At 49.0% G+C, this 71,205-nt stretch overlaps 1 protein-coding gene and 1 long non-coding RNA gene across 2 annotated transcripts; both read right to left on the minus strand.

The window, feature by feature from the left end:
• Positions 1 to 381: 381 nt before the first annotated feature.
• Positions 382 to 17,494, minus strand: LOC140917578 (tumor necrosis factor ligand superfamily member 10). Its single transcript, XM_073360707.2, has 5 exons — positions 17,049 to 17,494; positions 8,149 to 8,295; positions 7,229 to 7,265; positions 4,507 to 4,614; positions 382 to 3,522 (listed from the first exon to the last, which is right to left on the minus strand). Exons 1-5 carry the CDS (start codon positions 17,277 to 17,279, stop codon positions 3,080 to 3,082), a joined length of 966 nt encoding a protein of 321 aa, XP_073216808.1. The 5' UTR covers positions 17,280 to 17,494; the 3' UTR covers positions 382 to 3,079.
• A 27,880-nt stretch (positions 17,495 to 45,374) lies between these two features.
• LOC140917579 (uncharacterized) lies at positions 45,375 to 58,868 on the minus strand. The gene is made up of 2 exons (XR_012160905.2): positions 58,641 to 58,868; positions 45,375 to 47,892 (listed from the first exon to the last, which is right to left on the minus strand). It is a non-coding gene; the product is annotated as an uncharacterized LOC140917579 (long non-coding RNA).
• Positions 58,869 to 71,205: the final 12,337 nt, after the last annotated feature.

Below are 71,205 nucleotides of genomic sequence, written 5' to 3' on the forward strand. Positions count from 1 at the left end.
TTCAGTGATCACTCGGGCCCAGGTCCTCACAGGTATTTAGGCACCCAACTCCCATTGATTTTGTGGCAATTGGACATCAAAGTAACTTTGAGTATCTGAGCCTCCGTGGGGCCATGTAAGGTGTTTGCAAGAGCTCTGCTTTATCCTGAGTCCGGTGGGATGCCTGCTACCAACAGGCTGGGCATAACACGAGTGCCACAGTGCCCCATCCAGACTCTGCGCTCGACCAGTCTGGGAAGCTCAGCCCTAAAAGGCACAATGCCCACTCTAAATGCCTGATGAGCCTGAACTGGCTTTGGTGGGTTGGACGTCACACAGCAGCGACTCATAGATGATCGGTGGAGCGACCTTGCTCCGTATAAACAGCTGCAAACTCCGTGATTGAATACAAGTTTTATTGAACAAGCACAGAAGTCTCATATCAAAAATCCACCCAGCTGGGCAGCGCATACTCACACCCTTCACTGGAGATGATCCTGCATTTCATCCTGTCTGTACCTACCAACAGTCTTGGTGCTATTATGATACACAGAATATACAAGTTTCAGAGTAGCAGCCGTGTTAGTCTGTATTCGCAAAAAGAAAAGAAGGACTTGTGGCACCTTAGAGACTAACCAATTTATTTGAGCATAAGCTTTCGTGAGCTACAGCTCAATTCATCGGATGCATTCAGTATACAAATAATTACACAGATGGAAGTTGGGTCTCTAGCCTGCCTGCCCAGAATCTACAAGTATCTTACACCTAGCATGGGATGAGCCAGTGAGCCTTGATTCAGTGCTAGAGGTTCAAAATCTGCATTCAGTTACACCTGTGCAACCCCACAGCCTTCAAGGTGTAATTGGGGGGAGAAATGGGCTATGCAATTGAGATCTAAGCCTTGGCTATGGTGGGATTTTAGCCACCAGAGCATGTGTACCAGTGTAGACCCCTAGTGTAAGGCATGATGTGCAGCTGAAGCAGCGTTTGTACTGGGGCAACAAACCCCAAGACAAACCCCACTGGTGTAAATTGTGTCTACACCAGAGGTTTTGCATAACTGCAGCTCTACTGCTGGCTGAAATCCCAGCGCAGACAAGGCCTTTGTTAACAACACTGGTCTTAGTGATGCATAAACCAGGAAGGAATCCAGTTCGCGCACACTCAGATTCGGTGACTCAGCATGGTTGATAGGAATGAAGCATATTTTGTTTCTGAAGGTCTGACTGAGCCAGATGGCAGGTGGATCTGCAAGTCAGAAGATGCTGTTTCCACTGAGTCACTTTCAGCCAGGGAAAGTCAGCTGTTAAGTGTTTCTGGGGAGAAACAGTCATTGAAAACTGTCTCCTGCAAACGCTTTTGTTCGGCACAGGCTCTGTATCCTCTCCATCCCCTTCCACGAAACCTACAGCTTGGCCCTAACAACTTTTTCTTTCCCTTTAAAAACCAACCCTACCTCGAATGGCATCTAAAACCAGCATTTCTTCTTTCCTGTCCATTAGCAACCAGCTATGCCAGCTCCGAGCTGGATCACCAGAGCAGCAAACACGGAGGAGGGGATGTTAACCCAGAATCCTGGTAGCATCAAGCCCTTTCTGACAGGTGTGGTGTAAACCGTGCGTCAGTGAAGAGGAGAGGTGTGTGCAGAATTAGATGGGTGTGAGAGGCCCTCGCAGGGTTGCTTTGGGCTTGTCTATATGGCTCGTGCACCCATTTAACTAAGCTGATTTAGAAGCTAATTTAGTTCCATCGGTGCCACACACACACACACACACCCCGCCATAGACACTCAAGTCTGTTTCAGAGGGTCTCAAACCAGTTTCATTTAAGTAGACTACAAACCGACTTCAGCTAACAGAGTTAAGACCCTCTTACACAGATTTCCTGGTGGTGCCCGCAGAGTTGTATTGGATTAAAATCCCACCTTCTGTGAAAGCAGAATGTGTCTGTGCGTGGCTCAGGCCCAGCTCTAAATACTGCAGGCTGTCTCAGACCTACCTGTGGAGTGGGGCAGGAAGACCAAAGAAAGGCGAACCTGATCCACTGACCTACATTCCCCTCCTGCGGTGAGCACCCTCTGCTGCCAGCACGCTCTCTGGTCTCTTTTCCTCCCTCTGGCTCTGTGTTGAGACAACATGCAGCTTGCTGTACTGCACAGAGGCGGATGCCCTGGACCCAGGTGACCTAGTGGGAGAAGGACCTGGATTCAGACCCACACTGGACTGTCACATCCTGGCTACGGGGACACCAAGGTGGTGTGGCACAGCCCCGTGTGCAGATTTGATGCACTGTGGCACATTCCCCTCACACCGCTATGATGTGGCTATGCGTGTGTCACATCATCTCAAGGCGTCGTCGTCGTCATGTGTTTTGTGATGGCCTGCTCCAAAGCTGGTGCTGCCTGGATCAGACACAATCTGCTCAGTCCTAACAGGGCAGACCCATGTTCCCTGTCCCAGCTCCTTCCCCCGGGTAGGAGGCTGAATGCAGCATGCTGACTGCTGAGTCCTTTCCACGTGTGGGGTGGCTGTGCAGGGGGAGAGAAATGACTCCTCTGACTGCTCCCCCCAGGCTTTACCCCCTCCAGGATCTGACGGGTGAGTTTCACAGCATGTAAGGGCCTCTCCCTACCCCCACCCCTGAGGAAGGCACCAGCACGCTGAGGATGGGGTGGGGAGCCCCGTTCTGCTCTCTCTGGAGACCTCCGCACAGTTTGCTGCCTCCTCCTATGGCTCTGACTCCATGATGGGGTGGGGGGGTGCATTGGAGGTGCCCCCCGGGCTCTTCCACCCCACAGGGGACGATGACTGTTGTGCAGCTACAGGGGCAGCCCTCCAAAGGCAAAACCCAATGGGAACGGAATCAGGGCATCACCCCGTAAGTCAAGGAGAGCAGTTGTCCTGGCCACCATCCACAGGCCTGGCAGCCGTCACGGCACCCATAACCTGCTGAGACTGGTGGGTTTGCAAGGCAGGAACAGCGATGGGATCAAAGCCTCGACCGGGTTTGTTGTAGCTGGGCCGTGCAGGGCAGTGACATCAAGACAGTCTGCAATGGGATCATCCAATGGGAGGAGGGTTTAAACACAGGCCTCTCCCCCTCACAGTTCAAGCCGGAAGGCCCCAAAGTAACTGGCCGCTGTATCATCGTAATCAATGGCCAGGGACGAGACGGAGACGAAAAGCTCGTCACCGGCCTTGAGCTCGAAGAGGCCGCCCTGGTAGAGGGCATGCAGGCCATAGTCTGCCTCGGGTGCCCAGCACTTAGTGCCGACGCCCTTCAGCAGCAGGATGGGCTGCCCATAGGAGGTCTCGCGGTTGATGCACTGCACCAGCTGGTGCCCCGAGACGTGGGCTGCGACGCCCTCGCTGGGGTAGCGGAAGTAGATCTGTGAGTAGATGTAGTACTTGCCCGCCTGGCTCACCCGCAGCTTGCCATCCCGGTAGGTGATGTTCTGGAGGTGCGAGTGCATGGTCTTGTCCTCCCACCTGGTGATGGGGTGTCGGCAGGACTGGGAGAGCTCCCCAAAGTGTGCTGAGCTTCCTAGGGGAGAACGCAGGCAGAGGTCACTGCGGGGCCAATGGGAGCAAATAGCATCCTATGCTTGGGCATCAACCTAGCTGATGGGCATCAGGTATAGATAATAAACAGAGATTGAACGTAACATAAGAACATAAAAATGGCTCTACTGGGTCAGACCAAAGGTCCATCTAGCCCAGTATCCTGTCTTCCGCCAGTGGCCAATGCCAGGTGCCCCAGAGGGAATGAACAGAACAGGTAATCATCAAGTGATCCATCCCTGTCGCCCATTTCCAGCTTCTGGCAAACAGAGGCTAGGGACACCATCCCTGCCCATCCTGGCTAATAGCCATTGATGGACCTGTCCTCCATGAATGTATCTTGTTCGTTTTTGAACCTTGTTATGGTCTTGGCCTTCACAGCATCCTCTGGCAAAGAGTTCCACAGGTTGACTGTGCGTTGTGTGAAGAAATACTTCCTTTTATTTGTTTTAAACCTGCTGCCTGTTAATTTCATTTGGTGACCCCTAGCTCTTGTGTTATGAGAAGCAGTAAACAACACTTCCTTCTCTACTTTCTCTACACCAGTCATGATTTTATAGACCTCAATCATATCTCCCCTTAGCCATCTCTTTTCCAAGCTGAAAAGTCCCAGTCTTATTAATCTCTCCTCATACGGAAGCCATTCCAGACCCCTAATCATTTTTGTTGCCCTTTTGTGAACCTTTTCCAATTCCAATGGCCTGAGACAGAAACAAAGTCAGGATCCAACCCAGATCAGGGGGTGGGGTGATGAGGGAGGGAACTGCCCAAAACCTGAAGCTCCACAGCGGATGTGGCGTTGCCAACAAAATTTTCTACATCCCTTCCCTCACTGCCAAAATCCACAAGCCTGTCTTCTAATATCAGCCACCAGGCTAAGGCTTCCCCATTCCTGTGCCCTCCCTCTTGCCCCCAGGCTCCCATGGCTCTGGGCATCACTGGCATCCCATTGGGAACCCAGACTCACCGTCCTGGGAAGGGGTCTGCTGCCGGAGGGTGAGGTGGGCAGAGGGCTTGCCAGGTGCTCTTGTAGCCAGCTGCCCACTGGAGCTGTTGAAATAGCTCCTCGTGGCTTCTGTGGTGAAAGGAAAGGAACAAGGATCTGCAAAGGCTGTAAAGTGTGTGTGTGTCTCTCTCACAGACACTCATACACATCATGGCAATGCTCAGCACCTCAGTGCTGTGAAGCCAGCATGGTGAGACTTGCTCTTACTAGTAGGCATTTACGGGGAGGTGAAAGGCATTCGTGAGCCCTGAGTTCAGGATTCCATGTTCCTCCTGCCACAGATCCCTCAGCCCTAAAGGAGAGGAAGGAATGCAGCCCTGGCCGTGTGTGTGTTGGGGGGCACACTGTCGGGGCCATTTAAACCCAAGAATGAAGGCTTGTGTTTGGAATGGAGCCTCAGGGAGTTGGCCACCCACCCTCCTTTGCAATTTCCTGGCATTTAAACACCAAACTCTGTCTGCACCTTTGACAAGCCCACCCTGGTTTTTGCAAAAAGAATGTTTCTATAAGAACAGCCATACTGGGTCAGACCAATGGTCCATCTAGCCCAGTGTCCTGTCTTCCCACAGTGGCCAATGCCAGGTGCTTCAGAGGGAATGAACAGAACAGGCAATCACCAAGTGATCCATCCCCTGTCGCCCATTCCCAGCTTCTGGCAAACAGAGGCTAGGGACACGGAGCATGGGATCACATTCCTGGTCATCTTGGCTAATAGTGATTGATGGACCTATTCTCCATGAACTTATCTATTCTTTTTTTGTTCACTTTTTTGACTGCAGCTGCACATTGAGCTAATGTTTTCAGAGAACGACCCACAATGACTCCAAAATCTCTTTCTTGAATGGTAACAGCTAATTTAGACCCCATCATTGTATCTGTATAGTTTTGGCCTTCCCAATGTCCCCTGGGAACGAGTTCCACACTGTGCGTTGTGTGAAGTACTTCTTCTTTTTGTTTGTTTTTAAACCCACTGCCTATTCATTTCATTGGGTGACCCCTGGTTCTTGTGTTATGGGAAGGAGTAAATAACACTCCCTTATTCACTATCTCCACACTGCTCATGATTTTATAGACCTCGATCACGTCTCCTTTCCAAGCTGAAAAGTCCCAGGCTTTTTAATCTCTCCTCATACAGCAGCTGTTCCATCCCCCTCATCATTTTTGTTGCCCCTCTCTGTACCTTTTCTAATTCTAATATATCCTTTTTGAGATGGGGCAATCAGAACTGCACGCAGTATTCAAGGTGTGGGCGTACCATGGATTTATATTATACATTATGATATTTTCTGTCTTATCGATCCCTTTCGTAATGGTTCCTGGCATTCTGTTCACTTTTTTGACTGCTGCTGCACATTGAGTAGATGTTTTCAGAGAACGACCCGCAATGACTCCAGGATCTCTTTCTTGAGTGGTAACAGCTAATTTAGACCCCATCATTTTGTATGTATAATTGTTTTCCATGTGCATTACTTTATCAACACTGAATTTCATCTGCCATTTTGTACCCAGTCACCCAGTTTTGTGAGATCTCTTGGTAATTCTTCACAGCCTGCTTTGTATACAACTATCTTGAGTAATTTTGCATCATCTGCAAATTTTGTCACCTCACTGTTTACCCCTTTTTCCAGATCATGTATGAATATGTTGAACCGCACTGGTCCAGTACAGACCCCTGGGGGACCATCCCTATTTACCTCTCTCCATTCTGAAAAGTGACCATTTATTCCTACCCTTGCTACTCTGAAACCTGTCTTTTAACTGGTTACTGATCCAGGAGAGGACCTTCCCTCTTATCCCATTACCTCCTACTTTCCTTAAGAGCTTTTGGAGAGGGACTTTCAAACACTTCTGAAAGTCCAAGTATACCATGCGCACTGGATCACCCTTGTTCACATGTTTGTTGACCCGACCCCCACAAAGAATTCTAATAGATTGCTGAGGCATGATTTCCTTTTACAAAAGCCATGTTGACTCTTCCCCAACAAACTGTGTTCATCTACATGTCTGATAATTCTATTCTTTACTACAGTTTCAACCAATTTGCCTGGTTCTGAAGTTGGGCTTGCCGGCCTGTAATTGCCAGGATTGCCTCTGGTGCCTTTTTTAAAAAATTGGTGTCACGTTAGCTATTCTCCAGTCACCAGGTACAGAAGCTGATTTAAGTGATAGGTTACATACCACAGTTAGTAGTTCTGCAATTTCATATTTGAGTTCCTTCAGAACTCTTGGGTGAATAGGGTCTCGTCCTGGTGACTTAACACAACAGCCCCAATTCTCCTCTCCCTAACACTGCTTTCATCCTGCTGTGATAGCAGTGGAGATGCTGCTGCTGGTTTGCTTTGTGGTGAGCCAGCACAGCTCTGTGCCAATGCACCCCCACCAGGAAGTGAAACTGACCAACCCCCCGACCAGTCTAGTTTCACTATCCTCTGGCTGTGTGTATAAATCCAAATGTTACACGCACAGGCAGGTGGAAGTGTAAAAGGCCGTCTGCTCTGTCACAAGCTGCTTTGGAAAATCGAGCCCTTTCCATCAAATTTAACAGGGACCCAAGCTGGCCCGATGAGTGAGATCTTCCCACATTTAAAAGTAAATGTATCCATTTAAGTGAATGTAGCCATTTCTACCCCCTGTACAGAAGGGCATTTGCTCTGCTCCCTCCTGCCAGGGGCCGGAAACTCACCCTTCAGTGCGCTCCTGCGGATAACGTTCTCTGTCACCTGGAAGGCAAGAGGTCAGGTCAGTGAGTAAACAAGAGACTTTCCCCTGCTCCCTTAAGTCCTGTTGCCTCTTCCAGGCCACCCACATCTGTCATTTCTTCTAGTTATGTCATCAAGCTCAATCAGACTGTACGTCCCTCCTGGCAGGGTAAAGCACCAGGCACACCCTGCTGCCGCCCCTCTGCTTTGCTCTTCCACTGTCCACCTGGAGAGCTCAAAGACTGATAAGCGGAGCCTAAGAATCCCCCTCCCCTTGAGGTGGGTATTACAGATGGGGAAACTGAGGCACATTTGCAGCATCTGCACTAGGAAATTGACCCATTGCTGGCACTGGAATTGGCATTGGACATGGTTTGATGGCAAGTGCAGACAGGGACAGACCATGTCCAGCACCATCTCAGAAACCATGGCAGAGCCCTGTTCAGAGCAAGGTTTCTATCTGTGCCCATCCCCTTTAACCACATTCAGTTCTGGTTCGGCCACACCCTTCGCTGACTCTCATTGGCAGTACCAGATAACCCTGCCAGGGCAGGCAAGGGTGGGAATGAAAGAGGGAGCTGAATTAATTCCCTGGCCTCTCTACCGAGAGGGCCAACAAAGGCGTTCCCATTGATAGAGTGGCTTCTGTGATGTCGTCCATGAGATCCTAGATGGAGACCCACCAACTCATTTCACATGGGCCACCAACAGCCACCAGATGGTACCAACTCTGAGTCCCTCCTGACCAGGGAACTGATTGGAGTTAGCAACCAACAGGGACTGGCCCAAGACCTTCTGCTGGAATGTCACCCTTTGTGGTGTTCTAGGGTCTTCCTTGGCAAGTGCCTACCTCCCATTTCCCTTCCCTCCCCCCCACCCAGTGTGTGGTTTGTCATGGACTCACCATGGTCACATAGGATTTGATGCTGCTGGCCAGCTTGAGACAGGACTGGTTGCCAATCAGCTCCTCCAAGTCTGAGACTTCCTGCAATCTGTTGATCAGCTGCAAACACTTCAGCTCCTCTGAGCTCCCCTGCATCTGGGCTTTTAACTGGAAAATAATAAGATGAGTTGAATTGATTAAATGAAGTGGCCTCTTGAGCGTACAAAAGACTGCATGCGTGGCTGAGCTGTAGGGTGCAGAGGGAGGCCTCGGCTGATGTGATCCAGGCCTATGTAAACATGGACTGTTGCTCTTCTTTTTGATACTCATCCAGAGTAAGCCCTGTGCTGGGATTGGATGCAGGAACTGAGAGTAAGCCTGCGCTTCTCTGATCACAGTGCTGGAGGGGCTGAGACCTTGTGATGTGAATATGATTCCCAGGTATTAACCAGCCAGTGGACAAGTCATGAGACCTGGATTCAATCCCTGAGCTCTGCCACTGACTTGCTGTGCAACCTCAGACAAGTCATATCCCCTGTCTGGGCCTCAGGACCCCTTGCTAGCTTCAGCAAAGCACTGGGAGACCTACGCATGATGAATGCTATTGAAGTACAGTTCCTGGAATAGACTCCTGCACTGCTTGGTACATTAGCGATTGATAGCTGAGCAGTGTTGCTATCTCATGCAGTTTTATTGTTAGTCTTGTGATATTTGATGTCTTGATTGAACCTCCAGCTCCTGGAGTCATGTGAAAACGTGAATCTGACAATCTGGGGAATCTATGTACAATTTATGAATTCTAGCTTGATTTTATGAATTGTCTCTAGCCTTTTGACTGTCATCTTCTGTGCGCTGCCTCATGCTCCTTGTGCTAAGGGGAGGTGAGTGGCACCACAAATCTGTCTTTGAAAGATGTTGTTGTAGCCATGTTGGTCTCTGGATCTTAGAGACACAAGGTGGGTGAGGTAACGTCTTTTATGGGACCAACTTCTGTTGGTGAGAGAGACAGGCTTTTGCGCTTACACAGAACTCTTCAGGTCTTCTTCAGCTCTGTGCAAGCTCGAAAGCTTGTCTCTCTCACCAACAGAAGTTGGTCCGATAAATCATATTACCTCCCGCACCTTGTCTTTGAAAGACACAGTCATTCAAAGCTACCAACTAGTAAATAGATATAGCCCAGATAGAACAATGAGGCACCTGGGGGAAGCCGATTTTCTCCAACTTCTCTGCAGTGGGCTGGGGTTTGGAGTAGTGGAATTTATCCAGCAGCAGCACCAGGTGTTGGAAGTAGGACATCTAAACTCAGGGGACACAGAAACACCCAAGAAGCTGAGGCAGGAGAAAGGACATGCTTTTGTAGCAGGAGGATCTGTTTAACTCACTGCAGGACCAGCCAAAGTTAAGAGAAACTGATTTGGAGGAGAGAGAGACTCCATGATCCAGAGGAGAGGCTGTGAGCTGCAGAAGGATCCTGGACATCCCAAAGAGCTCTGCCCTGAGCCCAGAAAATGCTCAAGCATGGTGTAGAAATGGAGGCAGGGAAATGTGCATGGGTGTTTTTTATTTTGCCTGGATCTGTGTATTTTTTTTGTGCTAGTTAAAGTAAAGAGTGACTGCGTTTAGAAACCCTTTCAAAACCTGTCTGTCTGCTGTCACTGCTTGTGCCCCTGAAGAGGTAGCTGTAAAGCCAGGGTCCCATAAAGGTGATGCTCAGGGAGAGAGCGTGCTTACACCCCTGGGTATCGGTGTTGGTCCGGAGGGCCTACAGCAGATGGGTTGCATGGTTTCATTTCTGTAGAGGTAACACACCTAGACCCTGTGCCTAGGAAATGTGCCAAAGAAGCCCAGGAGAGACAGTGCTGGAGGACGGCCCAAGGGAAGGGACATGTGTCTAGTGTGGTGGGACCCAAACACAGCAACCTGGTATGTGTCCAGCTGGGGCAGCTCTACTAGGGCTGTGTGTGACCGTGAGAATCTGAGCTTTCATTTGGGGAGGGGAGACACCTGCTAAGTTTCTAGCTCTCCTCATTGCGGGGAAAACATTCAAAACGTGACTCCCATGTAACCTAAAGGCTCTGGAGATAAAGATCCCCATAGCTATTGTTTTTTAAATCTGATTTTTATCCCCTCTTGTTATTGCGAGGGGATTTGATTCAGGGTTTTTGACCCCCTAGGGCTGCTGGCTTAGATACATGAGAGGGTGGGGAGAAAGAGTGGGTGTTTCTGTTAAGCTAATGGCAGAGCTGAGATTGTCAGAGGCAGTTTCATGCCGTGTTGTAGCAGTGTTGGTCCCAGGATGTCAGAGAGACAAGGTGGATGAAGTCATATCTTTCATTGGACCAACTTCTATTGGTGAGAGGGACAAGCTTTTGAGCTTACACGGAGCTCTTCTTCAGGGGGTTTCAGTCAGGTCTTTTGCTCAGATTGCAAGCCAAGTCCCAGCGATCAAACCTAGGACACCTGGCTTCTGGCTTGTCCATCAGCAAAACCCAGCCTTCAGCCTGTGATGCCTCATCCTGGGTTGGTAACCATGTACCTCTGTTACAAATGTGCGTATCAACAGTCACACAATGCTGCTAGACAAAGCTGCCTGCAGGCCATGTTACCGTGGCTGTGTGAATCTAACGGTGGTGAAAGATGCTGGTTTAACAGCCCGGGAGACCAGAGCCTTCCATCCACAGAACAGGTAGAGGACAGGTAATGACAAGGCGAGCTTCCTGCCTCATCTCTGCCCTGGAGGGATCCCTTGTGAACAGGCCTGATCAGCTGCTGGAATTAACTGTTCTCCCACAGCATTTCCCACTGTCTTGGAATCATTTTATTTCCATGCTCAGTAGGAACAGTGGCAAATGCTTTTATGCTCGGAAGACAAGCTGGGACTTGGCTCCCTGCTGGAGAAACTCCTGGGGCTAAGCTCCCCATCACTTATGGCCTGAACTTGCTAAGCGCTGAGCACCTTCAACATCCATTGTCATCACTGGGAGTCAAGCATGCTCAGCACCTGGCAGGATCTGGCTCTTTGAGCTCTCTTTCTCATCTGCACAGGGCTCTTTCTCCTACTCCAGATCCTCCTGCTTGGCAGCCCGAGCCCAGTGTAGTAGGAGCTGGGTGCTCCTTCTGGGCCCACTCTCTTCACAAACCCCAGCCCCTGCCTCAATCCGCCCCTGGTAAATATCTGCATCAACCCACGGGAGATGAACTGAACCATTTCCAGCTGAACACTGCTGCTAGCTCTGCCCTCCTGAGACCAGACATGGTGGTGGGTGGCGATTTGCTGACATGGACGATGGCTGTGACGAATGAGACCTCACTCCATTGTCGCAGTGAGGTGCTTGTGCTTGGAGTGTACGTGGAACTAGTGCTGAGGACTGATCACCCTGCAGGTGAAGGTCCCCACAGTGAACGCGGCCCATGTTCCATCAGCAAGAGGTAACGCAGCAAGCAAGCAGTGCTGTGGGCAAGACAGCTTTAGTTAGCAAGCTGAGAGGCCTGTGCTACATGCTGAGATTCTAGAGCTCGATGTAGCAGCCTGGCCCTGCGCTGCATGCCTGAGTCCCATCGTCCCTCCAGAAAGTCTCCAGGGTCAGCTCAGTCCTTGCTCAAGGCTGAGGCTGCCAGTTTAGTGCCACTTTGTGGTGCAGGACCTGGCCTGAGGCCCCTGAGTTATTTCTTATGGGCCTCAGAGGGTCGATGTTTGTGGTTACTCCACGGCTGTGCTGAATTTGAATCAGTGACCTAGAGGCAAGAGGCCCCACAGCCTAATTCTAAACCCCAGCAGCATCCCAGCCTGCACCTTCTTGTTAGCCAAAGTGTGCAATGGATGTTCCCGCCGGTGCAGAATCGCAGCCCCTGCAGCACTGTGTCCTTGGGGAACAGGTGCCCCCAGCGCTGCAGAGAGGGCTGCCTGTGCTTGGGGAGGGCACAGATTTAGTGTGTCTTGCGAAGGAAATAAAGGAGAAAAGCTGGATTGTAGCACGGTTTGGAGCCTAGAGCTGTGCTGAGGCTGAAATGCCTGTACATCCTGGCTCGTTGCATGGGATGGGCCGCTCTCCCATTGCCTTATTCCCACCAGAGAATTAGGTCAGACATTGTGAAATTGGCTCAATCTGTAATAAACACCCAGGCCTAGCCTCCCCTCCATCTGGTTAGATCTGCGGTGTCATGTTATTGTCTCCGCACTCAGCATGACTCACCAGCCCAGACAAACAATCATGCTGGGGAGAGGTGCTTGGCTCACAGCCGTGGAGAATGGAGTCCTCTAGCTGCAGGGCAGGGGTGGCCACCCAGCAGGCCAAGTGTCCCTTTTACTGCCAGTCTGCCTCAACCCCGACCTGCAGGGATCCCCCACTACTGGAGAGAGGGGAGCTGGGTCACAGGAACAATCAGCCCTTGGCCTCCCTGCTCAGACTGCCAACCAGGGAGCCTGCTGAGGGGTGGTTTGAAACTGGGCTGGGGCCTGCCCTGCTCCCCAGTTCATTACACATGGGAAACCAAACAGCTGGAGAATTAAAATACTGTACCCAGGAAGCACAGTCCTTCGGGCAGCCCATAGGGATAGTTACCCACCTAGGCAGCAGTTCAGTGCCCAGTCCTTGCTGGCTTTCCCCCAGGCTGAATCGTTTGTCTCACTCTAATCCTGTAGGAAGTGGGAGGGTTTCACTGTTTCTGTGCCCTTTGTCTAGCTGCTGGGTCTCGCTTCTCACTGTGAACTCACAGGGGCAGGGGACTGCAGTGACATCTCCTTCAGATCGGAGAGACTCTAGTAGCTGGCTCAGACTAAGGTCTGGCCTCCAGTGAAAAGTTAATATGGGCACACCCCTGACCAATTTAGTTATGCCACCACGACCCCCAGAGTAGATGCAGCTGTGATGAAAGAAGGTTTCCATCAACACTGGTAACTTCATCTGGGGAGGCGGTGTTCCTACGCTGCCAGAAAAACTCCCATTGGTGTAGGCTGCATCTATGCTATGGGGCTATGCCAGCATCGCTCTGTGGAAGTCTCCGAAGTGTAGATGCACCCTAAGGACTCCTGAATAAGCAGTAACTTAGGATGTAATTATCCAGCTCTTGTACACTGCTAAAATATTGAGTAATTCCCCAAAACCTACTGAAGAAGGTTGAATAGACTCAGCACTTTTCTGTAAACACATCTTTATCCCATGGCATGTGTCCCACTACCTGTCTAGTACATTTCATACAACCCTAGGAAATGGAAACTTCATGTATCCCGGGGCAGGAAAAGGACACCAGCTTCTGGGAAAATGAAACAAAGCAAGTTCAAAACCCTTCCCACGCCATTTCAAAACCGCTCTGTGCAGCTGCCACAGGGCATATTGGCCAGAACTGTCTCATTTTTTCCTTGGGCAACCCCCAGCTGTCGGTTCTTGTATCCACCTGTTGTCTCTCATCTTAGATTATAAACTCTTTGGGGCAGGGACATTCTTTGGGTGCTGTGTTTGTGTATAGCACCTAGCACGATGGGGCCTGTAATAATAGTAAATAATAATTCTCCCCTTCTCTGCCAACATACTCTAAAAAAAAAACAACAAACCCAACCCTGGTTTAAGATGGATGGATTCTGATCTCACTAATGCTGCTTTTACATCACTGAACTCCAGCCCTTAGTTTGTAATGAGAGCGGCACCGGGGCTCCAGCCATTTACTTTCATAACTCATGTAGCAAGTCCAGAGGTGCTGGGGCCATGAACTGCCAGGCGCAGAGGTGCCGGGGCTCTGAACTGCCAGGCCCAGAGGTGCCAGGCTCATGAACTGCCAGGCCCAGAGGTGCCAGGCTCATGAACTGCCAGGCCCAGACGTGCCAGGGCTCTGAACTGCCAAGGCCAGAGGTGCCGGGGCTCTGAACTGCCAAGGCCCAGAGGTGCCGGGGCTCTGAACTGCCAAGGCCCAGAGGTGCCGGGGCTCTGAACTGCCAAGGCCGGAGGTGCCGGGGCTCTGAACTGCCAAGGCCCAGAGGTGCTGGGGCTCTGAACTGCCAAGCTTAGAGGTGCTGGGGCTCAGCCCTGTCAAGCCCCGGCACAAATAAAGCTCTCTTGAACTCCATTGCCTTCCAATGCCTAGAAGAAATCTGCCAGCTAATGATAGCATGAGAGAAAGCTGGAGATAGCGAACACTGATTTTCTATGTTTTTGATAATAATCCACACGTGCGAATGTATATCTCCCTATAACATTGTACATATTTGTCTGTGTCCCTCTCTCCTCACCCTTTCTATGTAACTTGGACACCGTGTCCCTGAGGCTGTAAGCTGTCCCGCACAGACAGGTTTCTGGGCCAGCATGAAGTGCCAGTAAAGTAGACAGTGCTCAGCATGGGCAGAGGGGTCTTCCTGTATTGGGCAGCTTGCGGGATTAGGGTCTTGGATTGTAAACTGCTTGGACCAGCTCCTAGCACTGTGGCGTTCAGCTTTTGATTGGGTGTACTGGATGCTACTCAAATAAACCTGTGGAACAGTACTGACACTCCTGATGGCAGAGGAGCTCAACGTTTGCGCAGCCCAAAGTGTACATGCCAGATTTGGGGGTAATGTTTTACACAAGGTAATTGGTACAATTTCCAATGGAGCTGAAGGCCCCATTGACTTTCAGTGAGACTTAGGCTCCTGAGTGCCTAGAATTCAGGTGCCTAGTGGAAGCCACAAAAAAGCCTAAGCAGTGTAACCAATGGGAGTTAGGCACCTCCCCTGCTTAGGCACCTACATTTGTCAATCTGGTCCTAAATCACTTTTGAAAATGGGACTTAGACTCCTTAGTCATTTGGATGCTTTTGAAAATTGTACCCAACCAGCCTAAATGTTTGCTCACGACTCCAACCCGATTTTCCACCACCTGTTAATGGTTACTGGCAACTGGGTTTAGACATGGGGCGGGAACAAGTGCAATGGGTTCTCCAGCTCTCCTGCTACCAGGAGCTTTTTAATGGGGTGTGAAGAGCAGCAGCAGCTCAGCATTTTAAATCATGCAGCAGGATCTCTACAGGCGAGCATCTGATGGGCAGCTGAATCCGAGAAAAGCTGGGTTTTGACGGGTTTTTAAAGTGTTGACTGCACTGAGACAGATGTACTGCTTGAAGCCGCGTTGTTTATGCCCTCCAACTCCCAGTGAAGGCACTGAGAGTCTTGGGTGCGCAGGCAGTTCAGGGTCTGGCTCTTAAGGCCTCACCCAGTTCTCGTTAAAAAGCACATGTTTTGCAATGCCAGATCAGATCACTGGCTCATATGGTGCCGTAGCCTGACTCCTGACATTGCAGATCACAGCACGGACCCACATAGGGTCTGATCTAAAGCCTAACTGGGTCAACAGGAATCTTTCTATTGACTTTAATGGATTAGGCCCTGAGTCTAGCAGCCTGAGTCTTGACATACCAGCTCAGGGTCCTGACTCCAGCAGTGGCCAATACCTGATGCACCGAAGAAGGCAACCCCCCTCCCTCCCCAATACCACCATATATAGGCAATTGCGCAATGATGTTTGTGGGAAGGGGGAAATTCTTCCCTGGCCCCTGCTGGGATAAACTGGAGCCTGGCACCCAGAAGCATGAGATTGAATTACTCCTTATCTTGGTCACTTAGCCATAAACCTTTGTTTTCTTCCTGGTAAAACTCTGCTCTCTCGCTAGGCTTTTGTGGGGTCTTCATCACCAAGCACCAAACGCCCAACGAAAGAGCTCCATTCCCCATCTTTTCCTGATTTAGTCTATTGTTGTTTAACAGGAGGTAATTTTCCTCCCTCTCCCGCTCTGCCCAGGGGGAATAAGACTGGGTCATTCCTCAGTCATTGTTATCAGCAAAGCCATGCATTCTACAAAATAGGTAGATTCCTCCAGATCTGTGTTGGTCCAGACACACATACAAACCCCCTTCACTCGGTGGGGTTTGCCTATTCCTCAATTTGGTAAGACAGTAATGGATGCAAAAAAACCCAAATCTCATATTTAAAAGGGAAAAATATTTTGTGCCTGCGTGTACAAAATGTCCTGGTTCCAGCGGGGCTGGCGTGTGCCACAAGGCAAAGCAGCAAAGGGGGCACCTCGCTTCCCGTTTAGTACCCATCTGAACGGGGTTGGATCAGGCACACTGCAGCTCAGAGCCAGGCAGAGACCTGCGCCGCAGGGACCGGGCGCGAGAACAATAGTTTCGGGTTTGATCGTTATTCAAACACCTGGCGTTTTCCTCTAAAGGTGGAAACGCTTTCAGTTTCTTGTAAAGCTGCAGTCGCTTTATTGGCATCGCTCAAATCACAGCTGGGGTAATTAGGGAGCCCGCCCAGCCACCGGGGGAAAGGGTTGCCACATGCACAAACAAAACCAGAGCTTTGACTACACAGAACTGCGCAGAACTTCAGCCGGAGAGGGAGACCATTCCAATCAAGGCAGCCCTGAGCTTTCAGGGGGCTTGTTTCTCTCAGAATTACACCCAAGCCTTTAAGTGGAGCTGCACTGCTCACCTGAAATGATAGTTTTGCACTGACCAAGGAAGCGATTAGTCACAGTTTCAAAGCTTCCTACAGAAGCTCAATGATCCAGTCCAACGGGGGAGGGGAAGGGGAAGGGGGGGAGAGAGAAAGGCAATGTGTAGCAAGGGGTTGGAGGCTAGTTCCCATGATCTGCACCACTGCAACGAATGCATGAGCAGAAGGAGACCTCTGGAAATAAAATCCTCCTGGACTGTGCCTGTAGTTTTCTTAAGCAAAATCGTATTTTTGAATTTAAAATCACCCTGAAAAGAAACCAAAGGTGGCACCCGAAGGAGTTTGCAGTTCGCAGCTCTTGTTGCTAGTTCATCGGAATCTCCCCGAAAGTGGGTTTAAAAGCTGAAATGCACAAAGATCTCGCCTCCCCCCGCTCACCCCTCTGCAAACCAGCGTGAGAGAGTTTCGGTGCTACTACTTCTGCCCTGGCCTCACCTTGGAAATCGACATGGTGAAATATACGAAGAGCCCCGTGGTAGAGGCGATCTGCAGAGCCAGGATGGACATCACAGCCATGGCGATCCACACGGGGCTGCAATGCTTCTTCCTCCTCTTCCCAGAGCCTGGCTCGTCCTTGTGCCCTGCTCCGGACCCCATCATGCATGCTGAGGAGTCGCTGCTATCCGATCGGAAATACTGCTGGTTATTCTGCTGCTGGTGGTCCATTGCATTATATAAATATCCCAGAGGCCAGAGCCCTGGTTTTACTTCCCCTCTGAGCCCCTTCTGTGTTTCTCGGATCCTCCTCCCACCTTCCCTTCCTCACATACGCACACAAGGAAGCAAGTTTAGAGAAAAGTTCTTGCCTCGAGAGAAGACTTTGTGTGTGTGTGGGAGGGAGGGACAGACAGAGCTAAACAGCTCCAGTCTCTTTCCAGGCGGTATTTGATTCCCTGCCATATCCTGATGCTAATCGAGTGTAAAGTTCAGTTCACCCTATAAACAAAGGCATCGCCGAGACACAACACGTGGAGACCGCCCCCTCTCTCTGCCTGCCAGTCATTGTTTAAAATTCCGTTGTTCCTGTGAGACATAAAACCAAGGACTTTGCAACCTGTGATCTTCAGGGATGCACTTTCCCTAACAGGATGGCTTCTTAGCTGCAGCGTTGGCCTTCCCAGTTTCCTCTCTGTTTCACTGGGATGTGGGACTCTTCTGTCCTTTGCCCTTATGTGAACAGTTAAACAGCTGCTGTGTGTTGCACCCCAGAGGTGGCTGCATTTCAGTAGTAGAAAAAATTATCTCCATCCTGACGTGCATAGCGGGAATGGGCAATTTACTCAACTTGAGAAAGAGCTCTGTGAAGCTCAAAAGCGTGTCTCTTCCACCAACGGAAATTGTTCCAATACAAGATATTACCTCCTCCACCTTGTCTCTCTGATTTCCTCAAATTAAGTAGTCCTAATGGATCTACTTTTGGGAATAAAAATTGCTGGGGAGGTATCTGCAGCATCAAGCCCTTAATTTGTTTTGGGGCCCGATGCGCAGTATTGCCGTAAACAGAATTCCTACAGAAAGAAGTGCACGTTTTGTTTGGATTAGGGACTACAACATCAGGCCTTAGATTTCTAAAGTGTTTTAGGATTCCTGGTGATGAGGAGAGCCATATACATATAAATAAAAAGTAATTATAATGAGAGTAAATGCTTCCTTAAGTACAAAAATAAGCTTTAAAAAGAACCAAGGTATCAAAGTAATACAAAATGCATAAAGTTTGAAAAAGTAAATACAAATTACTAAATAAAAGGTGAAGTAACTGTTTAATCTGAGTGCCTGGGCCATCGGAAGGAAAGGAGTCCTGATGCATGCCTGTACCTGGGCATGTGAAGGATGGAAGTGAAAGAGGAATGAGAGGCAGTGGCAGTAGATAGGGCACTGGGCTAGGAGTCAGGAGACCTTGTTCTGCCATTGACCTGTTGGGCAAGTCACTTCAGCCCAGGTGGTCAAGGATCTTTAGGTGCATAATTGCCATGGGGGTGAGGCACCTACATACTTCTGCAGATGTGGGGCCTTCTCCTCTGCGTGTCTCTGTTCTCCTCCTGCGAAGACTCTCTCGACGTAGGCACAGTGCCCTCCAGAGCTTGAGCTTGGGTGAAGCTTGTAAGTGGTATTGTAAAAATAATCTGTAAGAGTGGTCAGCATCCCTTACAGGACTAGCCCTTCAAACCGAAACTACAGAGGTGAATTGTCTTTTAAATAGTGAGAAATGTACAAACTGGAAACCTTCTGAAACAGGTTTGCCCTTTTCATTGTTCACTAGGGGAGATAACTCACCAGGCAAACACATACACAGAACAATCAAATGAGGAGCAGAAGGCGTTTTTTTCCCCATACCCTTCACAGTTTCACTCTGTCTGTTACAGTGGCTGGTGATGTCTCCTGCACCAAGACCTGCCAAGTTCCTGGTATTTTGTCAGAACAAGCTTCCTATGTTGGGAAGAAGCTCAAGAGTTAGGACATAGGAGATGCCATGGCCCATTGGAATGCCTAGGCAAAGAAGTCATTCAAAGGTGTGGTAAGAGATGTTCTACTCTTTGAAAAAAGAATCTAACCTCCCTTTTCTCATTCATTTGCATCATGAACTGCATTGGACTCATTAACCTAGGCTTTCAAGCCAGCAGCTTCCTATTTGAGTGCTAATTATTTATTATAAGCTCTTTAGGCCAGGGACAGTCATTTACTGTATGTTTCTATAACACCTAGCCCAAAGGGCTCTGGGTCTGGTTGGTCAGTAGCATTGCAACAATTTAAGTGTTTCTTCTTCTTCATCATCATCATCATCATGTATTTCACAATTATTTTGCCATTATTTTCTCTCCTTTGTAAATCTATGTAGTGATCAGACTCTCTTGTATATTATGCTGGCATTTTCCTTTACCCTAGTTTATATTTGGAAATAATTATAATTCTGCTATGTCTCTGCTGCAAGAGCTGTGATTTGCAGCTCCTGAATACATATCTGTTCTGGCTTTAGTTTGGCTAGCTTGATAAAATCACAGAACAAGGTGGCATTGGAGGCAGTGGGAGCTAGCAGTGACTAGAGGGGTCAGGCAGCCTCTTACAGCCTACACCGCTGCATCCTTCTTTTTGTTTTTAATGAGCTAGCTAGGTAGCTGTAGCTCACGAAAGCTTATGCTCAAATAAATTGGTTAGTCTCTAAGGTGCCACAAGTCCTCCTTTTCTTTTAGCTAGATTAAAGCCAGCGCAGATACATCCAAATGGGCTGCAAATTACACGTCCGGTTAAAGTGTAGACATAACCTTATTCAGCTCCCAGAAGTATCCGGGGACTTCACTGATGTCTCTGATGACAGCTGCTAGTGAAGGCAAAGCGTGACTGTACCTGATCAATGTCTAGCATGCAGCAGAACAAGAGATGAGGGAGGAAGGATGGTCTTGTGGATAAGGAACAGGACTAGGAATTGGGAGGTTGACTGTTATTTATCATTTGTTTGTGGTAGCTCTCGTAATGTGCTAAGCATCTTGCGGACACCCAAGAAGGAAAGATCCCTGCCCTGAGAAGCTTATGGTATAACCATGGGTTGAATTGAGGATGTACTCCTTCAATTTTAGCTTATAAAGAATTATATTAGAAATTACTGTATCGATTGCATTTGACTCCAGTTACGATCCATCATATTTTTGCTACTAGCGAGATGCTCTGTTGGAGGGATTGTCGGGAAAGGGGAACATACATGCTCATGTGATGGTTGTGTCCAGAAATTAGTCAGTTTCAGTAGGAAATTATTAAAGAGATTCACCTTATAACAAAATGCCAGCTTCCCAGAGATCCCCTAGGGTGACCAGACAGCAAGTGTGAAAATCGGGACAGGGGACGGGGGGGAATAGGCGCCTATATAAGACAATGCCCCAAATATCGGGACTGTCCATATAAAATCGGGACATCTGGTCACCTACCCGACCCTAATCCTCCAGTAAAGGAGCTACATTTTAAACAGAACTACAAATTAATTTATTTTTTTATTGTTAGCCACGAGAGTTTGTATTGCCAAAATGTGACTTCTCCTCCTATTGAACTGTGGTATAGTAAAATATGGACTGTGCTTGTAATGGCAAAGCTTTCACACCAAGTACGCACACAAGTGCCAAAAAGGTACATCTCTCCCACCAGCAGAAGTTGGTCCAAAAAGAGATATTACCTCACCCGCCTTGTCTTTCTCAAAAAGAGGACTGGTATTTAGAAATTTGGTCACCCTTTTTAGCATACTCAGAGGAGGAGGGCTTCCCAGCCAGCAAGCCAGAATCTTTAGCCAGGTTATTTGAATATTAACCTGAACCTGAATAAGTAATGTACAATGTAGTATGGAAACATTATATTGTAACTCTACATTGATAAAAAGTTTCCAACCCCCCCCTCCCCAACTATGGGCTGTGTTATGTCCAAGTCCCTGCCCCGGTTTGGGCCTCAGTTTTCCCATCTGTACAATGGGAATGATCCACTCATCCACCTCCCCAGGGGAGGTATGTGGCTGAATTCATTGATGTTTGGGCAGTGCTCTGTGACCTTCAGACAGGAAGTGCTAGAGAAGGGCAGACAGTGATAAAGGTGACTCCAAAGAGTGACTCTGCACTGTGTCTGAACTTGATTTTCATGGTTCAGTCTTGCAGCCCTGCCGTGCAAGACAATTAGACCTGAATTCATGCCAAGCATCATCTAGTTGCATCAGTAATTGGAATTATTTACTCATTTACTCTCAAATCCATTCCTGCCTTGAGCTGTCTAGGCATAAGTTACAGAGGTTTTAGAGGATAACTGTTAGTGAACTATCCCCATTTGTGAGCTGGGCTCCGCAAGTTCTAAGAGCTGCCACCCTTGGAAGTGCTTATGACTTATGTCTCTAATTCCTCACTGAAGTGGCTGTAGCCTCCTGCCTGCAGACTGTAGGTAACACGTCATTAGGCAATAGGCACGATTTTGCTGATCCGTCTGACCAGCACTTTGCAGGAGCTGCTGGCAGAAAGCCAAGCATACGAGGCGGCTCTTTCCCAAGGTAAGGAGGGCTTCTGTATGGAGCATATAGAAGATTTGTGTGTTGGTGGGAAGAGGGGGGAAGTTCCTTGTCTGCTGAACAAAATGGCCAGGAGGATCTGGAGGAGGAGCATTGAAAGGACTGGAAGCTCCATCGCAAGGACATGCCAGGTTGGGAAAGACAGGTGCTCCCTTTGCTCTGCTCTTCTGTTTCCTACAGCTGCTTTAGAGGAATATGCAACCCCTTACTCCCAAGGCACCTCGCTGTACGCCCCTAGTGAGCACACTGAACAGGTGCCTAACACCACGCTTGTCACTCTCAAGCTGTGTCTGCACTAGCCGTCAGTCCCCACCATTGCGATAAGGTGCTGGTAGCCACCTTGAGCCAGAGTCATCCTGTACTCCTGGCTCAGGCACTGGCATAGGGACAGAGGGGAGGCAGTGTATGCCTCTGGGCTGCAGGGGCCAGTGTGGCCTTTGGGGCAGGTGTGGGCAGCCCTCCCCCCACTCTGGCCTGCTCCAGAATGCTCCCTGCACCCAGCAGTCCTGCAGAGGTCCCCCGGCACTGGGCATATTCCTTAGGAGGCCTGTGTGCCGGCCCTATTGCCCCTCTGCACCAGCCTACATGCAAAGGGCCATAGGCTAATGATAAATTGTCACCGACAGCTGCTCTGAGCCAGGCCAGACAACCCAATGGAGCCCTTGTCCACACTAGCTCTTCCACCAGCAAAGCTGCCACATTTTAGGAGAAAAGACTCGTGAAGGCAAGACCCTAGAAAACTCCAATTAGTATGAAGTCTGTTGTACCAGTTGGGGAGGTGAGAGCCAATGACATGCTCAAGGTCTGCGTGAGTCAGCGGCAGAGCCAGGAACAGAACCCAGGAGTCCTAACTCCCAGCTACCTGCTCTTCCCACTCTACATGCTGTGTTCTCACAGGGAGGAGAGTGAGGGAGAGTTGTTATTACTTCGAGAACGTCTGAGCTACCTGTGAAAACACTGCTTTTATAACCCCAGCACACTCCTTTATGAGGCTTGGTCAATATTTGTTTTCTCCTGGCAGTTTGGTCTTCTTGGGCTGTTTGCACACACAGATCTGAGCCCTGTTCACCTGCTCTCTGGGCCCATCTCTTGCACAGCCTTGTTGTCAGCCTGCCATGTTTGCAGGGCAATGAAATATAGTTTGGTCAGTCCCAGAGAATCTTTCTAACCCAAATCTCACCCATTTGGTTTCTTTTGGGGCTGGGGGAGAGGGCTGTTCCCTTTGAAGGCGATCCCTGTTTCTCCCTGTAGTCTTGTGCCTCCTATATCCAAAGCAAAGGCCAATTTAACCCCTTGAGCAGCAGGTACGGTGGGCATTCAGGAGCCATGAAGTTTGGAATGGCACCCTCTACACTGCATGCAATGTCCATGGGATGTGCCAGCCTCCTCAGGCTAATACTTGGTGCCCACCCACTTTGGGTGATCATCCAGGATGTCTACATGCTTCAGGTATTCAGTTTTCCTGGGTAGATAGAAGTATCTGGCCTTTGACATTATGCCTGGCAATGCTCCTCTGGCATGTGAGAGCCTGGGTGACTACCATCTTATCTGATTTTATTGCCTTTATAAACTAGATTATACAAGGTTTCACCCTGTTTCATGCAAACTCCCAATAAACCGTGGCTCAGCCAATCAGTTATTTACAGGGAAACATTCCCAGGTGACCTGCTTGGGGTGTGTGTGTGCTGGGAAATGGGTGTGTGTGCCCCTTTTTTGCTTCTTTATGATCGATGTTAAAAAAAAGTTGTTGTTTTTTGCATTAAAAATCCAACTCTTGTTTCTCGTGTTTTACTTGGCAGTCTCTATGGATGACTGGAGAATCGGTAGATTTATGACACTCCAGGTACTGAGCAAGGGAAAACCCTTGAGAGGGAAAGTGATTGTTTAATTCAGACCCTTTAAAACTCTTTGGGTTGTTTTTTGTTTGTTTGATTTTTGCCACTCAAACACCCAACAAGCCATTGGTAGGGGGAAAAAATGACTGCTGAAGATTCAACACTGCAGCTCCCCTAGTTAAAGGCTAAAGAAACTCCTGATCCACATTTCAGGGTTCTCCATGGAAACCTCCAGCAAAATGAAGAAGACCAGATTTTAAGGCAACATCAAACACAAAAAACCATAATAAAAGCAAATCGAACCTTTTTCAGGCATCCTTTACATAGATCTAGTTCATTTTTCTCACTGTCAGTCAGCTTTAACAGGGTGTTGCTCTCTGCCTCTTCATCAGTGGCCTTGTGTGCACTATTTGTTGTGTTTGGTGGGAACTGGTTACAAGAGAATAGTTCCCATGGTGTGGTTAAAACAGTCGGCTCTTGTGGTGAAGATGGGACCGAATGAACCATTTGTTAACCACCTTCCCAGGTGATGTCTGAGCCATGTAAAGATCCAGTGTTTGATTTGGGAGATGCTTGAAACAGGACTCTGCCTTGCACTGTAACCAAGACCAAAGCGTGTTTTATCTGTGTCGGGGGACTGCCACACTGTAGCCTGGTCCTGTAACAAATACATTACGGTGTAGCTGACATCGTGTCTTTCTATAGCCCAGTCTACACTATAGTTCAAATTGAATTAGGCAGATCCATGATAAAACATGCTGGAAATGTGTCACATCCCAGTGTAGACATGGCTTTTGCAAACCATTTTATAACCTTCAGGCCAAGATTTTTTTCTGAAGTGACTAGTGATTTGAGCACCCCAAAATGGAGACACCTCAAAAAGGCCTGACTTTCAGTGATGGGTGCTCAGCACTGTCTGAAAATCAGACCCTTCTATGCCCCCTCGAAACTGAGACATGCACAATCACTGGTCACTTTTGGAAAGTCTATATAATGGCTAAGATGTATCTATACTGGGATTCAGTCTCTTCCCAGGCTAAGCTGTGTCTGAGCATGGCTCTGGTGAGGATGCTACTCCAGGTATGGGTTGTGGCTCTCTCCCCACTGTAGCGAATTGCTGTATCTTAATGGCTTTGACTGAACACGGGTCGCTGGCTGTATCCACTCTGATTCTGAACCCCCATACAATACCCTCGCTGTCCCCTAGAGAGGTCAGCAGAAAGGCAGCATTGATCCTGACCGGGGGGGAGGGGAGCAGTTGGGGCGATGAGTCCCATTGCTCCGTCTCTCCCATTGATGCATACACTGATTCATTCACAGCAAAGGCCATGCAGTCTGAGAGCTCAGCTGAGGGGGGTGGGAGGGGGAGAGTGCTCCTCAGCAGCCTGATTTGTGATTAGCAGTGCCAGTTGAAGCCCTGTCGCCCTGTACCCCTAACCCACACATTCTCTCTGGCGTCAGCCCTATCTGCCTCTGTTGGGAGGAAGGGGCGGGGGGCGGTGACATGGCTCCTGAAATCGTAGTGAGTTCCGTAGAGTCAGGAGGGAGTTGACATCTGGGTCCCTGATTCTTCTCTCACACTGCTGTAAATCACAAGTCACTTCATTTGTGTAGGTTCAAGCCTAGGGAGGTTCCCCAGAGCAGTGCCAGTGGTCACTGTCCCCTGTCACACCCTGCTTGTGCATTGCACTCTCTGCCGGCTAAGTTTTATTCTTTCTTCTGTTACAGTAGGGCCCTGAGCCCCAGCTGAGATCAGGGCCCCATACTGCCAGGACTGTGTTCAGACACAGTGTGAAGCATTCCCCGCCTTGGAGAGCTTACAGTCTAAATAGGCAAAACCAAGCAAGTGGGAGGAAGAAAGAGAGTTGCTCCGCCACTGACCTGCTGGGTGACTTTGGGCCAGGAATAATTGTACCCAGGTCTCCTGATTCCTAGTCGAGGACCCTATCTCCTGAGTCAGCTCCATTCACTTCTCCTCCCACTCTGGCCTCTGCCTTCTCTTTCCATGCTGCTCCCTAGCATGGCAGGGCCCCCTCTCTCCTCCAGCATCTCAGCCGTTCTCTACTGCACTCTTTCTCTTCCCTTGGCAAGCTGCGATCTAGCCCCTGTGTTTCTAATGCAGTCAAAAGCTGTGAAAGTGCAACCTCTGCAGAGATGGTGGGAGGGGCGGAGTGAACCCTTCAGGCCATGGGGGTCAGAGACCAAACCCAGGGGATGTTCTGATTGGATCTGAGCTTTGGGCATTCAAATGCAGGGTTCATGCCTGTATCTCTCTAACAGTTATCACGATATCATGACACTGCAGCATCCTCTGCTAACTCAAATGCCGTGATTTTGTAATTCTTTATTATTTCCATAGCACCCAGAGGGACCAATCAGGATCAGGGCACCATTGTGCTAGGCACTGCCAAAGGCATGGTCCCGCTCGCATGAGCGTATTGCTGAATTGGCACATTGTGATATGGGGAAGAGGGGTGGGTTGTACGGTCGTTTTAGTTCATTCATAATTAAGGCTATGATTTTGTCAGAGAACTTGCCCTAGATGCCAATTCAGTCCCACTCAAAGCCTATTTGGAGGGCTTAAGTGATGCACAGATCTTGTGTGAGCCCTGCGCACAGGGGGTAAATTTGCCCTACAGGAATATATACTTGCTATTCACAGAGCGACACATCTTGGGGTGTGAGAAGGGATGTTTGTAGTGACCTGCAAGTCCCCAGAGCCAGGTGCTGACACAGCCTGTTGAGATCAGGATTATCCAGTGAAAATCATGGGGAGGGGAGCTGACAACAACATCCTGAAGGCAGTTCAGATGAGCATGGCTTTTCTTTTGATCGCTTCCTGCTTTGCAGGCTGGCAGCTTGGAGAGGTCAGCTTGGCTCTGGGAGTCCTGCTTGTGCATTAACCATTAAAGGAAATGAAACATGGATTTTTCAGGGGTCTCACAAAAAGCATGAGGAGAGCACGTGGCAGTGGGGATACTAGAAATAGATCAGTTAGACTGAGAGATAAGGGCCAGTTTTTCAGGTATCCAGTTAAGAGCCAGTTGTCCAGGTTTCAGTTGCTGTTGTGGTAAATGTACATGCAAATAGAGGTGCAATTCACACACATGAAGCATGCACAATCATGCCCCAATCTTTCTGAATATTTTTATTTATGACCCCTACATGCAAAAAATAAATCAAGACTCTCTATCTATATATTTAGGCTTGGGAGGACCTTCCTCGTTGTATTACACCAGTTTTAATATGAATCAAATTTTAGGTGATGCTATCCCTTTAAGACAGACTGCTGCCTGTCTCAAACACTGAGCTGTGGGGTGATTTCTACCATATGTTGGCTATGTGACCCCTACACAGGAAACACACACCTCCCGGGGACCTGAAATCATTCCATGTAATTCAGTTCAGCTCAGGCAATCCAAGCCTCACCCCGCTGGTATGTTTCATTAAATAACTTTTGCTATGCATTTTTTCAATATTCCTTTTCATGTTCAGTTTTATTTTGAAAGTAAACTCTTCACCGTCCTCTCCTATGGGATATTTCTTAATGTACAGGCCTCACCAGGTGACCATTCTGGGCATTGTGGCTAAATATGTGCAAAACACCATGGGAAAATGACCAGAGTTAAAAAGCTCAGCTAGAACCCTAGTATCTCATGGCACAGCCACTGATCCCAGAGAGACTGGTCAGCTGACCTGGATGAATTCATTCCATTTGTTGGCCCAGGTGTCAGCTGCTGGAGCAGCCAAAGGATAATCCGCATGAAACAGTTGCTCCAGTCGGGTTTAGATGTTTCCTTGGTGCAGCATTTGTGATTTAATTGTGGAAGGCAAGATGATCTAGCCCAGGGATATTCAGACTGAGGCTCGTGAGCCACAAGTGGCTTTTTAATGTTTCTCCTTCAGCTCTTTGCAGCACATGATAGTAAAACACTGTGTGCTTTAATTATTAACCAGTCTAAGTTATTAACCAATCAGGATGCTTGTAGTTGATAAAATAATAATACTTGGTCAGTCATTTTGCTGTGGGAATTACATATATGTATAGTAAACGAAACAATGAATTCACATACTGTTGCTCATTTGGGTAATGTTAATTGCTAATTTGGCTCCTGAACCACTGAGGTCTGAGTATCACTGATCTAGCAGTTAGAGTACAGGGCTAGGAGGCAGGAGATCTGTGTTCAATTCCAGACCTTCCTGTGAGAGCCTGGGCTGCTCAAGTCTAGCTAGGTTCTCCTTTCTATATGTTAGTTTGCTCACCTGTTTAACAACAGGGGGTCTGTGAGACTTAATTAATTGGTGCTTTTGAGGCACTCTGATATTGCAGTGATAGGCAGCATACAACTGGCTAGAAATACAAAATATCTCCTGCGGAGGGTTAATTAATTCATTCCTGTCAAGCTAATTGAGGTCTGCAACTGGAAAGAGCTAGCAAAGGGCACAGCTTTATTACTAAAAGCAGCAGGAGCTGTAGCAGGGGAGTGGGAATCAAGAGACTGCCATCGATGTGCTTTGGGCCCGTCATGTGCCCTCTCTGAACCTCAATTTCCCCATGTGTGGAATGGAGATTACAATATTCACCTGCCTCCCAACAGGGCTGTGAAAGTCACAGAATCATAGAAATATAGGGTTGGGAGGAACCTTCAGAGGCCATCTAGTCCAGCCCCTTGCACTGAGACAGGGCCAAGTTTATGTAGACCATCCCTGACAGGTGTTTGTAGAACCTGTGCTTAGAAACTTCCAATGACAGGGATTCACAACCAGCCCTGGAAGCCTATTCCACTGCTTTACTATCCTTATAGTTAGGGTTTATTCATATCTAACTGAAATCTCCCTTGCTGCAGATTAAGCCCATTACTTTGTGTCCTGTCTTCAGTGGACATGGAGAATAACTGATCACCATCCTCTTTAGAACAGCGTACTTGAAGGTTGTTATCAGGTCCCCCATAGTCTTCTTTTTCAAGACTAAACATGCCCCGTTTTTTTAACGTTTCCCCACAGATCGAGTTTTTAAATACCTTTACCATTTTTGTTCACCTCTAGAGCCTCTTCAGTTTGTCCACATCTTTTCGAAAGTGTGGCACCCAGACCAGGACACAGTACTCCAGCTGGGGTCTTACCAGCGTTGAGCAGAGCAGGACACTCCTGTTAATACACCCCAGAATGATATTAGCCTTTTTTAAATTGCATCACATTGCTGACTCATATTCAATTTGTGATCCACTATAATGCCCAGAGCCTTATCTTTAGTTTTACTGCCTAGCCAATTATTCTCCATTTTGTAGCTATTTGATTTTTTTCTTCCTACATGTAGTACTTTGCACTTATCTTTATTGAATTTCATCTAGTTGATTTCAGACCAATTCTGTGCTTTGTCAAGGTCGTTTTGAATTTTAATCTGGTCCACTAAAATGCTAGCAATTCCTTCCAGCTTGGCGTCATGCACAAATGTTCTAAGCATACTTGCCAACATTTTCATTAATGATTTGGATAATGGAGTGAATAGTACTGGACCCCACTAGATATGTCCTTGAGTTTGACAGCAAACCATTGATAACTACTCTTTGGGTATGTCTACACTACAAAATTAGGTCGATATTATAGAAGTCAATTTTTAGAAATTGATTTTATACAGTCGATTACGTATGCCCACACTAAGCGCATTAAGTTGGTGGAGTGTGTCCTCACTACTGTGGCTAGCACCGACTTACAGAGCGGTGCACTGTGAGTCGCTATCCCACAGTTCCCGCAGTCTCCACCGCCCATTGGAATTCTGGGTTAAGCTCCCAATGCCTGATGGGGCAAAAACATTGTCGTGGGTGGTTTTGGGTACATGTCGTCAGTCGCCCCTCCCTCCGTGAAAGCAACTGCACACAATTGTTTTGCACCTTTTTTCTGTGCAGATGCCATACTGCTTTCAGCAGATGGTGCAGTAGGACTGCTAACTGTTGTCATCCACCGCTTCTGCTGCAACTCTGCTCTGCTGCTATTGTCTCAATAGTGAATTTCTCCATGTTGGCTGTCATGGGCTCCAGGGTACGAGTGTTCTTCCTCAGGAAATGTGCACGGTGCTAACCGTCATCCTCCACTGCTTCCGCTGCAACTCTGCTCTCCTGCTCTTATGAATCCACCTCACAGGTCCTCTCATTGTTCTCTATAAGTATCTATTCTCTTAGCATCCGTTGTCAGCCACTGCTTCCACTACAACTCTGCTCTCCTGCAGATGCCATACCACGGCAAGCATGTAGCCCGCTCAGATCACCGCGGCAGTTATGAGCATTGTAAACATCTCACACATTATCCTGCACTATGTGCAGAACCAGAACCTGCAAAAGCAGGCGAGGAGGTGATGGCAGTGCAGTGACGAGAGTGATGAGGACATGGACACAGACTTCTCTCAAAGTATGGGCCCCAGCAAGTTGGACATCCTGGTGGCAATGGGGCAGGCTTATGCCATGGAACACCGATTCTGGGCCCGGGAAACAAGCACAGACTGGTGGGACTGCATAGTGTTGCAGGTCTGGGATGACTCCCAGTGGCTTCAAAACTTTCGCATGCGTAAGGACACTTTCATGGAACTTTGAGACTTGCTTTCCCCTGCCCTGAAGCGCAAGAATACCAAGATGAGAACAGCCCTCACAGTTCACAAGCAAGTGGCGATAGCCCTCTGGAACCTTGCAATGGCAGACAGCAACCAGTCAGTCGATAATCAGTTTGGAGTGGGCAAATCTACAGTGGGGGCTGCTGTGATCCAAGTAGACAACACAATCACTGAGCTGCTGCTATCAAGGGTAGTGACTCTGGGAAATGTGCAGGTCATAGTGGATGGCTTTGCTGCAATGGGATTCCCTAACTATTGTGGGGTGACAGACGGAATGCATATCCCTATCTTGGGACTGGACCACCTTGGCAGCCAGTACGTAAACCACAAGGGGTATTTTTCAATGGTGCTGCAAGCACTAGTGGATCACTAGGGACGTTTCTCCAACATCAACATGGGATGGCCGGGAAAGGTACAGGACGCTCACATCTTCAGGAAATCTGGTCTGTTTGAACAGCTGCAGGAAGGGACTTACTTCCCAGACCAGAAAAAACTGTTGGGGATGTTGAAATGCCTACAGTTATCCTTGGGGACCCAACCTACCCCTTAATGCCCTGGCTCATGAAGCCATACACAGGCACCCTGAACAGTAGTAAGGAGCTGTTCCACTATAGGCTGAGCAAGTGCAGAATGGTGGTAGAATGTGCATTTGGACGTTTAAAAGCACGCTGGCGCAGTTTACTTACTTGGTTAGACCTCAGGGAAACCAATATTCCCATTGTTATTGCTGCTTGCTGTGTGCTCCAAAGTATCTGTGAGAGTAAGGGGGAGAAGTTTATGGCGGGGTGGGAGGTTGAGGCAAATCGCCTGGCCGCTGATTACATGCAGCCAGACACCAGAGCGATTAGAAGAGCACAGCAGGGCGTGCTGAGCATCAGAGAAGCTTTGAAAACCAGTTTCATGACTGGCCAGGCTACGGTGTGACAGTTCTATTTGTTTCTCCTTGATGAAAACCTGCCCCCTTGGTTCACTCTACTTCCCTGTAAGCCAACCTCCTTCCCCCCTTTGATCACCGCTTGCAGAGGCAATAAAGTCATTGTTGTTTCAAAATCATGCATTCTTTATTAATTCATCACACAAATAGGGGGATAACTGCCAAGGTAGCCCAGGAGGGGTGGTGGAGGAGGGAAGCACCTGGTGGGGTGGTGAATGAGGGGAAGAGGGAACGCCACACTGCTTATTGAATGCCAGCCTTCTGTTGCTTGGGAAGTCCTTTAGGGTGGAGTGGTTGGGTGCCCGGAGCCCCCCCGCATTCTTGGGCATCTGGGTGAGGAGGCTATGGAACTTGGGGAGGAGGGTGGGCAGTTACACAGGGGCTGCAGCGGCGGTCTGTGTTCCTCCTGCCTTTCCTGCAGCTCCACCAGATGCCAGAGCGTATCAGTTTGATCCCCCAGTAGCTTCAGCATTGCATCCTGCCTCCTGTCATCATGCTGCCACCATCTCTCCTCTTGCTCCCACAACCTCTCATCTTGCTTGTCCCTCCTGTCCTCACATTCATTTTTTGCTTTTTTGAACTCTGCCATTGTTTGCCTCCATGCATTCTGCTGAGCTCTTTCAGTGCGGGAGGACTGCATGAGTTCAGAGAACATTTCATCGCGAGTGTGGTTTTTTTGCCTTCTTATCTGTGCTAGCCTCTGGCATGGAGATGATAGGGTGAGTGTTGAAACATTTGCAGCTGCGGGAGGAAAAACGGGAGAGTAGCATTTAAAGAGACACATTTTAGAGAACAATGGGTAGACTCTTTCACAGTGAACCAAGCTGTTAACATTACATAGCACATGTGCTTTCGGTACAAGGTCGCATTTTGCCTCTTATATTGAGGGCCTACCAGTTTGGTGTGAGAGATCACACAAGCAGGGCCGGGCAACAGAATTCAGCTTGCAGGCAGCCATGGTAAGCCACAGTCTTTTGGCTTCTTCTACCTTCATAACATGTGGGAATGGTTTCAAACAGCAGCGCCCTCCTTTCCCAAACCAAGCACCTGTTGGGTTGACCATTTAAAAGGAGGGGCTGCGGTTTTCAGGTTAATGTGCAGCACAAACCCAACTAACCCCCCCGACCCCGCAATTCTCTGGGATGATCCCTTCACCCCTCCTCCCACCACGTGACTAGCATCACGGAAGATCCCGGCCAGCCAAACGTGAACAGCTCAGAGTGAACGCCCCCCCACACCGCGTGGCTAAAAGCAGGGATGATTTCTTTTCAGCCACAGGCAAACAGCCCAGAAGGAACGGCCACCTCTGAATGTCCCCTTAATAATGTCCCTGGAGGATTTCTGTTCCATCCCCAGACACATTAACAGACTTTTCCAGTAGCTGTACTGGCTGCGAATGCATCCCGAGTCTTCAGGGCAAATTAATCATTAAACACGCTTGCTTTTAAACCATGTATTATATTTACAAAGGTACACTCACCAGACGTGCCTTCTCTGGCTTCATGGTCCGGGAGCCCACCTTAGGAGAGTTGGGAGGGTATTGGCTCCAGGGCGATAAACAGTTCCTGGCTGTCACGGAGAACGGTTTCTCCACTTTCCTGTTGTGCACTATCCTCCTCCTCATCCCCAAAATCCTCATCCCTGTTGTGTTAGACTCCCCCCCCCCTTGCAGGTGTCCATGAACAGGGATGGGGTAGTGATAGGGGCACCCCCTAGAATTGCATGCAGCTCATTATAGAAGGGCATGTCTGGGGCTCTGACCCGGAGTGGCCGTTTGCATCTTTGGTTTTTTGGTAGGATTGCCTGAGCTCCTTAATTTTCACGCGGCACTGCTGCGGGTCCCTGTTGTAGCCTCTGTCTATCATACCCTTGGAGATTTTTTCAAATATATTGGCATTTTGTCTTTTGGAATGGAGTTCTGATAGCACGGATTCCTCTCCCCATACAACGATCAGATTCAGTACCTCCCATTTGGTCCATGCTGGAGCTCTTTTGCGATTCTGGGACTGCATGGTCTCCTGTGATGATGAGCTCTGCATGGTCACCTCTGCTGATGAGCTAGCTATGCTGGCCAAACAGGAAATGAAATTCAAAAGTTCCTAGCAATTTTCCTGTGTACCTTGCTAGTGCATCTGAGTTGAAAGTGCTGTCCAGAGCGGTCACAGGGTTAAATCGATCTAATGCTGCTAAATTCGACCTAAACTTGTAGTGTAGACCAGGGCTTTGAGTATGTTTTTTTCAACCAGTTGTCACCCACCTTATGGTAAATTTCAACTAGACCACATTTCCCTAGCTTGCTTATGAGAATGTCATGTGGGACTGTGTCAGGAGCCTTACTAAAAACAAGCTATATCATGTCTGCCACTTCGTCTCTATTCACTAGGCCAGTAACCCTATCAAAGACGGAAATTAGGTTGGTCTGGTATGATTTGTACTTGACAAATGGTACTGGCTATTTCTTATAACTCCAGGTGCTTACAAATTGATTGTTTAATACTTTGTTCAGTGTCTTCCCAGGTATCAAAGTTAGGCTGACTGATCAGTCTATAATTCCCCAGTCCTCTTTGTTCCCTTTTTAAAAGATAGGTATGTTTGCACATCTCCTCTCCTTTGGGGCCTGACCCATCCTCCATGAGTTCTTGAAGATAATCGCTAACAGTTCTGAGATTGCTTCAGCTAGTTCCTTAAGTATCCTATGATGCATTTCATTAGGCCTTGTTGTCTTGAAAACATCTAACTTATCTAAATATGCTTTAACCGGTTCTTTCCCTATTTTGTCTTGCATTCCTTCTAGGGCTGTCAAGTGATTAAAAAAATTAATTGAAATTAATTGTGCAATTAATCGCACTGTTAAACAATAAGAGAATACCATTTAAAAATTTTCAAATATATTGATTTCAATTACAACACAGAATACAAAGTGTACAGTGCTCATTTTATATTTATTTTTGATTACAAGTATTTGCATTGTAAAAAAACAAAAGAAATTGTATTTTTCAATTCACTTAATACAAGTACTGTACTGCAATCTCTTTATCATGAAAGATGAACTTACAAATGTAGAATTATATACAAAAAACCTGCATTCAAAAATAAAACAATTTAAAATTTTAGAGCCTGCAAGTCCACTCAGTCCTAGTTCTTGTTCAGCCAATAACTCAGACAAATAAATTTGTTTACATTTGCAGAAGATAATGCTGCCTGCTTCTTGTTTACAATGTCACCTGAAAGTGAGAACAGGCATTCGCATGGCACTGTTGTAGCTGGTGTTGCAAGATATTTATGTGCCAGATGTGCTAAAGATTCATATGTCCCTTCACGCTTCAACCACCATTCCAGAGGACATGCATCCATGCTGATGACTCAAAGTTCTGCTAGATAACAATCAAAAGCAGTGCAGACTGATGCATGTTCATTTTCATTATCTGAGTCAGATGCCACCGGCAGAAGGTTGATTTTTTCTTTTGGGTGGTTTGGGTTCTGTAGTTTCCACATTGGAGTGTTGTTCTTTTAAGATTTCTGAAAGCATGCTACACACCTTGTCCCTCTCAGATTTTGGAAGGCACTTTAGATTTTTAAACCTTGGGTCAAATGCTGTAGCTATCTTTAGAAATGTCACATTGGTACTGTGATACAGCATGGCCAGAGGGCAGCAGGAGAGTGTTTTTTTGAAACAGAAAAGAATTTTATTTGTGTAACACTTACAAGGAATCACCAAAAAGGATAAAGCAAAATTATGCAACAAAACAAAGCAAACACAAGGTATAACACAGCAGCCTTCAGGAGTGAGAAGTGTTCAGGCTAGCCTGGGCCCAGAGTGGGGGGGCTTCCTCAACACTCATGGTCTTCCACCCCCTCGAGTTACCTAGTGCCACACCCAGTGTCACCGATTATTCCTCTCCTGAGAGTGCCCGACAACATGGGCATGGCTGCGGGGTGGGCGGTTTGGGGGTGGGGGGAGACGTACACCATGTGTTATAGGACCCCTCCTAGGTGACAGTGATGATGGTATCCATAGCAGCAACGGCTGGGGCTGGGGTCTCTCGCTCTTCTCCTCAATCAAAGGGTCAGACGGAGGGAAGCAGACGGGGTTACCGAGCAGAGAACCTCGGACAGCGCCCATTGCTCCTTGAAGGTGTCAAGGGAGTCGGTGGACGCCGCCCAGAGGAACTCTGCCCGGATACGTGAATGTACTGAGGATCGGAAAATGGCCCTACAATTGCAGGACACTTCATTAGCCAACCTCCCCTCTCTGGTGTTATAAGTGGCTGTTTTAGCTAGGGCTAGGAGGAGGTTAACCAGGAGATCTCGCGATTTTGTGGGGCCACGGATGGGGAGTGTGTAAATAAAAAGGTGAGGGGAAAAGTGTAGCCAAAAGCGTAATAAAATATTCGTGAGGAGCCGGAAAAGGGGCTGCAGCCTGGCACACTCTAAATATACGTGCGCCAGGGTTTCCCTCACGTTGCAAAAAGGGCAAGTATCCGGGATGGGGGTGAACCGTGTCAAAAACACACCCGTGCTTACAGCTCCGTGAAGGAGCTGCCGACTAATGTCCCCGACAGGCCTCAGGACCAAGGTGGAATACAGGCTGGCCCACCGGGGTTGCTCACCCTCCAAAGGTGGCAGGAGGTCCCGCCACTTTGTATCAGGGCGGGACACCAGGGTGCGGGTGTGAAGCGTGAGTGTGTATAGATATTTCTGTGGCGCAATTTGGAAGCTGACTGGCTGCAGTTCATGCAGCCGCTCGCAGTGAAAGGGTGAAGGGTTTGTTGGGATCTACGAGGTAAGGGGCCCAATTGAAAGGTACGGCGGGCCTGGGGTAGAGGGTGGGTGGGGCGCGCCCTCGCGCAGGGCTCGGTTGAGATAAGCCCGAGCAGTGGGCGTCAAGGCGGCCTTCACCTCCTGAAGTACGCGCCGGGGGGTACAAGGTCTGAAGAGCCCCATGCGCCGAGCGAGTGTCAGGGGATCCAGCCAGTCTCCACGGTCATAGTCCAGGAGGTCTCCAACTCTCGTGACTTCCGCCAGGACCAAACTCTGGCGCACCGAGCGGGACTCCGCCGCCTGCACACGGAGCTGGGGGTTGTGTAGCAGGGGCTCCGCGAGGAGATCTGCTCCCACGGTGGCCGCCACGGACCTGGTCGTTGAAAACAGTTTCCAGGTCCGGAGGAGTCCTGGTAGAAGACCAGCAGCCCAGAGAGGTCTCGCGGAAAACTTCTTGGACAAAGATAAGAGCTGCCCGTTGTATTGGAGCCCTTGAAAGCGGCGCAGGAAGGCGTGCACCAGTATGCTCCACGTCAAACTACCTGCGCTATAAAGGAGCCTCTGCAGGGCCTGGAGGCGGAAGACACGGACCTGAGTGTGCAGACACTTCAGGCCCTGCCCTCCTTCCTTCAGGGGTAGATGAAGAACCCCAACAGGGGCCCAGTGCATTCCTGACCAAAAGAACTCTAGAATCGATGTCCGGAGGTCGGTCAGGAAACCTGGGGCCGGGACCAGGGTGTTGGGCCGGTACCAGAGTGTGTGAAGTGAGGGAGTGTATCAACAACCTGTTCCACTGCTCAAACTAGGCATGAGATGGGAGACATGCCAGCTTTCTGCAACCCTCCTGCCCCCAACAACTCGGTTCAGCAATTCCCAAAATCAGATCACAAGATCCACCTGCTTTGACTGGCTAGGCTCCTCCAGGGTAGAAAAGAGCTCCTGACTGCATGCATCTCTGGCCTCTGAGTCTCCTCTGCCCCTGGGTCCCCCTCCCCAGCTTCATCCAAGATTTCCTCCTCCTGGCTCAGTCCACTCTCAACTGGCGTGCAAGCCAATGAAGTATCTCCAGGGGCCTTCGCAGTGGAGGTGGGGTCGCCGCCGAGTATCGCGTCCAGCTCTTTGTAGAACCGGCAGCTCATGGGCACAGCACTGGACCGGCTGTTTGCCTCCCGCGCCTTGTGGTAGATGTTCAGCAGCTCCTTCACATTGACCCTGCACTGCAATGTGTCCCAGTCGTGGCCCTTTTCTATCATGCATCTAAAATCTGTTCATAGGTATCATAATTCCTATGGCTGGAGTGCAGCTGGGACTGCACAGCCTCCTCTCCCCAAATGCCAATGAGGTCCAGCAGCTCGGCATTGCTTCAAGCAGGGAATCGCCTGGTGCATGGAGCAGGCATGGCCACCTGGAAAGATGCACTGAGACCACTGCACACATCACCGAGCAAACAGGAAAGGGACTTTCAAATTTGCAAAGGAATGTACAGGGCGGGGATGATGGTTGGTCTCCTGAGGGCAGGGCAGTAGAGTTCAAACCGATGACCAGAGAGGTGAGAACAGGCATTGTGGGACACCTCCTGGAGGCCAATCGCAGCACTGTAATCGCCATGGTGTCTACACGGGCACCGCAGCACTGTAGCCCTGGCACAGAAAGCTCTACGCCTCTTGTCCGGGTGGTTTTTTTAGAGCGCTGCATCTGTGCAGTTTCTGAGCACTAAGTGGCTTGGCAGTGTGTACACCCCGGGAGTTACAGCTCTCAAAGCTGCTTTACTGCGCACAAACTTGCCAGTGTAGACGGAGCCTAATGCACTCCTCTCTTTCTGCCAATCAAAGAAAATCCCACCTGTGTGGTGACCCCGTCAGCCTGTTTTCTGTGAGAAGAAGCTGTAAGTATGGACTCAGGGAAGGATCCTTCATCTCTGGATTGTTTGGATTCTAACTGGGCAGAATAACTGAACAAGAAGACATAGATCACAGAGCTGGTCTGGGTAGCCCTGGGAAACTTCCGAGAAACTGGCAGATTACTACATCTCTGTTACCATTTGAAATCATAGACTGTGATTCAGCTGTGCATACACTTTACCTGCATTAACCTCTCATTTCTTAGCTCATAAACCTTTAGTTAGTTTACTATAGAATTGGCTACTAGCATTGTCTTCAGTGAGAGATCTAGGCTGCAACTGGACCTGGGTGAGTGACTGGCCTCTTGGGACTGGGAGTAACCTGGAATATTTGTGATTTTTGGTGTAAGTGACCATTTATCACCTAGTCCGTTTTGCCTGCGTGGCAAGATATAATGGAGTCACAGACAGTACCCTGACATGCTCCAGTGTAAGACTGTTGTAGTATTTTGGGAGTTCACATTCTACCAGTTTTGGGTGTCTACCCTGCTTTTGACAGCCTGTCATGAGGTCATGCCACTCACCATCATGATGCTTGTACCATGTCTTTTTGTTCTGTGCTAATAAGGACCTAGCACAATGGGGAGCTGGTCGCTATGATAATACACATTAGATACACAGCTACAATATTATTATTATAAAACAAAACCAAGGTTAAGAAGTGACTCAATCACATTCTACAAATCCCTAAATGGGGAGAAGATTTCTGGTAGATGGCTATTTAGCCTAACAGGAAAAAAGCATAATGAATTCCAGTGGCTGGAAGCTGAATTTAGACTAATTCTGGCTAGAAACAAGGCACATTTTTTAACGATGATGGTTAAGGCTACGAGTTTGTATGGAGGTCGCGGAAGTCATGGATTCTGTGGCTTTCCGCCACCTCCATAAAATTCTGCAGCTGCCACAGCTAGGGTGGCTGATCCCAGGGCCGCCTGAGCAACTCCAGACTCATGCGACCCTGGAGCCAGCCACACCAGCCACTCCTGGAGCTGCCTCTCAGCCAGCCGCTTGGGCAGCCCTGGGGGCAGCAGCACCAGCCACTGCTTGGAGGTCCTGGGCAGCTGGCTCCAGGAACCATCCAAGCAGCAGCTCGTGTGGCTGGCTCTGGGGCCTCCCAGAGCAGCAACTGGTGGGGCTGGACCTGGGGCCACCCAAAGCAGCAGCAACCTGGGGTGCCCTGCAGAGCAGCGGTGGCCAGGGCCAACTAAGATTTAGTCAGGGGTGTTTATAGTAAAAGTCATGGACAGGTCACAGGCTGTGAATTGTTATTGCCCATGACCTGTCCATGACTTTTACTAAAAATGCCCATGACTAAATCTTAGCCTTAGTGATGGTAATTAACCATTGCAACAACTTGCCTAGGTGGATCCTCCATCCCTTGGAATCTTTAAGTCAAGACTAGATCTTTTGCAAAGAGATGCTGTAGCTCATCCAGAAGTTGTGGGCTTGATGCAGAAACTGAAGGATGAGGTTCTCTGGCCTGTGTTATACAGGAAGTCACACTACATAATCCTATTGGTCCCTTCTGGCCTTAAACTCTATGGAAAACTAATTGTGGTGGAGGGTTACCCTTAAGAAAAAAGAAAGACATTGGCGGGCTCAATAGACAAGACAATAAACAATAGACCCATGTTCGAAGAATTAAAAACCACTTCTATTTCAAGGTCCTAAAACCTGGCAAGAGCTTATCCAATAGCTTCAAACTTGCCGAGACATACTGTCCTCTGGCTGCAAATGTTCGAGGTTAAAGGAGCTCAGGGTGTGAGGGTCAAAAGCAGGCTTAGAACAGAAACTGTCTTAAAACCTTAAATTATAACATCATGCCTAGTAATACACCGTGAACTGTGCACTTAGGGTGTAATTAGAACCAGATGTTTTCCTCTCTCTCCCTCAGTTGTGGAACCAGCAATTTCACAGTGCATGTAATTCTGGTCCAAGTTCAGCCTGCACTTTGCGACTCAGATGCATATGAGACAGGAAACAGCAGTGCTCCTCAGTTTGCAACCCAAGAGGATCCAAGGTCAGAGGTGAAATCCACATTCTTCCTCGCAGCCAGCATGGCCCAGATATAATTCACACCACACACATGAAGGGTGAGGGCGGTTAGAATGGCAGCTCCCCTGCTGTTAATGGGCTTAGAGAACTCGTCCCACCCACATGTACAGCTGAAAGAATCATCGCCACAGTGCTGATATTAGCACTGTCTCCGGCCAGGCCAGGGGTTCCCAGCCTCGTCCTGGCTCCATGTTACAACAGAAGAAAGTTTTGGGAGCCCCCCCCAGCATTTAGGAATACAGAAAGAGGGGGGTCGTGACCCCCTGAAACCTGTTTTTGACCCTGCTGGGGATCACGAACCCCAGGCTGAGAACCGCTGAGCTAGGCTATTTAGCTATTATATATATTGGAGCAGATGAGTCCTTTATACCAAGGGTACAATGCAAGTCTGGGTGGAGGGGAGGGCAGCTTATATGTCAGTGAGTACAGTGGGCCTGGGTCTTTTCCACTGCTCGACTGTTTCTCTTCTGACACTCCTGTGATCTCTCCTGCCTGGGAATGGCCTTGCTGATGAGTCCTGTCTGTAGAGCTGAGGTCTTTCCCCAAATCCCCACTGTACCATATATAGTCAGGTGCATGGACAGTGTCTATGTAAGTCACTGAATTCTGCAGCTCTTTAATGACTAAAATGAGGGGGCCATATTCATACGTGAGCTGGCTTCTAAGTGAACGTCACATGGTGGCTGGGTCTTTAAGGAATGTTTGACCAAGCCCCACCTGTGACTAAATCCGCAGGGCCAGCTCTAGGCACCAGCAAAGCAAGCACATGCTTGGGGCGGCACAGTTCTAGGGGCAGCCTTCCGGCCACCCTTTTTTTTTCCACTTGGGCACTTGCGCTCTCGGAGCTTAGGGCGGCAAATTTTTTGCTTCGGGTGGCAAAAAGCCAGAGCCGGCCCTGCTAATCAGCCGCCGCCTCCTCCAGCGAGTCAGCAAGTCGGCAGCTGAGCTGAGAGTTATGGGGAATAGGAAGGTTTCTGTAGATGACAGACCCTAGTTGACAGGTGACTCCCAGGAAAAGGGCTGTGATGTGTAATCCTGCAGGGAGCAGGCTAGGGAGAAGACGGGAGCAGAGAGGCTTTCCTTGACTCCCAGGCAGACAGGGCTGCCGGGATTAGCTAGGCTCCTGCAGGAGGCCTTGTGTTGGGGTGAAAGCATGTGGTTGAGGTGCTGAACTTTTGTTAGTCTTATTCTGAAGAAATAAACCCAAGTCACTGAAGAGAAGAGACTGCAATCCTGTGGCCAGAGTGGTGTTTGGTGCAGGGGCTGTTGAGCACCCACTGTCTGAGAGTGAGTTGATGTGATGATGACTAATTTATTTGCTCTTTCTTCCCTGGAGAATTCTAGCAGAGCTACGGTGGAGAAGAGTGGAGGGGATGGGTGGTGGGGGAGAGGAAGATCACACATGGGCAGTACCCCGGATGTGACCTCTCCAAATTCCAAAGAAAAGTGGTGGTGGGAAAGAATGATCCGGTGGAGGAAGAACCTTTCTGGGAAGAAGGAATGGAGGCGGTGCCAGCCGTGACTCAGCCTCTGGGAAGCCAGGCAGCCAACAAGTGCTGATTCAAGAGCAGTGTAGTCCTGGGCCTACGTTTTGCAGTGTATTGCAGGGTGCAGGTCTGATGTCCCCATCTGAGCGTGGTCACAGCTAGGGCAGTAGGCTCTAGCATTATAGGGTGTCTTTCTGGGAGGTTAGACTGCAGCAAAGGGGTCCCTCATGTATCCTGGGGGCCAGTGGCACTTGGTGCCAGATGCTGTCACACCGCTCTGCTCTTCCTCTGTTCTGGGAGCCGCTCCTTGTGGTGTATGTTTGGTGCTGCCATGCAGCTGCCACTGTTATGTCCTAGGTTACTGGGAGCTCCTTAGATCAAAACACTGTGATGCCACAGTGTGGTAAATTCAGTACCTGTAAGCTTTATTGGTTACTTATGCACTGCATGGCATAAGCAAGCACTGACTAGACTCCCAAAGTCCTGCCCCACAATGCACTGGGCTCTGATGATCCTGGGGACAGATTCTTCAGGACCAGGTTTGTCTAGCTGTTCCAAAGTCCAGATCAGGGCTCGGGAGGGCATAGCCGTCGCACGTTACAGCCACAGGAGGTGGATGTTCCTTTCATTCAGTTGCTGTCATGGGCCAGAAATGACATGGTCCTTTCCCTACGACCAGGTCTCCCTCCACTGCACCACAGGTTCCCTCTAAGGACGTGATTCAAGGGCTGTGAAAGGCAATGGAAAGTTTCCCACTGATGGCCAGGCGAGACAGAGATCTTTGAGTTAGCTAATTTCTGCACAGTTCTTTGACCATGTAAATTTGTAGATAGGACTGAGTATCTCTGTGAAGGAGAAGGCTAGGGACCCAGCTCTTGTCTCTCTTTGTTGCCAAGGACACCCCTCTTTTCACTAGGTTCCCCAGATCCACTTATATATTGGCACCCACCTGTCCTGAAAAAGTGTCTAGCCTGATATAAATAAAGAGAAGGTAAGAAAGGACATTAAAATATAGTAGTAACTGGATGGGACTACTTTAGTGGAGCAGTGGAAGGACTGCATTGGGAAATGCCTTGCTGTGTATCCCAGCATATAAGTCGCTCTGGCTGAGATCATAGCGAGGGCTGCACCTCTCAATGTACAGTTGTGGTGTGATGGAGTGCACCCCTGTTTTCACACCCTACACACTATTGTAATAATCTTTGTACAAAATACGCCTTGCACGGTATCATTGGAAAACTCACAACTCACTGGTCAGTAATGCTGGGATGAAATGTGGGTAGCAACATTCTATGTAAAGTTATGAATTTCCCCTGAACGATGTTGGTGGCACATGTTCAAAACTATATAGTTCCGATTAGGCAGAACTAGTCAAGCAGGCCTTAAATAAAGGAATGTGTTTAACTCAATGTGTATATATGTAGTAAACAAGGACCTTGAAACAGCAAGAGGGAAGCAAGGCAAATCTGCAATTTAGCAAACAACAGCATGTAGCCTTTTTCACGAGGAGACTCCCATGTCTCCAGTCTCACAGCTGGAAGGAACTTTATCTAGGGGTAACCCTCTGGAAAATGCATTTCAAAGAGTGATTGAACTATAAAAGTAAGGTGTGATAAATGAAGGGAGGGGGTATCTCCCTTTTATGGACATCCAGTTAGCTATAAAGTCCCTCTTGGTGGTTGTTCTCTGCTTACTTTACCTGTAAAGTGTTTAAAAAAAAGTCCCCCAGGTAAAGGAAAGGGAGCGGGCATCTGACCAAAACAGCCAATGGGAAGGCTAGAACTTTTTAAAATGGGGAAAAAATTTCCCCTTTGTGTCTGTTGTTGTTGTCTGGGAAAGAGGGGAACAGGGAGCAGTTATGCTATGAGAAGCTTTAAGCTAGGTATGATCATAGATCATCAGATCATACCTAGAATGACTTACTTGGAACCCCCAGATGTGTAAGTAGATCAGGAATGTTTAGAAAGATGCAATTAGGTTTATTTCTGTTTATTTCTTATGGCTAGAGGACTCCTTTGTGCTAACCCCAGATGCTTTTGTTTGCTTGTAACCTTTAAGCTGAAACCCCAAGAAAGCTATTTTGGGTGCTTACTTTTTGGAATTACTCTTTTAAAATCTAGCAAAAGCCTAAATTCCAGATGTATTTTTTTTTGTTTGTTTTTAATAAAATTTATCTTTTTTAAGAACAGGATTGGATTTTTGGTGTCCTAAGAGGTTTCTGCATGTTGTTTAATTAGCTGGTGGCAACAGCTAATTTCCTTTGTTTTCTTTCTCAGCTCTTCCCCGGACAGGGGGTGAAAGGGCTTGAGGGTACCCCACAGGAGGGAATTCCCAAGTGCGCCTTCCTAGGTTCCAAAAAAGGGGTTTTGCATTTGGGTGGTGGCAGCGTTTACCAAGCCAAGGTCAGAGAGAAGCTGTAACCTTGGGAGTTTAATACAAGCTGGGAGTGGCTAGTATTAATTTTTAAAATCCTTGTGCACTCAAAGTGCCGGAGTGGGGAATCAGCCTTGACAGGGGTAAGAGCACACCAAGTTGTTGCTCCCTATCCATCTCTCTCCTTTTCATTTAAGAAGACAAAAGAAACAGACATTGGGTTTTGGAAGCAGATCCTGACCTGACACTTGGTCAGCATTGTCACTGGGAACCTGTAGTAAGAACTTCCCCTTGAACCAAGTCTGGTTTGTTAAGTTTAGGAAGTTCAATTCTGACTCCAGTGCCGTATACTTGTACTCACTTAAAGCCTATCTCTGTGTAGTTAAACTAACTTGTTTTATTCTTTAATCAAAACTAAACCAATTCTGTGAACTATGCAGGTAACTCCGTTTATGGCAGCAAACTGTTGTATGTTGCTCGCCTTAGAGGGGCAATGGACCTAGTACAACTGGACTGTCCCAGAGAGGGTTGGACAGTGCAGAACACATGTTTTTTGGGGAAATCCCAGGACTAGGTGTGTTTTTGGGTTACCCTGCAAGTGGTAACCAAGCATGGTGGAAGTCAGAATGTGGCTGGTGTGTGCCAATAGGCTACTGGGGTCAGAGTTGCTGGACTTGGGCTGTGGCTATACACCAGTGGTTCTCAACCCACAACCCGGGGGTCACTTGTGGCTCAATCAGCACACAGTTGGGGCCCATGTGACATCCTCAGTACCATACAGGTAGTATATATGTTGTGTGGATGTGGCATACATAACCCATAGAGGGCTGCTTATGCGGCCCACAATAGTAAATAGGTGGAGAACCACTGCTATACACAGACAGTCAGGGGGTGCCCTGCATGCTGTCAGGCTGTTTGTGAGAAGCCCAGGTTGGGTGCTACAGCAGCTAAGCACTGTGAGGCACCCCAAGTTGCAGGCAAGGGTGACCCAGGCCCTCACTGGTCTGGATTGCACCCTGGAATGTCACATCTGGGACATCCCCTCCAGGTTTCTCACCGGGACTTTGTTTTTCTACAGTGAAGACAATCCCCAGAGACTGTATCCCAGGTGCTACCCTGAGCCCGGTGCATGCTGGGGCAGGACTCTGGGGAGTTATTCTATGCAGCACAGATGTGCCCAGTGAAGTCTGTGATAGTGTCACACCTCTATATGGAGTCTAAGCCCTCTAAGGAACTCCCAAGGCAGAGCTGAACAGTAAAACCCTGTTGGAAATGGTGCCAGCCGTACTGCCTCTTACCACCCCTTTTCCCACCTACCTGCCATGCCTTATAAGAGAAGTCTGGGAGAACAAAAGCCTGCCCAAGTTTGCCTTTGGCATAAGACTGAGGCCCTGCTCACCTATGCATCAGCTGTCTCGTGGCATTTTCCTCAAGAGGCAGGGTGTTAACCCCAGTGTCCTGGCCTCATTCAAACACTGATAATTATATTTTTCCTCTTGAAATCCCCCCTGATGCTTTCAGTTGGCTATGGTATTCTTCACTTCCTGTCCTAAACTGTCAAACAGCTGCCGTGTTCCATACTGGGGTGGCTACATTTTGGAGACGGATGCAGTAGCCCCTCTCTATCTATCCCACACTGTGACAGGTAGTGCTTGAGGATCATTTGGGCTGGAATGTGCTGTAGATCATGTGAAGGCTTGTTTGAAATGAGGGCACCACTTTCAGTTATCATTTGTCCTCTTTCCTCCTCTTCCTTTTCCTTCCTCCTTGTCCAATGTCCTGCTTTGACAAAAGCCACAGCCCAGAAACTGAAAGCTGCCCTGAAAGGCTGAGATGCTCTTATTTGCTAGGGATGTTGTTTTAATACTCCAAGCCAAGGTCTTGGCCCTGGTCAATGGGAACTTTGCCACTGACTTCACTGGAACTAGGATTTGGCCCTTAAAAAATGTTACAGTAAAGGCAGCTGCATCCAGTTGCTAAACCTGAACCATTTCTAGCAAGTCAATCTTTGTATCTTTCCATAGACTCATTGAGCTTCCTCAGAGCGGGCCAAAGGTTGTAGCAGTTACCCTATAACAACGAGCTACTTGACCCCAGGCACCATGATTGTGTGATCCACGAGCCAGGCTGGGATCTCCGTCAAAACATCCTGCACTGTAAAACAGACGTGCATGATGCCCTGTCTCTGGAATTCCTAATCCACTCAGACCCGGGCAAAGGGCATCCTGTGGATTTCCTAACAAAGCGGCACTAAAAGCATTCCCCCTGCCCAGGGCTAAAAGAGAATCTCTGCTTTGTTCCTAAATGGCCCAGCAAGCTGGGAGAAATGTGCAAACCACAGGCGTGGAGGAAGCAGACTACAGCAGAGCAGCAGCTGTGGCCAGGGAGCTGACTCCTCGGAAACCTTCACCGCAGGCTTTCTGCTGGCTCAGGCGTTTTGTCCTGCATCGCTCCCCACTCCCTGCTTTTTCACTGGAGTTGACACCATTCCCTGTTAAGCAGGAAGAGAAAAGCCAGCTGCTCCAAAAGCTCAGGCCCCTCCCAGAGCTGTGAGCTGAGCCACGCACCCCGTGTTGCTGACACCTGAGAACGGGGCCTGTTCAGCATGTGCTCTATTGTAATTTTGTTCTTGTTTATTTTTAAATTCTTTTTTTTTGTTGTTTTTGGTTCACTGGAAAGGAAAGCAAGATGCTAGTTTAAACATTAAAGTGAAGAAGCTGCTTTGCTGCAATAAAACTAAATGTACACACACACACACACACACACACACACAAAAGTGCTCCCCAGTGGAAGCTCCCTCTGCAAAGTGCCAGGCAAAGTCACCCTCTGAGCCAGATTCTTCCCTGTGTCCAGCTTCTGCTGCATGCAGCAAAGGGGCAAAGCTGCCAGGCATCTACTTACAGCTCCCTTGCTCTCTGTCCAGCTGCAAGTTCAAGTTAGAGCATCCTTTGGGCTGCTGTAAGGTGTGCCAGTGGGCAGTAGTCCCTGCCTTTCTCCAGCCTGGATGGACAGGCCCCTGTGCCAGAGGCTGTGGAGAAGGGAGAGGCATGAGCTAACTCTGCTGGACCTATATCGGCTGGGGACCTCCCCATGCCGAGTTTGTTCCCAGCTAAGGGGCAGTCCCAATTCTCTTTCCACCACCTGAATGAAGCAAGTCAGAGAATCTGTTCCTCTCTGTCTGCAAACATCTCGGAGCCCTGAGATTCATTGTTCTTGTAGCCTGGGTATCTAGCAACTGCTTCTGCAAGTGCCAGCCAGTGCTGTTCCTTCGATGGTGTCACAGAGGGAATTGGCTACCACATCCTTCTCCCTCACAGGCTTCCTCTCCACCCTGCTATCCCAAGACATTTGTGAGACAGAGGCAGCTGTCCCAGGCCCTGGGTTTTCCACAGACAGATGGATGCAAAGACTGGAGGAATTGCTCACCAAGCAGGGGTCAGGTTGAGCCAGTCCAGGCTTGTATGTTATAGCAGCACTTTTCTCATAGCTGCTGTGGGCTGTGCAGAATTTAAGCTTTTACTAAAAGCAAACAAACACAAAACCACCCAAGTTTCCAGTCCTAATGGGGCTGAAGAAAACCTTGAGTGTGGACTGACATGGTGCCGTGTGACAGTTTGCAGCAGCTCAGCCCAAAGAGAGAGGGGTCCACCATATTCGTTAGGGAGGGATGAGACTTTGGTCAGTTGAATCCATTACTGGCTGGGCAAGCTCGTCCTTAGACAGCAGACACAGCAGTTAATTAACTGATCATCTCAGCTTCCCCTATCTGGGGCATCACTCACTCCTTTAACTCCATCCCCAATGCTGGCTTTTATCTTATTGCTATCTTATGCTGGTTATTAACTTTCAAGATTTGGATCTTTCTTAGGGGGTTCCAGTAAACATTATACATGTCGCCAAAATGCTCCCAGCATCGCATCATGCTTCTTCCTCCATCATTGCACTTTTGCTCTTGTCACAGGGAAGCTGCAGGGATTAATTTTTTTTTTTTAAACACCAAAGGTAACTGAATAATAGGCCCCGCTCCTGCAATCTGATCCTTGACCCCCTGTAGGCCATTGACTTCTGTACTCCGTGTAGGGGTGAGGCGCTGTCCAAATGGATCAGAGCCTAAGGTTACAAGGCCTGAACCTCAGCTGGTGGAAGTCCAGTAACCTGTACATTGGTACCAGTGTGCTGAGCTCTTCTGGAAATCTGGCCCCCTGTAGTGTCTGCAGCTCCATTCCAAATGTGAGGGTGGCCGGAGGCTGCATGCAGAGCTCTAAGGGTCGTCTGGCTGGCAGGCTTCACCTCGGCCCCTCCTGCAGTAGGAACGAAGAAAAGGGAACTCTATTGTCATACTGAATCATTTTTGGTTTTGAAACCTTGTGTCGAAACAGATGCTGAAAAAAGCAGAGAGGCCCAGCGCCCTGCCAGTCCTGAGACAGCCCTGGCTCAGGTACCATACGTGCATTGCAGACACCCAGACAGGGCAGCTGTGCTTCCCTGCCTCGCCTTCTGCCCTGGGCTTCTCCTTTGAGATCCTGATCCACAGCTGGCTCTGTCACAAGCCCAAACTCTACAAGGTGAAAGTAGGGGAAGGAGGGTCATGGGGCTAGAGCATGAGACTCGGAGTCAGGCAGTTGGGGTTCTGCTCTTCTGCTGACTCATTCTGTGACCTTGTGCAAGTCATGGCACCGCTCAGTGCCTCAGTTTCCCTGTCTGCAAAGTAGGGATGATGACCACACTGAGCTAATGGAAAATGCCCTCAGAGCCTGTGATGTAAGATTGCAGCTAAGTACTATGTAGCTAGAGGGAAGGAGTCAGGAGAATCCGCCTCACTTCATCTCTCTCTTTGGAATTGATGCCCAGTAGAATCTGATTCATGTGGTTGGATTGATTTTCCTGTTTATGTTACAAAAACTTTGAACAACAAAGGAAAAGACAAGGAAGAAAACAGACTGGTGGGTAATTCTAGTGGCTCCTGCTCTGCCAGTGGCTGCAGCATCCCCCTCTTCCTCTTCCTTCTCCTGTGTGAAATATTTTCCCCAACAGGAGAGCTTTAGAGAGAGACCCTCTACTCAACCCCCCGACTGTAGGGAGGGGGCATCTGGCGCTGCTGTCACTGAACCCAGCACGGCTTGCTCTGATGGGTTCTGGAGGGCTCGCAGCCTTTCATGGCTGGGGAGACAGGCACAGATATGCTATCTTTGAGATCAGTAAAGGAAGAAAGAGGGAAGGCCAAAGGGGTGGTGTTCAGATATCACCGAATAGAACAGAAGCGATCTTGAGAAAACATAGCAATTGAGCGTAGTGCATTATAACAACTAGAGGGAGCTGGTACGTAGGAAAATGGCAACTATGCTGTCTGACTAATTCCATCATTGGAGTTTAGTGGCAGGGACTGGGTTCTTTAAGGAGCCTGGATACCAGAGCAATAAACTTGGGCTGGTCAAAGATTTTCCACTGAAACTCTTTTTGGACAGAAAATTGGATTTCTGACTTCTAGTTTGCAGCTGATCTTTTTTTTGTCGTTGACAAAGTTTTCCATAGAGTTTCATCAACATTTTCTGAGCGGGGATTTTCTGACCAGCTCTAACCCTGACTAATGTCACCTTAGCAAGGGTGACTCAAGTAACAGGGCTCCTAGTGTTGATGCCAGACCCTGGCACCATACCTCCTGTGGTGGATTGCTTGTTTCTGAACCCCAGGCAGTACCATCACTCCCAAACATTCAAAACCATGAGTCAGGCCTCAAAAGTCATGAGATCAGCTTAAAAATCATAAGTTGTTTTTTAAAAAAAGTCAACTATGGGTTCTTTTAACTTGTGTTCTTGTTTCTGAGCTTTTTGGGTACACTTGGGTCATATTTTTCAAATGACCATAAGGGCCAGAAACTTCCTGAAAAATATAAAAGAGCAGAGGGCTTATCTACACTTGAAATGCTACAGCAGCACAGCTGTGCTTCAGTGTAGATACTCACTACAATGACAGGAGGGGTTCTCCCATTGGCATAGTTAATCTACCTCCCTGAGAGGTGGTAACTAGCTTGAGTTCTTCCGTCAATGTAACTTTTGAGTCTAGACCTGATCTGAGAAGCTCATACAGTCACATGACTCCAGCCGCTGGAACTTTAAGAAAAACACCAAATATTGTGAGGCTCACAATAAAATCATGACTTGGCAATTCTCGCTGTGTGTACCCACGCAGTCATGCCCAGCTCACTGCTGACAGTCAGCTTGTAGCAAATGTGCTCTCACTGCCTCACCCAGCACTGGTAAAAAAATTTTAAAAAATAAAAAATGGAGGTGGCTCATGTTCAAAGTACTGTTTGTACCATAGGTTTGAAACGGGGTGATTTTTCATTTCTTCCATATTGTTATTTTTAAATAGTTTTTTGACCATTTTGAATTTTTTCATTTTTTATTCTCCCTTTCTCGGGTTTTTCCTTTTCCCCCAGAGTAGAGGACAGAGGGAGGGAAAAGGGCAGAAAATGTGATGAAATTAATTTTAAAAATGACTTTTTTGCATTTGCCAGTTTAATTAGAAAAAAAATAGGAAATTTTGGAGGGGAAAAGCAAAATTTTTTAGTAAAAATTTCCAATTTTGCAAAAGGCCATTTTTCTACAACTGCAACAAAACAACATTTCATCTGAAGCCAGAGAGCAGTCCTGACAGGGAGGCAGATCTCTGACAAGGCTGTGAAATAATCTCCCAAGAAAAGGTGTGAAACCTCGTTGCTTGGGGCATTCGGAGGTAGAATGGACAATGCCTTGGAACAAGGCCCCATTAGGTCCTTCCCTTTATGCCCTCAGTGGAGGTGGTCTGAGGTAACACAGACCAATACACCATGTCCGTGTTTTCTACAGTTTGCAAACATTATGGTGCCTTTCCTACATAACACTCTGACCGTTTGCTCCTACCCCTTGTATCATGGGGGAAGCTCTGCTACATGAGAAAACGGGTTGGAAAGGAAGGGATAGGTGCAGCTTCCCAGGGAAGGAATTCCTGTGACATCTAAAGGCAGGAGTTAGAGTTCAGAGTCATATCCACCCTCAGCAGCATGTGCCGTACCCTGGGAATCCTTCTCCTGAAGACTCCACTGCGGCCCCACAGCTGCAGAAGGGTTGCTCCCTGCTCACCTGCCTGATATCCTCTTGGTGAATCTGACACTGATCCTGCATGCCATTCAACTCCCGGTTCCTTCTCAGGGCCTCCATGTCATGGGGGTTCCACTCAGAGGCATGGACAAAGGCAGTACAGACATGGACCAGGTACGACAATGTGAAATAGCCAATCCTTTAAAACAAAGGATGACGGCACAGTCCCACAGCAGCCCTGGCTGGCTGTTTCCTGCAGCCCTCAGTATGGGATCAAAGCTCTCCTGGATGAAATGAACTGACTGGAGACCTATAAGCCATGCCATGGTCAGCAAGAAGGCCCCACCCTGGAATAAGGGGGGGAAGTTCCACTGAGACATGCTGATAGCAGCTGCACAGGACCCCCTACTGGAAAGATGCTGCCAGCGGGCGACATTACTGGACGGAGAGTGAGAACGAAAGTATGAACACTGAGAATGAGCTGGACTCCTTGTGACTGATTCTAACAGCAGCAGAGGGCAGGGTGTGGCTGTTTGGGGCCAGGCTGATCCAGGTAAGGACCTGCAGGGAGTAGCAGGGAATTGGGGCTGCTGGAGGGGGATTCAAGGCAGGATATAGGTTGGCCAGGAGGAGTGGGGGCAAGGCAGTAGCAATGCATGGCCCAAGAGACTGGGAAGCAGCAATGCTTTGGGTCAGAGGAGGGGCCTATCTGGGGCAGTTGTTCCCAATCTATGTAAATTACATAGCTGATTAAGTTACCACAGAGGTTCGGTGTAGTTCTGAGCTTCCTGCCCCTCTTCTGGTGGCATGAGGATGAAGGGGCTCTCCTGAGGGATAAAAAGTCACAGTTTCCCAAGGAGAAATGATTGTGACTCACATGCTCTGCTCCCAGAGACCCAGCAAACTCATCACAAGAGACAGGCCTGAGTTTTATTCCCAAAGCTCTGAAGAGGGAGACAGGGATGGGCTTGGGGACCCTACAAGGAGGGCATCATTTCCCCCTTTTGAAGCAGGAAGTTTCATTTGCTCGTTTAATGCTGTCGGAATTTAGCCCTTTTAGGTCTGGGTGTTTTTCCAGCCAGCTGCTGGGGAAGCAACTAGCAAGCCCTGTGCAGATCAAAAGGAATCTTACTGTTTCTTGCAATCCTATCCTCCACTGAACCAGAGTGAAATGCTTTGCTCCATCAGTGCCCCTGGAGCCCCTGCCCTGGAACCCCTCAATAGTCAGGGCTGCAAGGTGGAGCAGAACTCACTGATCTCAGGCAGCCCTGTTATTGCTGAGCTGAGTCAGAAAGCTGCTGACAGTCCCAGCACGTGCTCCCCAGTGTAACAAGATCATAGGTGTGCTGTGGGGACAGCAAATCAGTTCCCCCCTTGCTTTCCTCAGCCTGGGTCCTTCCCAATCCCCCAGGGAGTGGAAATGGAGTTAAGGAAACGCCTACCCTGGCTCACAGACAGAATACGAAACGTGCACCAATATTTTCACTAAAACAAATAGGGAACCAGCAGCACTAAAAATCATTAAGAACATAAGAATGGCCATACTGGGTCAGACCAAAGGTCCATCTAGCCCAGTATCCTGTCTTCCGACAGTGGCCAATGCCAGGTGCCCCAGAGGGAATGAACAGAACAGGTAATCATCAAGTGATCCATCCCCTGTTGCCCATTCCCAGCTTCTGGCAAAAAGAGGCTAGGGACACCATCCCTGCCCATCCTGGCTCATAGCCATTGATGGACCCATCCTCCATGAACTTAGCTAGTTTAAACAAGCCCTGCCATCCTTCTAACAAAGGGATGGGAAGCTGTCCAGCCTCCCTGTAATTCCTGTACTGTACATGCCTTTGTGCCCTTCATTTATGCCAACATTGCCCTCTGGCGGTCAAAGTCCAGAGAAATAAGGGTCTTTAACCAGTATCCCTCCACCAGTTTTGGTTCACTGATATAGTATGTGACCCACTCCACCGATATCGACCCACTCATCTGAAGAATGAGATCAGATCTTCTCAAATGGTGGTTCCCAATCTTTTCAGGCAACTCAGCTTGTTTATTGGACCTCAGCTATTCCAGCCGATGCCTACTATCTCCCATCGGATTATGTTCATCCTAAACTCTCATTGGCCTTGAGACTACTCCAAACCCTCTCCCAATACCTGCTGCCACTAGCATGGCAGCCTCATACTGGAACACGGGACTGTCCTCCTCAATGCTAGCAAGATAAGGCAGGACCTGGAGAAGAGGAGGAAGATGCCTCCTTGGATCTCCGACCCTGCTCCAGCAGCTGGTCTCTGCTACTTTCTGTGCATGCGGATTCATATTTCCTTGTACTGAAGAACTCAACACTCTGGGTAGAGAACGTCATCATGGGCTTCCTTATCTGCCTGTGTGTCTTTGGTTCCTGCTGCTGAAAAGCATCAATTAGCTTCTCTTCCCAGCCCCCTGCTGCTCAGCTGTGGATGGAGAAGTCTTCTTCTGGTGCAGAGGTCAGGGTGAAAGGACGCCACTGCAAGTGGGAGGCAGAGGGACAATTGATGAAAATATACTGGCCCACTTCCATGTTGAAGCCCTTCTTGTGCACCTGTAGTTCTAATGCGTTTGATAGGTGCATGACAGCCTGTGGGAAAGGCACATCCGCCAATCATGACTATGTCCCACCCAGTTGCCACTAGAGCTACACCACTGCTTACATTGGCTGGAGTAGCTGAGTTCCCCCTGCCCCCAGCAGTGCTCCTTCCCCACGGCCAAAAGTGACTTCTGCTGGGAAAGGCTGGCACTGGAGTGGTGAGGAGCTCCCTACCCCATTCCTTTCAGTGACTCCTGCTGGGAAAGATCCCTACAGTGATCCTTTGTAACTAGGTGGTCTGCCCCTTTAAGGGCAAGGAGGTCTGAGGCCAGCCAGCCTTGTTCAGTTAGCACCACCCTGCTGTACCTGTACGGGGTGTTGGAGTTCAGAGGAAGAAAGCCCAGCAGCAGATGGGGGCCGGTTGGTGAAGAGGACTGGCAAGCTGCTCAGAGATGCAGTAAGAAGCCTGGCTTGGCCTAGAGAATGTGGGAAGGCTCTAACCTGCCAGAGGCCCTCGTAGGAAGGCGGGCTTGGCGGGTTGATTGGTGCATAGGAGCTGGTGGCTAGGCAGTAAAACAGGCTGCTGCTGGGGCCTGCCTGCAAGGAAAGGGGCTGAAGGTTGAACCCAGTAGAGCTACTGATTCTCTAGTTTTGGTACTGGTTTGTACTTGGACTAAGGAGCCTGGTTACCCTGCAAGGAATGAGAACATAAATGTGACCTGGATGGAGAGCCAACTCCCCTCCCCAGCCCATGGGAACCCTGCGGAAGAGGGTGAGGTGGAGAGATTACAATGCCAGCTTTTGCCCTTAGGGGTGCTCTGGTATGGTGAGTTGTGTACACCCCAGCCAGAGAGAAGCTGAGGGGGTAGCTGTGGGAAAATAGGGTTTTATTTCTTGATCTCCATAATGGAGTGGGGCAGACGAAAGCTACCCCCTCCAGGGGAAGCGGTTGTCCTGATGCCCCTCCTTACCTTTGTAACAATGATGCTCTGTTGAATGTGAGAACCGTTACACCTTCTCACAGACCTAGAGAAGGACTGGGGTCAGCCCCACTGCCAGGACTGTGCAGACAGAAGGGAATTATACAGTGTGAGGGCCTTCCTGCCGCAGGTGGGAGCTGAGTGGAGGTTTGGTGGTGGAGGGCACTGATGTTCCTCCAGAGAGATGCCCAGATCAAATGCTCCTGTGTAACATTTTGGGAAATGTATGATGGGACATGGCTCTATCCTGGTACAGGGTGACATGGCAGCACCAGCACTGATAGTAGTAGCTTGCGCTATAGAGAACTGTCCCACGCAGTTTGATTCAGGTTTTCCTATCACTCCCATCACCAGGGTATCTGTGCACCTTTTCAGCTGGAGCTCCCCATAAACTTGGCAGATGTTATTTAAGCCTTGCACCCCCTCCCCCTGTGCAGTAGGCAATTATTATTATCCCCATTTTACAGAAGGGGAAAACTGAGGCATACTGCTGCCATTTCTCACCTACTCCATCAGGCAGGGAACCAGCAAGGAAGAGGTGGGTTGGCCTCTGGGGTGGTGTGTTGATGAGCAGTGCCTGGAAAATTGAGCAGGGCTGAGACAGGCAGTTGTGGGGAGGCTGGGAATGGGTCCTGTGTGGCTTACTTGGCACAGTGAGGGTGAGAGAAATTAATCTCTCAGGACTCCGACAGGGCGTGTTCGCTGATCTTATAGGGTTTGTCTTTCTTGGTAGGACAGAGAGAGAGCCACAAAACAAGTACAGCATAGACAGCGATGGTGCAAGCTCCCCCATACTGCCCTGGTAGCCCCCCTGACCAGGAAGAACCACTTCTGTGGGGGGGAGGAAGTGAACCCCCATGGCCAATTCAGTCCTTGATCTCAGCTGAATCTACTTATGAGGGTCCCAGTTAGTGGTTTTGGTGATGCCACCTTTGGGAACTGGACTGAGACCACAAAACTCCTTATATGAAGGACAGCAACAGCCATCAATAACTGTCAGTCCCTAAGGGCTAGAATTTCAACCAGTGCCCTAGATGTGAACAGGTCTGTACCCCCTCAGAATTCCCTGAGCCCCAAGCCATCTAATCACCCAGACGTGGAGTGGTAGATCTGTTATCACTGGACCTATTTTATTTCCTGGCTTCAGTCACTCTTGCAAGGTGCTGTCACTCAGGGTTAGTCTACACTGGCAATGCTAAAAAAAACCCGCCTCCACGAGAGGCATAGCTACCAGCGCTGGGAGTGCGGTTCCCAGCGCTGGTGCCCAGCTTACACGGGTGCTTTACAGCGCTGAAACTTGCTGTGCTCAGGGGTGTGTTTTTTCACACCCCTGAGCGAGAAAGTTACAGCGCTGTAAATTATCAGTGTAGACAAGCCCTGAGTTCTGATCCAAGCTGGTGCCTCGGCTTTCATTTAATCAGTGTGCCAATGTAGTTTAGTCTCCCCAGGTCAGTGTCTGGATTCTAGTGTATTTACCATAAGGCGATAGTTGGTTTTGTAAATTATCTTTGTCTGTTTCCTTATCTGGGTGGGACATGAGGCTGCAGGGGCCTCTTGGGCTACATCTATGCGGGTGGAGGGGGAGAACCCACCCTCAGCAGCATATCTCAGAGCCCAGATGAGCTGAATTGGGTTCAGGCTGCAGGGCTAAAAAATAGCAGGGTAGATGTTCAGGTTCAGACTGGAGCCTGGGCTCTGAAATCCACCTCTCCTGCCAAGTTCTGGTGCCCAGGAGTCTCCGTCCAGACGGAGCCAGGGGTCTTTTTTAGCTGTGTAGACGTACCCTTAGAGTGAGCGCTCAGAATGCTGGGTTTGTATGTTTCATCCATTCCTGTGGGTGGCTCCTTAGTGTGTAGATATGGGATCTGATTGGTCACCTCATGAAAGAAAAACTAAAGCGACAGCCAGACAGTAACAGGCTGAATAACCAAAGGACTATACCGCAGAGTCTGTCGTACAGAATTCCTATCCAAAACCCCTTTTGCTTATGGACAGCATGACGCCAACTTCCTCTATGAGCTTCAAATGATTCATTCTAAGCAGAGTGCACAGGTTGATGCTCTGAGATGGTCCTGAAGACAGTGTTAATATGTGAAATGGTGGGTGAAGGGGGACCTGCCTTTAATTAGGGAGCAAGAAACAATGGAACTGCAGAATGGGAACTCAAAAATAGAGTCCTAGAAAAAGGTGAGACAAAGAAAGGAACCTGGTTCTGGTGATTGAGCGAGATCTGCTTCCCTTACAGAAATGACTCTTAAGATCACAATTAACCCAGACAATTGAATTCAAATAAAGAAATAATAATCATATAGATGGTGTCACAGGCGTGTGCATGGTGCTTTATACATAAGAACAGCCATACTGAGTCAGACCAACGGTCCATCTAGTCCAATATCCTCCACCAGTATAAGTTAGAGTAGGTCCCCCGTGGCTCTAACTTATGCCAGTAGCCTGATGGCCCGAAAGGCTTTTATGTCAACGGAGGATCAACGTAGCAGGACTGTGCTTGGCAGGTCCTCTCCGCTGCTCTGGTACACCCTCACCCTCTCTCCTTCTCTGGAAATGGGGGGCTGGCTGGTCCAGGAGCTGGCTCTAACATCTCAATCCACCTTACACCAGTGGAGAGCTCCCCACTGCAATTGGAATTCCCCACCTGTCAGCCATAGCCTCAATCCATTCCCTTCTGAAGGATTTCTTCCTCTAGGCTTGTGTGTGTTTTTGGAGGATCACAAAAAAGGAAATCAGTTACCTGAAGAAGGTAATAGCGAGATGTTATCCTCTGCTCTGCCCCCTTCATGTTTTCTCTGTGCAAAAAAAAATATGCTCATGCTCCCCTGTCTTACTAACAGGGTTAAAATGCACAATGGAGAGAAACAGACTCTGGGGCAGTTTGAAGGCTCAGCATCAGGCTACCCCAGTACCTGGGCCGTGATCCGCACTGTTAGGCAAGAGGTCAGAATTTGATTTCCACACCCAGCCTCTTGTTCCCTGGGACAGCAGAGCTGAGCATGCTGCAGAGGACGGGTGAGCAGCCCACTGAGGAAAGGCACATCACCTGCTGCTCTGCAATGCCCCATGGGCAGACTAAGGGCTGAATTGCGGTGCTCCAGATGGAAGGCCTGCACGGTGCCTGTGGTCAGAACAGAGACGATGATACGTGGGGAACACCTCGCTGGTCAGAGGGGAAGCACCATATGAATGGTGACTCACAGCAAGAGGAAACTCCTGGGAAACCTCAGAGCTGCTCTGGCTTTTCTCCAGCTGTGGGAGCCAGTCCTGTAGGAGCTGTTTGCAGATGAGTGCAGTCCCTGCCTCAGCTCAGCTAAATGGCTGCAAATGCAGGAAAACAGTGAGACTGGAGAACTCAGGAGATTCCTTCGTAACTGGATTTTGAAGTGGGAGGTCAAATTCTGCCTGCTGGCAGACAGCCATTACCAACAGATGGCTGCTGGGTGACCTGTGGGAATTGGTGGCTTCCTTTCCACTTCTAGAAGTAGCTGCACTAGATCAGGGCTGGGGTGGGGGAACACAGGAAGAGAATGGGGCAAATCTCCATGGTCACTCTCCATGCTGAACTTGTCTGCAATACAATCAGGGTGTCACTGACTAAAGCTGTTAATAGTTGTAAACTCACTTAACTAAGAAAGTAAGTGACTCTGATCATTGCATTGTCCCTACAGCACTAGGGAGATCTGTGGTGGAGCCGGGCTCTGAATGTCCCTCAGACAAGAGGCTGCGTGTGCATCTTCGTTCAGTGAGGAGAAACCATTCTCCACAAGATAGGACACTCACTAGTTGTTCCAGACCCGGAGATTCCTCCTCCCCCAACCTGGACTGAGTAGGAGAGCTAGCAGTTAATAGCCTGTGCACCTGGACGACACTAAACTATCATTGAGATCACGCAGTGGAGCTCAGCACCTTCCCCGTGGGACTGGGTGTCCTAAAAGAAATAAGTCTTCATGCACTGAGCTCTGTCAGCCAGCCGGTACAGAGTATTTATCAACAGGTGCCTGGCTGGCACCTCATCAGAGGAAAATCCCACTAGTGAGGTTAGCTACCTGGATGAAAAGGAGATCGTTGGGAGCAATTTTCAGGTTTGTTTGATCTTTTCTCCTCTAGCATATAAGAGTCTGAGTTTACATCTGGATGTAACAGTGACTAAGTCCCATTGCTAAAGGAAGCACCTTCCTGGTGGCTAACCAGAGACCTGGCTGAAGAAGTGGGAAGAGAGGGAAAACCTGAAAGGAACTTTCCCAAGATGCTGTGATTCTAACACCAGGGCTAGAGGAGAAAGTGCTCTGACAGTTTATATGGCCTTCTGAAGCTACCAGGCCTCTCAATGCAACACCAACCAGGATCAGGCTTTTATCCAGTAGAGAAGACAGACCCTGGGGCCTGTTTCTACATCTCTCTTTATGTGCTCCACTCACCTTCTGCTGCTTGGTAGCAAACTGCTTGATCACTGCATACACCAGTATTACTCCAAGTGTCCTCATCAGGATAGACCAGGGGTCTCAAGCACATGGGCCGCATGTGGCCCGTGGGGTTATTTTCTGCAGCCCACCAGCTCCCCACAGCCCCCACAGCGTTTACCTAGAGCGGCTCCGGGCCCGGTGCACACCTAGAGCGGCTCCGGGCCGGGAAGCAGCCAGAACCTGTGGGGGGGGGGGAGACGACAAGGATCTGTGTGTTGCCCTGGCCACGCCTCCAGGCACCACCCCCAAAGCTCCCATTGGCCACGGTTCCCTGTTCCCAGCCAATGGAAGCTGTGGGGGGCAGTGCCTGGAGGCATGGCCAGGGCAACACACAGACCCCTGGGCTGTGCCCTGCCCCCCTCCCAGGTTCCAGCCGCTTACTGGAGCAGGGCGGGGGCAGGGCAGGCAGGCGGGGAGCCTGCCCTGCCCCTGGTGTGTGCTGGGCCAGAGCCCACCCCCTGCACCGCTCCTGCAGCCGAACCCCCTGCTGCATCCCACACCCCTCCTGCACCCCGACCCCCTGCCCTGAGCCCCCTGCACCCCTCCTGCACCCTCTGGGGGCAGGAAGGGGGCCGAGTTGGGGTGAGGATTTTGGGGAAGGGATTGGAATGGGGCAGGGAAGAGGTGGGGTAGGGGCGGGGCCTCATGGAAGGGGTGGAGTGGGGGCAGGGCCGGGGCAGTGGAGGGGTCAGTGTTGCAGCCCTCAGGCCAATGTACTAGTCCTCATGTGGCCCTGGTGGTCATTTGAGTTTGAGACCCCTGGGATACACTCTTGACGGCCACTGGCTGAAAAAAAAAAAATTCCTACAGGCCTGAGTCAAACAGGAGTAAAGCGGTTATAAATGTGGCTTCTGCCCCCATTGGCAAAAGTTAGTGAAAGGAGCAAGAGTCCAGTCTGGGCTAACACAGGGCAAGTTTTCTTACTCTTCAATATAATATTTTATAGCCTGGTCGAGATTGAAGGGAAAACTTGATGGGAATTCTGCACTCCCAAATAATAGAAATTAAAACACATTTCCCATTTAAAACAAGCAGTTACAAATGGGACAACAGAAATGGTGATTTTAAAGTGGATCAGATCACAGTACACCAGAGGATCAGCTCCGTGAATTTAAGGGACGATAACATTGGTTTAGTGGACGTCACTATTTTTGCAAATCACAAAACTACATTGAGTTTCACCAACCCTCACATGCCACCAGGTTCCCCCCACAGCTGATTCTGACAGAGGGGTGTGATGCCGTCCTGCTAGTCTCAAGGAACGCTGCATGGCTCTGCCAATGCTCGCTCTGTCACACAGCTTAGGGCCAGTCCTGCAGACCCTTTCACCTACTGAATTTCAGTGAAGTCAACAGGAATTTGGCATGTGGGGAAGTGAAGCCTGGTGTAGTCATTGCTGGTAATAAGAGAGATGGATAGATCATTATGGCATGGGGGAAGTGACCTGGTTTCTGTGCCAGATAGCACCACAGTATATGGACACCAGTTCATAAGATGCACAGGCCCAAATCCTCAGAGGTATTTAGGCACTTATGTTCCATTGAAATCAATGGAAGGTAGGAGCCTAAATACCTTCGAGACGCTGGGCCATGCCCTTTTATTATATACCTCCATCTTGCATGGTGTGCAGGGAGAAAGGATGGTTGTGCAGGTACTGCACTAGTCTGGGACTCAAGGGGCCTCAGTCAAGTTCCCAGCTCTGCTACTGCCGTGACTTTGGGCAAGTCATGCAGGCTGGGGATGGCAGGGGAGCCTCGAGGAGGTGATAGAATTCAAGGCCACAAGGGACAGCCATATCAGCCTCCTCTATAGCGCAGGCCACCAACAGCACCCACACACTGAACCCAGCAACTGAAATGAGACCAAAGTATGGCAGCCCACAGGAGACTAGACTATAATGTGCCACAGAGAGAGAGGGACCAAGGTCTCCGAGGCCCCTACAATGGCAGGGAATTGATTACGTGAGATATACTCAGATAATCCCAGCAAGCAACGCTCACCCCATGCTGCAGAGGAAGATGAACTCTGCCTTCTCCAACGTCACTGCCAATTTGTCCTGGGGAGAAATTCCTTCCTGACTCACTCTGATCAGTTCGACCCTGAGCATGTGTCAAATATAAAGGGAAGGCTAACCACCTTTAAATCCCTCCTGGCCAGAGGAAAAAACCCTTTCACCTGTAAAGGGTTAAGAAGCTAGGATAACCTCACTGGCACCTGACCAAAATGACCAATGAGACAAGTTACTTTCAAAGCTGGAGGAGGGAGAAACAAAGGGTTCTCTCTGTCTGTGTGTTGCTTTTGCCTGGACCAGAGCAGGAATGCAGGTCAGAACTCCTGCAAAGGGCTAATAAGCAATCTAGTTAGATATGTGTTAGATTCGGTTTTGTTTAAATGGCTGATAAAATAAGTTGTGCTGAATGCAATGTATATTCCTGTTTTTGTGTCTTTTTGTAACTTAAGGTTTTGCCTAGAGGGATTCTCTATGTTTTGAATCTGATTACCCTGTACGGTATTTATCATCCTGATTTTACAGAGGTGATTCTTTTACTTTTTCTTCAATTAAAATTCTTCTTTTAAGAACCTGATTGCTTTTTCATTGTTCTTAAGATCCAAGGGTTTGGGTCTGTGTTCACCTATGCAAATTGGTGAGGATTTTTATCAAGCCTTCCCCAGGAAAGGGGGGTGTAGGGTTTGGGAGGAAAGACATTTTCAAGTGGGCTCTTTCCCTGTTATATATTTGTTAGGCACTTGTTGGTGGCAGCAATAAAGTCCAGGGGCAAAAGGTAAAATAGTTTGTACCTTGGGGAAGCTTTAACCTAAGCTGGTAAAAATAAGCTTAGGGGGTTTTTCATACAGGTCCCCACATCTGTACCCTAGAGTTCAGAGTGGGGAACGAACCTTGACAGCATGTGAGCCAGAACCAGTCAGACAAGCACCTTAGAGAAAGAAAATGCTTGTGCCCCTTCAGAGCCCTAGGACATTAGATGGGGAGGGCTATCTCCAAGGGTGGCCATTTTTGATGCTTCAGAGGGAGAGGACCCCCAAAAAATAAAATAAAAAAATCCACCAACAACCATCACAACCCAGAACACACTGAGGAGGGAGGGGAAAGAATCCCTTCCTGACCCTGGCTGCAGGTGCCTGTCTGAAGCCCTGAAGGATGACACTTCAGAAAAATTAGACATGAACCAGAAGGGACTCTCAGGGCTGCTGAGCCCTGCATCCTACCATGACAGGCACCCCTGTCAGACAATCCCACTCAAATTTATCCAGCTATATCTCAAAACTAATTAAGCTGGTTGCTCCCACAACTCCTGTTGGGAGGCTGTTTCAAAACCTCTCACTTCAGATGATTAGAAGTTTTTTTAAATTTCCATATGCCCATTTGTTCTTGTTCCTTTAGCTTATGAAGCCTTTCATCCATCCTGGCATTTACCCCCTGATGTATTTATAGAGGGCTTTCTATAAATACATCAGGGGGTAAACACTAGAGCAACTTAAGCCTTCGTTTTGGTAGGCTAAACAAGCCAAGCCCTCTATTACCCGGATCATCCTAGTAGCCCTTCTCTGCACCTGGACAAAGGCAGCTGAGATCCTTGGAGGTATTAGGTGAGGCATTTCCAGAAGTGTTAGTGCTATTGTACAAGGTACTGATAAGACCTCAGTTGCAATACTGTGTACAGTGCTGTTCACTATGTCCAAAAAAGAGGAATTCAAACTGGAAAAAGAGATGGTGTGTACAGACAGCTATCTATAAATACACTGGGGGTGTGGGGCGAGTGGGGGGACAGTAAATGCCAGCGAGGATAAAGGACTCTTTAAGCTAGAGGACAATATTAAGCTAAGGGACACCCAATGAAGTCTGGTCAAAGTGTTATAAACTCCCCCATTTGACCTGAAATATCAGTTTGAAGTTTATCTAGAGAATGCTCCATTGGGGATCTCCACTGGGTACGAGATGGGAATTTATGGTCTCATGACTCTCCCTGCCCACCACATCCTTTCCTTAATTTTTTCTACACCCTGAAGTCCTTTACTGGACTCAGTTCCTTTAGCTGGTCTGGCCACAAGTTACCCTCTCACTCCCTCTAGTGGAGCATTATAAATGTGTCATTTTAACATACAGACCATGGCTTCCCCTCCAGGAGGACCCAATGGAAACACCAACACCCAGTGTTTCATTTACTGCCTCTGACCCCATAAACTCCTAAAAAGATTCCCATAGTCCCAGCATCAGCCCAATGTAGCTGGCAAGGTGCAGCATAGGTGAGTTGAGTAAAGACACGCAGGAAGGGTGTAGGTATGTACGCGAGTCTAGACCCTACCTGGCTCTCTACTTGCCCAGGCTATGCGTCTCCATCTACACTGGCATTTTAGTAGTATACTGTCCCTTCCCCCATTGGAGCCTTTCCCTGGTGTGTTTTCCCAGCTGCCTCCCCCGCCAGAGTCTTTCACGGACACGTGTCGCTGCACACTGTGGTGTGGATGCAGCTTGGTTTTCACTGTGTCATGTAGCTACATGTACACCACACGCTGCCAACACTGGCCTGTAGCGTAGCTGTAGCCTTTTAGATCCTAGCCTGAGCAGCTTGTCCGACCATCCCTCCCTCCCCTGCTTTTGAAGAGGCTCATTTACATTCTAAACTTCAATTAACCAGAATCAGAATCTCCTTCCCAGAAGCCTGCCAGCAAGCTCAGTAATCAAGTCAACTTCCTTTTGTGGTGGCTTGTGGCTGCCGAGCCCCGCTTTCCCTCAGTCTGTTCTAAAGTTTTCAACTTCATTTGTAAATTGGAAATTGCGGTTACTCAGGAGAAATCTACAGCCTTTCTTTTTGCTGAGCACCCAGCAAGTAAGCTATGTGTTAAGTACTTTAATACCCGAGGCTGGTTGAGTTACAATTTATACAAGCAACCCAGGCAATTGGTCTGCATCCTTGCAGGGGGGCGCACATCCCCAGTTTGAGGCCTTGTCTACACTTGCAAGTGAGAGCGCATTAAATCAGCCTCGGGCATCCTAACTCCTGAGGTGTCCACACTGGCAAGGCACACAGAGCGCCCGGACTCCGCGGCTGGAGCGCCCCTGGTAATCCACCTCCACGAGAAGCATAAAGCTTGCTGTGCCCCGGCTGAAGCACCACGCTGCCAGTGTGGACGCCCTGGTCTATTAATGTGCTCTGATAGGCTTCCAGAAGTGTCCCACAATGCCTGTTCTAGCCACTCTGGTCATCACTTTGACCTCTACTGCCCTGCCCTCAGGTGACCAACCGGCAGACCTGCCCTTTAAATTCTTTGGGAATTTTGAAATTCCCCTTCCTGTTTGCTCAGCCAGGCATGGAGTGCTCTCAGCGTATCTTTCCAAGTGACCATGCCTCCACGCGCCAGCCAATCCCCAGTATGGAACAATGATGAGGTGCTGGACCTCATCAGTGTTTGCAGGGGGAGGAAGCTGTCCAGTCCCAGCAGCGCTCCAGCCATAGGAATTACAATACCTTTGGGTAGATATCAAGGGCCATGACCAGGATGCAGTGCAGTGCAGGGTGAAAGTGAAGGAGCTGCGGAATGCCTACCACAAAGCCCGTAAGGCAAACAGCCGCTCTGGTGCTCCCCCTGCGACCTGCCGTTTCTACAAAGAGCTGGATGTGCTACTTGGGGATGACCCCACCTCCACTCCAAAGACCACCATGGACACTTCAGAGGCCGTAGCAGCACAGAGTTCAACAAGGCAGGAGGAGGAAAGCAGGAGGGAGGGTGCTGAGGAGGAGGGGGGCCCAGAGCCAGAGGACGGCCCGGCATCCCTAGGTGCATGCAGCCAGGAGCTGTGTTCAAGCCAGGAGGAAGGTAGCCAGTCACAGCAGACAGTGCTTGGGGAATAACAAACAGCAGAAGAGGTGCCCAGTAAGTGGCTTTTATTTTGGGAAGGGAGTTGTTCAATGCAGGCTCTTGGGGAGAGGAGGGTTGCAGAAAGAAGGGTTAGGGCTGCATGCATGCCTAGATGCAGAATAGGGCGTTGATGTGCTCTCTCACATCACGGTAATCGGCCTCAGTGATCTCTTCGAAGGTCTCATGCAGAAGCTGGGCTATCCGCTTGAGCATGTTCTTTGGCAGAGCTACTGTGCTCCTTGTCCTAATAAGGCTAACAGGTCCGGACCACCGTGCCATGAGGGGAGGGGGGGACCATTGCTACACACAGGCAAGCAGCATAAGGGCCAGGGCAGAAGCCGCATTGTAGTAGAAGACTCTCCCTTGCTTCCCAGATCACCCTCAGCAGCGAGATATCTTCCAGGATGAATGTGGGGATGGTGTTCAATATAGGGGCCCCCTGCAGCTGTTGGCTCTCCCCAAGGCACAGAACCAACCCCAGAGGACACTATGGCCCTGAAACAATCAGTCCTCCTTGCCCCTGTGCTTACTCACCATTTTGGGGCTCCTATGGGTTGTGTGCTTGTTTTGGGACCGGCACTTTCTGCTATTGTGTACACTGTACTTGTCTTTACGTACAGCAGAATAATTGCTCTGTCTAGTATGAAGAATGCTGACTCTGTTAAATGTTGCATTTTGGCTTTACAGATGCAATCTTGAGATCCCAGCCATCCTTGTTATCAACGGCCGAAAGACTACAAAGAATCAGGAAGTGTACGCAAAGAACTAAAGAGGACCTGCGGCATGAAGTCATGGAGCAGTCCCTTACTGAAAATCAAAAAGTGCAGGAGTGGTGGGAGACTGAAAGGAGGCTCCCCCAACAGAATGCGGATCGCCAGCACCAAAGCATGGAGCAGCTCATATGCATTATGGACCGCCAAGCGGACTCGATACAGGCTCTCATAGCGCTGCAGATGGAGCAAATCCGTGCTCCTGCCCCCACCCCCGCAGCCCTTGTCCCAAAACTCTTTCCCTTGTGCCCCCATGTCACCGCCAACCCACTTCCCCCAACATCCAGTTTCTTACAGCCACTGGCTGCCTCCAACACCTGTAGCTTCACCACCCAGCCCTGCAAACTATGACCCTTACCCACTGCACTCAACCCCCATCACCATGCATTTTAGCCAGCCTGAAGTGCAGCACTCATTGCACGGCACTCCAGACAGGAAGTCTGAATATGATAACAGGAGATACGCAAATCTGTGATTGTCCCACTACCCACCCCGCCTCCTTTCATCCTCCCACACAGCATAGATGTGTCATGCCTTGTTTCCCCAGCAGTTGTTTTTCAATAAATGATATTTTTGGCTTTGAAAACATTCTTTATTGCATTAAGTAAAAGACACCGAAGTCCAGGAAAGCAACAGGCACTGCAAGTCAGTGCATCATACGTAGCAAACACAGATGCCTACTAGCATTGGAGCCACTGCACTTCACCCCCATGGCTTTCAGCATCGAATTGCTCCCTCAAGGCATTCCTAATCTTTACAGCCCTGCGCTGGGCCCCTCTAATAGCCCTGGTCTCTCGCTGTTCAAATTCAGCCTCCAGGTGCTGAATCTCTGTGGTCCATGCCTGAGTGAAATTTTCACCCTTCCCTTCACAAAATGTTATCGAGGGTACAGCATGTGGCTATAACTGTGGGGATGTTGTCATCAGCCAGTTACAGCTTCCCATACAGACAGCACCAGTAGCCCTTTAAACGGCCAAAAGCACACTCAGTCATTCTGCACTGACTCAGCCTGTTGTTGAACTGCTCCTTGCTGGTGTCAAGGCTCCCTGTGTAGGGTTTCATGAGCCACAGCATTAGAGGGTAAGCAGGGTCTCCCAGGATCACAGTGGGCATTTCGACTTCCCCTACGGTGATCTTCTGGTCTGGGAAGAAAATCCTGGCTTGCAGCTTCCTGAACAGGCCTGTGGTCCAAAAGATGCGTACATCATGCACCTTTCCAGACCAGCCTGCGTTAATGTCCATGAAACACCCACGGTGATCCATAAGTGCCTGGAGAACCATAGAGAAATACCCCTTCCAATTTATGTACTCAGAGGCAAGGTGATCTGGTGTCAGAAATGGAATATGCGTCCCATCTATCACCCCTCCACAGTTAGGGAAACTCATTTGTGCAAAGCCAGTCACAATGTCATGCACATTGCCCAGGGTCACGGTTCTTCTGAGCAGGATGCAAGGCCCTGCAAACTTGCATCAACACGATTCTAGCAGTCCACTTTCCCACTCCAAACTGGTTAGCGACCAATCGGTCGCTATCTGGAGTTGCCAGCTTCCAGATTGCAATAGCCACCTGCTTCTCCACCGGCAGGGCAGCTCTCAATCTCGTGTCCTTGTGCCACAGGGTGGGGGTGAGCTTAGCACACAGTCCCATGAAAATGGCTCTCCTCATCCGAAAGTTGTGCAGCCCCTGCTAGTCATCCCAGACTTGCATCATGATGTGATCCCACCACTCGGTGCTTGTTTCCCGAGCTCACCACAGTGGAACGCTGCTTTTGGGCATGTCCATGAATGCCACAAGCAATCTCATGTCATATGTGTTATGCGAGTCGATATCGGACTCCTCACTGTCAGTTTGTAGCTTAAGGAGTAACTCGACTGCAATTCGTGACGTGCTGGCGAGACCCATCACCATATTCCTCACAAATTCAGGATCCAATCCCACAGACTGAGAGGGAAGACAGAGCGTGAAGTACAAAAAACATTGACAGATGGTGCCAGATGTGGACAGAAGCCCAGGGATTGCTGGGATGCGAAGCGATGCATCACAGGGCATTGGGACAGGACCCAGAATGCCCCACACCCCCCTTCTCACAAGCCACAGCAACAGAATGGGAAGAGGTGCTCTGTGGGATAGCTGCCCATAATGCACTGCTCCCAATGCCGCTGCAAGTGCCGCAAATGTGGCCATGCCAGTGTGCTTGCAGCTGACAGTGTGAACACACGGCAGCACTTTCCCTGCTATGGTCTCTGAGGGCTGGTTTAATTCAAAGCGCTCTACATCTGCAAGTATAGCCATGCCCTGAGAACCTCTGGTCTGAAGGGATTATTTTGCCAAATTACAACATACATTTCCCCCCAAATGGATCTGTGTTGTGGTGCACTATTATAGGATTCCTTTGCACAAGGCTTTCCAATATCTGAGCCCTCCTCTTTCAAAGGAGTTTTAAGGTTTGCCCGATCTCTAGAGATTAACCTTTAATGTTGTTTTGTATGCTAGGTAAAAATAAATAAAAAGACTCGCTGTTATTGTGGTTGGTGATTGATTCCTTTGGTATACCCTACCCATATTCCCTCTGCTGTCCAGACAAGCTACTGTGGCGGTCCTTGCTCAGGGGTTGGTCAGGTAGTGTCAGGGATAAGGCCTGTGATTTGCAGGGGGTTGTTGGTAGGGGAGCCAGGGCCCTCCCACTCCACCAGGCTCCATAGGTGCTAGAACAAGGGGTACTGCAACACTTGCTGGCTTGAAGTGGTTTCCATTTTATACACAGTTTACAATTTGGTTCAATGGCTCTCAGCACCCCCACTATACAAATTGTTCCAGCACCCCTGCCGGGCTCCAACCCAGGGCCCTGTGAGGGGCGATCAGTGATCTGACAGCCAGGGCTGCATATGGCTGCCCTCCTGGCCACTTCCTATCACCCCCACCTCCCCTGCAATTGTCCTAAAGTCAGGTTAAGGCAGTGCAAAGGGTGTCTGTTCACCACAAGGCTCCATGTAGTGTGGTATCTCAATCTCTCTTTGGTTATGGCCCACCCTCCTGGGCCAGCGCAGTCCTAGGGCTTTCCCCTGCTGGGGTAGTCCAAACAAAAAATAAAGAGGATTACCAGAGTCCACACAAGGGGGAGAAGGGGAATGCTTCGCTCTCTGGCTGTCTCTGGGGCAGGCCCTCCCTTACCTTAGGGCAGTTGTCCTAGGAGGAGATTCTGCCCTCCCTCAGCTCTTCTACCCTGGAGCTGCAGGTGGCTGAGCTGCTCTCTTCCCTGGTCTGTCTTCTGCCTTTTAACTCCTCCTCCTGCTGGTGTTTCTCCTGCAGGTGTGATGGGGCGGGGTTGGCTGGGCCCAGAGCAATTCCTTAACCCCTCATTGCCCAGTGTGGGGTTTGTATACCGAATCAGCTTCCCCCTTGAGGGGGTGGGAAGGAGGGTGACATAGGAGCCACTGAGCTGGACTATGCCATCATAACATTCCCTGACCCAAAGGGAATCCTTACTTGGCTAGACACACATGATTGAAATCCACTCTGTGCAGCGGGAGCCCTGTTTTAAATAGAAAATGTATTACTATTTATTATATTTTACTATCCATCTATTTATTTAGGGAGTTTTAACAGGTTTACAAATCCTAGCCCTGTAAGTATCAGGCAGCACAATAATCATTACAACAGTGAGCTTTTGTTAGAGAAACATGGGACAGTCATACAGTCATCAGATCTTTCTGTTTAACAGGGTCTTACCAAATTACCAAGGCAGCATCTTTTTACTACCCAGGACATGTTGTGTCTGGTGATGTTATTACACTGAGGGAGATCTCTGATTACCAGTATTTAACAAACCGGGCATAATCAAAAACATTGGACAGGTATGCACGTGAGTGTACTTTGTCTTAGTCTTGAATAAATGGTAACCAAATATCTAAGAATCTATTTGTCCTCTGTCTATTTTGCTGGTATGTAATTGAAAATACATTATTATCACCCAGTGTGGAATTCTCATCAGCCAATAGAATTTCACCTTCCAGCTGAAATATTAATATGAAATAAAATATTAAAGAGCTTAGGAATTTTGTGATGTGCTGGGATAACTGAATGTATGCCTGGTTGGGGCACTGTTGAGCCATGGGAGGCACTCATTCCCCTTGAGTTCAGCACTCTTGCCAGCCCTGCAGTCTCAGGAAGAAGCTGGAGAGCGGGACTGGAAATCCAATTCTGGTCTCCCATATAACAGTGCTGTTATTAGCACTAGGCACCAGGTTTGCGTATTGCTAAACCGTTTCAGTGGCAAAACCTCCTTATCCTGTTTCTGTTGCCTGTGGATGAAGGGGAGCATCAAAGCATATTTCTCCCCTACCTGGAGAAGTTGTGAAGTGTGGTGGCAAAGCAAGAATTTGACATTTAATTTGTGTCTTTTTCTGACCTTTCCCAAGCAACCTATGCCCTTGGTGGCATCCTTGAGAAGCACAGGGCGCTGGCTGGAGAGAAGGGCCTATTTGCCCTGCTATTGCACGTGCAGGTTCATCAAAACATTGAACAGAACCTGCAGGCCAGCAAGGGCTCCAGCGGTATGGCTGAACTGTAGGCTGGGGCCACCTCAGTTAGCCCGGTGAGGTACCACAAATACTGCAAAACCAGAGTGTTAATATGAGAGAGAGAGAGTGCTTCTGTTCTGCCTCACAGGTTTGGTGTAGGGCTTCCAGCACTGAAAGCTCTTTGGGGCTGGGACTATCTCGTGCTGTGTGTACGCACAGCAAGGAGCACAATGGGGCCTTGATCTCAACTGAGGCCTGTAGGAGCTATTGTAATACAAGCAATAATTCATCTTCATATGCAATAGCCAGCAAGGGCCCTGTTCTATGGGGCTTCCTCTATGATCTCATCCCGAAGCCCACCCCCACAGCTAGCACTAATGGGTACCGTGCAGGCAGTTTCAGCAGAGAGGCCGAGAACTGATTTGCCCATGGGGTTCCAACGCTCCTCTCACGTTGAGAAGGGATTATTCTTCGCACAGTGGATGACAAGGCAGTGTGGAAAGCTTGTGTCATTGCTGCTCATACTGTACCTGGCTTGTAGCTAGAGAACTTTAATCTCCAGAGCTATCAAGCCAATAGATGACTCAGACAGGAATGGGTGGGAGGTAAGACACCAGGCCCCAAATAAGCGAAATGTGAGTCTCTCTGCACTTAGCCCTGTTGTTTATAATAAGCAGAACTGGGATTCAACAGCGTGTTGTAATCGTTGATTGAATCAATGGCTTTTTAAATTCTTTTTACATGTGGAAGATGTCATAGCCCAGCTGCCTGACTGACACAGCTTGGAGAGCTGTCACGGAGGCCCCCAGATTTCTCAGCATTCTCCTTCAGAGCTTGGGTGGGAGAATAGCATCAAACTTACTGCCAGCAAGCTGCTGCTGTTCTTCATTGATATAAGGAAACAAGATGTGTGAGGCCATGTCTATACTATGAAATTAGGTCGAATTTATAGAAGTTGGTTTTGTAGAAAGCGTTTTTATACAGTCGATTGTGTGTGTCCCCACACAAACGTTCTAAGTGCATTTAGTCGGCAGAGTGCGTCCACAGTACCAAGGCAACCATCGACTTCCGGAGCGTTGCACTGTGGGTAGCTATCCTGCATTCTCCACCCATTTGAATTCTGGGTAGAAATCCGAATGCCTGATGGGGCTAAAACATTGTTGTGGGTGGTTCTGGGTACATATTGTCAGGCCCCCCCTTCCCTCCCTCCGTGAAAGCAACAGCAGACAATCGTTTCATGCCTTTTCTCCTGGGTTACCCGTGCAGACACCATACCATGGCAAGCATGGAGCCCGCTCAGCTCATCATCACTGTATGTCTCCTGGGTGCTGGCAGACATGGTACTGCAT

Source organism: Lepidochelys kempii, chromosome 9 (genome assembly GCF_965140285.1).
Source record: "Lepidochelys kempii isolate rLepKem1 chromosome 9, rLepKem1.hap1, whole genome shotgun sequence".
Classification (NCBI taxonomy): Eukaryota; Metazoa; Chordata; order Testudines; family Cheloniidae; genus Lepidochelys; species Lepidochelys kempii.

Excerpts from the sequence above, each read along its gene's own strand:
- LOC140917578 (XM_073360707.2), bottom strand. The coding sequence starts at position 17,279 with ATGGACCACCAGCAGCAGAATAACCAGCAGTATTTCCGATCGGATAGC. Across the intron at positions 7,266-8,148 it reads TCAAATCCTATGTGACCATG|GTGACAGAGAACGTTATCCG; the intron begins GTGAGTCCATGA and ends CTTGCCTTCCAG. Across the intron at positions 3,523-4,506 it reads GCAGACCCCTTCCCAGGACG|GAAGCTCAGCACACTTTGGG; the intron begins GTGAGTCTGGGT and ends GTTCTCCCCTAG.